Genomic DNA, 72089 nt, shown 5'->3' on the forward strand with positions numbered 1-72089 from the left:
TAAGGGGGGATATGATCTCCATGTATAAATACATAAGGGGGGATATGATCACCATGTATAAATACATAAGGGGGGATATGATCCCCATGTATAAATACATAAGGGGGGATATGATCGCCATGTATAAATACATAAGGGGGGATATGATCGCCATGTATAAATACATAAGGGGGGATATGATCGCCGTGTACAAATACATAAGGGGGGATATGATCTCCATGTATAAATACATAAGGGGGATATGATCGCCATGTATAAATACATAAGGGGGGATATGATCGCCGTGTACAAATACATAAGGGGGGATATGATCTCCATGTATAAATACATAAGGGGGATATGATCTCCATGTATAAATACATAAGGGGGGGGGATATGATCTCCATGTATAAATACATAAGGGGTCCATATAGTGAACTTGGTGTTGAGTTATTGACTTTAAGGTCTACACAGAGGACAAGGGGGCACTCTTTACGTCTAGAGGAAAAGAGATTTCATCTCCAAATATGGAAAGGTTTCTTCACTGTAAGAGCTGTGAAAATGTGGAATAGACTCCCTCCAGAGGTGGTTCTGGCCAGCTCACTAGATTGCTTTAAAAAAGGCCTGGATTATTTCCTAAATGTACATAATATAACTGGGTACCGACCATGTATAGGTAAAGTTGATCCAGGGAATATCCGATTGCCTCTCGGGGGGGTCAGGAAGGAATTTTTTCACCTGCTGTAGAAAATTGGATCATGCTTTGCTGGGGTTTTTTCACCTTCCTCTGGATCATCTGTGAGTATGGGATTATATGGTTGGGTTTTCTTTTTTCGTTTTTTATTGGTTGAGCTACATGGACTTTTTCCAACCTGACAATATATATATATATATTAAAAAAAAAGGGGGAAAGGACCTTTTAGCCGTGCCACATTTCGAGGATACGCAGAACCAAAACCTGGAATGTGATATCTGGGGAACTTGGAAATTCGGAGCTTGTAACTTCTGGCAATGGGTGTTTGAAAACCAAACCATTTACCTTCCAAATGGAAATGTACACGCATTATCATATCATGTGAATTGCCAAATTATTGGCATTTTATATATAATATTCTGTGAATGTAGAGCCTTCAATATAGGCAAGACATATAGCGAACTTTTGACGCAGAAAAAAAGACCAGATATACTATATTACAAGTAATCAGTTGGATACACCCATTGGCAGACATGTTGCATTATACCATAAACAAAACACCAGTGTCATCAAATTTGCTGCCCTTGAAGGTATAATACCGGACCCCAGAGGAGGGGACTTTGATAAGAGGATTTTGCAACACGAAACCAGGTGGATATATCTCTTACAAGCTACAAAGCCACCTGGTTTAAACAAAGCTATTAGTTTCAAACCATTTTTATAACTATTGGGCCAGTGATTTTTTTTTAAATCATGGGCCATAGTAATATACTTTCCCCTTTTGAGAAATCTCTTGTCAAGGCCCAGACTTGAACCTGAAACCTCTGCTGTGTCTGGCAATAACTCTGCTTGCTGAGCCACCTGGAATGCTGAACAGTTCCAAATCATTAAATGATCCTGCCGTCATTCTTTATTGCCTTGAACCCTTTGCTCCTCCAATGAACTTGCTGATTTAAGCCATGTCTCTGCACTTCCTGGTTGCCAGAATATTGTGCCTTCACCAGCAAGTATCTTGCGTTTCTCTCCTGCTGTATCTTCGCTATCGTTCGTTATTGACATTTGGCTTGTTCCTCAACTACGCTTCTGCTTTATCCCAGCCTGCAACTACTCGTTACCGACATTTGGCTACTCCTTGACTACGCTTCTGCTTGATCCCTACCTGCTATATCTGCTACTGGACCCTGGCTTACTGACCTCTTGGTGGGGCGATCCTGAGGACCATGACCTGGTGCTAATACGCAGTAAAATCCATCTCCACCATCAGGAGCTCTGGTGAACACAGGTTAGTACTTAGATTCCGCACCTCAGGTGAGCCTGTTTCATCTGCCAGGGTGACCTACCTTTTTTCCAATCCTGCTGGTTCCTGTGTGAGCTTCCTCTGCTATAGCTACTGGCCTCCGAGCCTGACTCCAGACCATGACCTCTCTCCTCTTACACCAGGGGTGGGGAACCTCCGGCCCGCGGGTCGCATGCGGCCCGCACGATCCTTCTGTGCGGCCCGCACAATCGTTGCGATCCGCCCCCCATGCCGCTGTGTCAGAAGGAGCCGATGGCTCCGTTCTGACACTGAATCTCCGAAAAGGGTGGACCCGAGGCACAGAGCAGTGCGCCTCGAGCCCGCCCATTTGTGTGACAATAGCGAATGAAAATTCTCTACTGTCTCACGGATCCTCCTCCTCCTTGGCCAATGTCAAGGAGGAGGACTCGAAGAGACCCATCGACTGAAGAGAGGAAGCCGCCGCTACAACAGGTAAGTCAAGTGCACTGGGGCTTGGCACGCTGTTCACTCTGCATTGTGGTCTCTCACTCTGCATTGATGGGGGCACACTGTGGTCACTCCGCATTGATGGGGGCACGTTGTGGTCACTCCGCATTGAAAGGGGGCACGCTGTGGTCACTCCACATTGATGGGGGCACGCTGTGGTCACTTGCCTGACCTAAATCCAATAGAACACCTCTGGGACATTATGTTTCGGTTCATCCGACGCTGCCAGGTTGCACCTCAGTCTGTTTCAGGAGCTCAGTGATGCCCTGGTCTGCATTGAAAGGGGGCACACAGTGGTCAGTCTGCATTGAAAGGGGGGCACTCAGTGGTCAGTCTGCATTGAAAGGGGGGCACGCTGTGGTCAGTCTGCATTGAAAGGGGGCACACTATACCTTGATTACTGAAGGCCCCTTTCACACTTTTGTGACCTCAAAGTCACGCAATTTTTTACAGCGTTTTTTGCCGCAAAGCAATGCCTATTACATTTATGCATACATTTTGTACGGCCCCCAAATGATGTTACAAAAATCCAAATGGCCCTTGGTAGAAAAAATGTTCCCCACCCCTGTCTTACACAGTATAATATGAGAATTGAAAGGCGAATATAGATGTTCAGAGACATTTATATTACTGACATTGTAAGTAATATAATGACCCTCATATCTTGCAGTGTGCACTCTGCCCATGGAGGCTTTTCAATAAAATCACTCAACTCTCTGTTACAGATAATAGTGAGTAATCATTTAGATTACTTAATGTGAATGTATACCATTTTTTGCAATACATGATGCATATGGATATAGATCTAATATGTCTGTAGCACCCTACAGGTAGGTGCTAGGTAAATGTATAGTGGGCTTTGTCTGCCTAACAGCAGGGCCATGATTTCTTTTGGTAGGGTGTCATGGTTTCCAGGTGTGTCTGCTGAAGGGGGAGTCTCCCCACTGGCTCTGTGAGAGGTTTCTCATAGGGCAGTGGAGGAAAACCCAATCAGGGATATATTCAGGCTTGTAACTACCACAGAAGGCAGATTCTGCCGCAAAGGATTCTGAGAGTGTGTATAAGTTTGAGGGAGAGCATGACTCATTGTCTTTGACGGGAAGCAGAGTCCCAGGAGGGAGAGAACGGCTGCCTGTCAGCGCCATTTTGCACATGTGCGATGATGGGGCACACGCGACGGCGTGAAGTCATCAGCCAGCTTCGTCGCCTACGGCGTTTCGTGTGGGATAAAAGCATCTTGCAGTGTGCACTCTGCCCATGGAGGCAAATGACACATACTTTGTCTGGGTGAATATCAAAGGGTAATTAGGCTTCTTTAACAAATGGGACCTTAAAACTATGAGGGAGATCTTAGAACTTATGACCTGTAATTATGCTTGTCTCACAGGAGGAGTACACACGTGTTGCTTCAGACCTTAGAACCCGATATAAGGAGAGAGAATCCGCCATGGGACTTTGAAAGCAGGAAAATGAGTAAAAGTCCAGAAAGTTTGAGTAAAAAAATCATAAAATAGTGATAAACATCACAATATAGTTAAGAACAATGAGTACATCCTACAATAAATAGTGCTGAAGAACATCTACTGATGGTCAGAACCTGGATCTCAAATGAAAGAGACCTGAGTAATAGGGTTCACACACACACACACACACACACACATATATATATATATATATTTACATACTAAACTAAATTGAAGCAGTTATGCATTCCAATGTTCTCATGTAAGGTAAAGGTACAGAGATGACCCTGCACGTGATAATTTTGCATTTATCATAGCTAATTACAGGGGAAACAGCTGATTGTGGGTGATATTCAGTAACGATCCAATGATAAACATGGCACAAAGTTCACTGTGCTTGATCTTATAAGGAATTGTTATGGAATACTGTAAAGCAAAAGGATCCGATATGGTTTTCTATTACTGTCCCTTTTCTCAGAACTGCAGGAGCAAAAGGAAACTTCTATTAAACAATGTAGGATATTTGGGACTTTGAGTGAGACCCCAGCAAGTAATGCCCAGCGTCTCCATCCCTGTATCAGAAAAAAAAACAAAAGTTGAAGGATTAAAAGAGGTGCATGGAAGCCAGCCAGCCCCCAGTCTGATGTACTCACCCTCCAGTCTGCCACCAACCAAGTAGGCCTGTCTCATGATATAAAGAACAGGGGTTTAGTTGACACGCATTTGCAAACGCATGTGTAAGCTGCAGGGCCACTAAACAGCACCCTGTTTACCTGCAGTCCTAACACTTCCTAATTTGAGTGTCTCCACAATGGAAGCACATGGCTGCTAATGGATGGATGGGGAACAGGTGGGAGGGAGAACATATGTTTCCAAGAAGGCAACATTCTACTTCCTATTTAAATGTTTAATCAGAATTTTTTTTTATGTTCTTTGCAGCGTTTTCTTTACTTCTTGCTCCTGACTTGGAGTTAGGAATGAATCCTTCTGGAAAGCCGTCTGTATTTTTTGGTCAATCTCGTCCCCCAGTACAAATTCTATTACACAAAGAAGAGCCAAACTAAACACCAATATAGAGGCTGGATTATCAATAAAATACTTTATGAAAAGGATCCTGAACAACCAAGCTCAAGAAAAGATGAGTTAGACTTACCGGTAACTTCCAGGACAGCCCATGAGACCTAGGGCTCCTCCTACCAGGACAGGAAACACATTAAATCCAATCAAATAAAAGGCGGTCCCCTGGTCCTCACCTTCAGTATTCTCGAAAACCGTAGGACATCCTGTAAAACATTATATATATATATATATATATATATATATATAATCAGAGGTGGGGGACTTGAGTCACATGACTTGACTTAAGTCACCAGTTTGAGGACTTGTGAGGACTTGAGACTTGCTTGACTAAAATTTAATAAAAGACTTGACTTGACTTTGACTTGGTATTCATGACTTGAGACTTGACTTTGACTTGAGACATATGGCTCCAAATGACTTTACTTTTTTAAGTTATTAAATATTTGCATTTTCTCAAGATGTATTAAAGCAAATGTAGCCCTGTTCCGAGGGGATTGGCTTAATGCATGGGTATCGTCTTCACTTCACCTCTTCACCCTGAGACTGCTCTGACCCAACTGACTTTATTTGTTCTGTCATATTGAATGATTAAGACCACAAGTATTGCAGTGGAAGAACAAGTTTACTGCTTTTAGATTTGAAATAAAACAAGAGTATACAAACAGAATCAGAGATCATGCAAAGGTTGCCAATGATGTAGATCCTGAGTTCCCAAAGAAGGATTTAAATAGAGTTCAACATTCAGGATCTGGAACACAGACCACACATAATATATATGTAAATGAATGCATATATGTGCTAGAGGATTGTGTTCAGCAACAATAAAGACACACTGAATATTTTAGTATACTTAGAGAGTGACCGCAAATTAAGAATGACTACACTTAGTGAATAATGTAGAATAAACAGTATAACAATACTAGATCAGCTATCAGAGTGCACTCTGTGTACTAATGGGGACCCCCTTTATACTGAATTGCAAGAATCTCCTGGAGAGTGAGGCCTCACTAGTCTTCACCGGCAAGGAATCCCCCAATCAATCTAAGGCTGGCCATACACTATACAATTTTCTTATTCAATTTCCTTTAGATTTACCTTAAACTATGTAGTGCAAGGGCCTGTCTGACTGCATACAAATTGAAAGTGTTTAGGTTTGACCCTATATTACAGGGTTTTGGTAAATCCAAAGGAAAGTTGAACAAGAAAATTGTATAGTGTATGGCCAGCCTTAGGAAAGTAATTGTAATCCAATAAAGGTGATGATGATGAACTGTGACCCCCAAAGTAGTCAATAATTGTAATCCACAGAGATGAATGTAAAACAGATCTTGATGCTTCTCAACAGGCTAACAGCCTAGGACTGGATAGAGGGCTTAAGGCCTAGTTCACCCACCTCGCACTATATATAACTGCAGTGCCCAGTGGTATATCTATATCTCAGAATGGCCTTCTTATACAACAGTTTGGCAGTCCTGCTCTGACTCAGTCTAGGTCTATGATTAGTGCAGATGTAGATACTGAATGTCTCTCACCCAAACCGGGAACTCCGCTGCAACCAGCCTCCGCTCTGCTCAGCGTCTCCCTCAGCCTGTCAGACGACCTTCCGCTTGGTCACACTACCGAAACTCCTCCGTGCACACACACTGCCCGCTTCAGCTCCGGTGTCCGCCACTAGGCCTCTGGCCTACTCCTCTGCGATCCGTAGCAGCTCTTCCTCTTCTTTACAGCACGCTGTCCTCGAGGCAAGAGAGCGAAAATGGATCCCGCCCCCTTTATAAAGACACTCCCAGCAGGCTCCATGCGTCACATTGCTCCCTGGTAGAAGAGTCTCTCTACATAGCAGTCTATGATCCTGGCTCCTCCCGGGAAATATATCTCCCATAATTTCATTTGACACTGTCTTTGCAGAACTTTAATAACAATCAACAGTTTGAACAACACCAGCCATGCGACCAGGCTACACAAAATGAATGTGTTTTTAAGACACTGGCTGTTTATTACTGGAAATACTTAACATGTTTTTAGTGACTGTGGTGTTGAAACATGACCGGACGAAGGATTTTGAGCTGTTTGGGCATTCAAAGTGTTTCTTTATAATGTCAAGAAAAAAGCACTAAGCAGTTTTGTTAATGTTGAAAATAAAACAAAACCTTTCCTCACCACTGACTTTTAACTGATTTAAAGGTGGAAATGGGGTAGATCAGTATTTTGATTTGATTTGTGACTTGACCAAAATAAATGACTTGACTTGACTTGCTTGACTTCTAGCAGGGACTCGACTTGACTTGCTTGCTTTTTGCCACAGTAACTTGGGACTTGCTTGAGACTTGAAGGTTAAGACTTGAGATTTACTCCCGGTAACTCCATGTCCTGGAGTTACCGGTAAGTCTAACTCATCTTTTCTCAAGTCGTCTTCCAGGACAGCCCATGAGACGATGAGCCAGAAACTTACCATTCTAGGGAGGGACTACTGCCTGGAGCACCTTTCGACCAAATGCCTGTTTCTGAGAAGAGAGGAGGTCCAGTCGATAATGTCTAACAAAGGTCGAAAAGTTAGACCAGGTAGCTGCCTTACAGATTTGTTCTGGTGAGGCACCAGCCCTTTCGGCCCAAGACTTGGACAAGGCCCTTGTTGAATGTGCGTTGATAAATGGTGGAACCACATTCTTTGCTTTATAGGCTTCTGTAATAGCCTGCTTTATCCACTTAGCTATGGTGGCTTTAGAAGCTCTATTACCCTATTTGTACTTTTTTCTGGCACACATAGGGGTATCACACTTCCTAAAGGTTTTAGTCACCTCTAGGTAAGCCAGAAGAGCTCTTCTGACATCCAAAAAACTAAAATTCTTCTCTGTCATTTTTTGGAGAACTACAAAAGGTAGGTAGTACAATATCCTGTGCTCTATGGAAGGAAGTAGCTACCCTTAGGTAAAAACCCTGGATCGGTTTTTAACACTATTCTATCCTCAAAAATCATAAGAAAAGGCTCCCTAATTGAGAGGGCCTGCAACTCACTGACTCTTCGAGCTGACGTCACTGCAATTAGGAATGCAGCTTTCAGAGTGAGCCGTTTTTCTGTTAAATCCTTCAAGGGTTCGAAAGGGACTGTTACTAAGGCTTGAAGGACCAGGGATAGGTTCCAAGTCGGACATGTTTTGACAACTACTGGCTTAGCCCAAGCGATTGCCTTGAAGAACCTAGCTATAATGGGATTTTCCCCGAAGGGAATACTGGAGAAAAATGCTAATGGCATCAGCCTGCACTTTCAAAGTACTAAGGGAGAGGCCCTTATCGATGCCCTCTTGAAAAAATTCCAGAATAGACGGTACATCTGGAGATGGTCTGTGATTTTCAGCCATCCAAGTTAAAGTTAAATTTTCTCCAAACTTTGGAATATATTGCTCTCGTGACAGGCTTTCGACAATTGATCAAGGTCTTTATTATCTTGTCTGAGAATCCTTGGGAACTTGGTATCTGCTCTTCAGATACCAAGCTGTTAGGTTCAAGGACGTGATGTGCGGATGGGATACCGGACCTTGAGTCAACAGGTCCTGTCTCAAAGGCAAGTTTATTGGAGGCTTTGAAGCTAAGGCCTGTAGGTGTAAAAACCACGGCCTTTTGGGCCAAAAGGGAGCTATTAGAATCAGATCTGTGTCCTCTTGGAGGAATTTCTGGAAGACCTCCGAGATTAGCCTGACTGGAGGGAAGGCACAGCAGAGTTTGAAAGACCAGGGGTTCACAAAGTGTCGACCCCCAGGGACTGATCCCATTGGTTCAGGGAAAAAAACCTCCTTGTTTTGCTGTTTGTTTGAGCTGCAAAAAGGTCCACTTCTGGAAAACCCCACTTGGCCGCAATTTCTTCAAAGTCCTTTGGGTTGAGGGACCAATTGTCCCCACACACCTGGTGGTGGCTGAGGTGGTCTGCTAAGACATTCTGAGTCACTAGTAGGGATACAAGTGGTAGCCTGATGGCAGAGGAAGGCCCCACGTGTGCCGGAGGGCGGAGCTTAGACAGGAACCCCCAAGGTAAGTGACACAGGCTAACCTGAGGTGCGGAATCTAAGTATCCACCGGTTTTCGCCAGAGCCTCTAGTGGTGAGGATGGACTTTGCTGCGTGTGGATACCAGGTCGCAGTCCTCAGGGTCGCCCCACCAAGGGAGAAACCGGTCAAGATCCGAAGGCAGATAAGCAGACAAGGTAGATCTGAGAGAATGGTCAAACAAGCCGGGGGTCAGGACGGGCAGCAGGTCAACAAGGTCAGGAACAAGCCAAAGGTCAAAACGGATATCAAACAGGTAACAGGAAGCAGGCTTCAGGAACACAGGAGGAGCTGCAGACAAGACAGCAAAGACACAGTGCTTCTGAGCTTACATAGTTACATAGTGAGGTTGAAAAAAGACATCAGTCCATCCAGTTCAACCTATGATGTGTGTGTGTGTTTGCTTTTAACCGTACATTGTATACCCCTGTATGTTGTGGTCTTTAAGGTGTCCATCTAATAGTTTTTTGAAACTATCAATGCTCCCTGCTGATACGACTGCTTGTGGAAGAGAATTCCACATCCTTACCGCTCTTACAGTGAAGAACCCCTTACGCACTTTAAGGTTAAACTGCCTTTCCTCAAGTTTTAGCGAGTGGCAACGTGTCTTATTGTATCTCCTTTCTCTGAATAGTTTGTTCCTTATGCTCGGGTCGCCAGTACAGCTGTTTAAATAAGGCAGCCTGTTTGCCAATTACTGCAATTAGTCTGCTCTAGGTTAACCCTTTAGATTGCAGACTTATGACAGCACATCAGTGGGCTCAGGAAGCATTCCTAACAGTCCCCTTCAGATGAATAGCTGAAATGGAGGCAAGATTCAGCTCGGCCCAAGAGAATATTTTGTGGGCTATGCACTGTAACCCCAGACTCCGTGTACCTTCCAGTTTGTTGAGGTACGCCACTGTTGCTATTTTGTCGGATCGAATCTGCAGATGACTTCCCTTTATGTTCATCTAAAAGACCTCTAAGGCTTTTTGTACTGCCATGAGTTCTTTTTGATTTGACGAGGTCTGTGCTTCCAGCGGGGACCATTCTCCCTGTGCTAATTGGCTCGGGAGATGTGCCCCCCAACCAGAAGAGCTTGCGTCTGTGGTTATTCTTTGTGATACTTGAATAACCCAGTTTAACCCCTTTGTAAGGTGAAGAGGTGATCTCCACCACCATAGGGTTCTTTTTACCCTGGTGGGAACTTTTACCTTCAGTTCCAAGGAATCTGGAAATCCATCCCAGTTTTTTAATAGGAACCATTGAAGGGGACGCTGTTGGTACCGTGCCCAAGGGGCAGCTGGAAAACAGGAGGTCATGAGGCCTATGACTCTTGTTATGTCCCTGAGTGAGACCCACTGGTTGGTTTGTAAAGAAGCCACCATCTGAAACCTCTTTAGAACTTTGAGTTTTGGGATAAAGATCTTTTGATCTAGAGAGGAGATCTCTTTTCTGAGATAGAAATCTTGCCTAACACCCTCCCAGAGAGTGACCTGTTTGTTGATCATCCATCCCAGTGACCCAAGGAACTTCTGAACTGTTTGGAGGTCCTTCTTTAGTTTCTGATCTGAATCCGCCACTACTAGGAGGTCGTCCAGGTAGGGGATGATCATAATGGACTGAGACTTAGAGCAGCTGCTTTGGCTGGATCCTTGGGTAGACTGGTAATTAATATCCTCTCTGAGGGTTGGGAATTGGATTCCAGTCTGTACCCTGTGGACACTAGGTCCAAAATAAAAGGGCTTGATGTAATTTTCTTCCACTGTGGAAGGAAGGCCCTTATTCGTCCGCCCACTGTGTGAAAGGAGTCATTGTGGTTTAGCGGGGTGCTGAGGAGGGTTAAACAGGATGCTCCCCCTACCCCTACCTTTGTGGCCGGTCCAGTGTTTCTTGGACACGGCCTGAACCTCACGTGACCCTTGCTGTTTGCCTTGCCCTGAAAAAACTTTCGGGTAAATAAGGGATTTTTTCTTTTCTGGAAATTACTTCTTTCTGTCAGCAGTACGTTCCAGAGCTCCTGTCAGCCCAGGCCCGAAGAGATGGTCACCTGTAAAGGGGAGACTACAGAGGCGCAGCTTGGAAGCACAGTCACCAGACCATGATTTGAGCCAGAGACTTCTCCTGGCTGAATTTGCCAAAGCTGAGGTTCTGGCTGTCATTCTAACCGACTCAGCGGATGAATCAGCCAAGAAACCCACTGCCTGAAACAGAATGAAACAGAAGGGGGAAAGATTTAACAATCTGATCCCTAGGCATCCCAGCTGATAGGTGGGATTGAATCTGTGAAAGCCATAATTCCAGATGTCTGGCTACACAGGTAGATGCTAAAGCTGGTTTTAGACTCCTGACCGAAGCCCCCCAAGCTCTGCGCAACATGATGTCAGTCCTTTTGTCCATTGGGTCCTTAAGTGAACCCATGTCCTCAAATGCCAGATCTGTACTCTTTGAAATTTGGGCAAGAGGGGCATCTAGTTTTGGAATTTTATTCCATGGTTGTTCTTTGCTGTCATCAAAGGGAAACCCCTTTTTTAACCGCTTTACCCCCGCTCACATTGCTGCTACTGCGGCAATGTGGCTCGTTATCGTCCAGCGACGTAGACCTACGTCGCTGGACTCCGCCCCTTCTGGGCGAGGCTCGCTCCCGCTGTTTTCAGTCGGGCCAGGGAAGGAGCGGCGGTGATCACCGCCGCTCTTCCCCGATCGTCGGGGAATCGAGTGTGGAGATCCGCCCGCTTGTGGAAACAAAGCGGGCGGATCTCATAAGTGACAGATTGCAGGGTTCAGCATAGCTGAACCTGCGATCTGTCCCTGTGTCACTCAGTCACCTCCCCCCACACATATCAGTAAGCACCAGGCATACATTAACCCCTCCTTCTCCAATAAAATTAATCCCTCCTCTGCCAGTGTCATTTTTACAGTAACAGTGCATATTTATAGCACTGATTACTGTAGTAATGTCACTGGTATCCCCAAAAGTGTCAAAAATGTCAGTCAAGGGTCCGATCTGTCAGCGGCAATGTCGCAGTCCCGCAAAAAAAAAAATCGCAGATCGCCGCCATTACTCGTTAAAAAAAAAAAAAAACACCAAAAATGACAAATCTTTCCCTTAGTTAGTAAACGCAATAAATTTTGCGCAAACCAATCAAAATACGCTTATTGCAATTTTTTTTACCAAAAATATGTAGCAGAAAACAAATTGGCCAAAAATGATAAAAAATTTTGATTTTTTTCCTTTTTTTGGGGGGGGGGGGGGGGGGGAATTTCATATAAAAAATGTGAAAAATATTGTTATTTTTTCAAAATTTTCGCTCTTTTTTTGTTTATAGCGCAAAAAGTAAAAATCGCACAGGTGATCAAATACCACCAAACAAAAGCTCTGTTTGTGGGAAAAAAAGGACGTAAATTTCATTTGGGTATGGCGTTGCATGACTGCGCAATTGTCAGTTAAATTTGCACAGTGCAGAATCGCAAAAAGTGGCCTGGACGTAAGACAGCAAAATCCTCCGGTGGTAAAGTGGTTAAGTTATTGGAAAAAAATGGTTTCTTTTCAGGATTTTCCCATTCCAGCTTGATTCTATCTAGCAAGGAGCTGTGTACAGGGAAAACTCTAGCACTTTTCTTATGGGTTGCATACATAAGATCATGCTTAGATAATTGCACCTTCTTCAATTTCCAGTGTAACATACACTGCTTTAAGCAATTCATCCACATCTTCAAGGGACCATTTAAATCTGGAACCTTCACAGGATTCTCTCTCCCTAAGTTCCTCCCCTGATCCAGACTCCACCAATGAGGAATGAGGTGACTCCAATTCTTCCCTTGTGTCATCACCATACACCCTCTGTGTTGGTTTAGACAGAGATGTAGGGACCGGAGATTGTACAGGGACCTGTATTGGAGATTGTAATCTATCCATGAGGGTCTTAACCACTTGCCGACCGCCGCACGACTATCTACGTCGGCGGTCAGCCCCTCACAGGCAAACTAACGTAGGGCTACGTTGCTTGCTTGTGAGGGTCTAGGGAGCGAGCGCGCGCCCCCCGGGGCGCGCTCCCGCTCCCGCGTGGTCACGGACCCCCCCGCGCGTGTGACCAGCGGACCTGATGTCCGCCGGTCACTCGGCGATCGGCGGGGGAGAGGGAGAATGTCAGGCAGCTTGTGTAAACAAACTGCCTGTCATTCTCCTCGCTGCAAAGACACTGATAAAACGGATCTGGTATGTAGATCCGTTGATCAGTGTCCTTACAGCTAGAGCCACAGCCAATCACAGTAGAAACCACGCCCCTAGGGACACACACAGCCCCTCCCTTCCAAATAAAGTTAACCCCTTCACTACCAGTGTATTTTTACAGTAACAGTGCATATGTATAGCACTGATTACTGTAGAAATGTCACTGGTAACCCCAAAAAGTGTCAAAAATGTCAGTCAAGGGTCCGATCTGTCCGCCGCAATGTCGCAGTACCGCAAAAAAAATCGCAGATCGCCGCCATTACGCGTTAAAAAAAAAAACAACAAAAATGACAAAAATCTTTCCCTTTGTTAGTAAACGCGATAACTTTTGCGCAAACCAATCAAAATACGCTTTTTGCGATTTTTTTTACCAAACATAGGTAGCATAAAATAAATTGGCCGAAAATTTTTAAAAATTTTGATTTTTACATTTTTTTTTGGGGGAATTTCATATAAAAAAATGTGAAAAATATTGCTATTTTTGCAAAATTGACGCTCTTTTTTTGTTTATAGCGCGTGATCAAAAAATCGCACAGGTGATCAAATACCACCAAAAGAAAGCTCTGTTTGTGGGGAAAAAAAGGACGTCAAATTCGTTTAGGTACAGCGTCGCACGACCGCGCAATTGTGCGTTAAATTCACGCAGTGCCGAATCGCAAAATACCCCCTGGTCGGAATGGGGGTAAAATCTTCCGGGGCTTAAGTGGTTAAATGAGCTAAAAGTTGAAGTAAGCTCATCCCTGACTGAAGTCATTCTCTTGGTGGATACAGTAGGGTCATCTTTAACAAGATTATCAATGTGCGGCACACCGTTTTGCTCCATGTGGAACTTAGCTTAATCACGCAAACTGCACATTTCTTTTTGGGGGGGGGGGCTGCACCGGGACCTTGTCCTGAGCCTTGGTCTATAACAAAAAGCATAATTAGTTATGACTCCCAAATTCACACATCGTGTACAGGGTAGAGAAATTGTGCCCCCTTCTACTGACCCAAATTTAGCTAAAAGGGAAGGGAAAGGAAAAAGACCACCAGCAGGTATTTGCAGAAAGGGAAGATTCCCATCGCTTACCTGGGAGGTGCCAGAGCCTGCTTCTCCCGCCTAGGCGGATCCTGCTGTGGAATCCATATTGCTCTGTTTGGTGGTCCACAGCCTGTACTGGGTCTTCACCTCACACCAGCCGCCCAGAAATCTCCTGTTCACGCCATGGAAATCGGAACCACTGTTTCCGGCACCCGCGGATGTGCGTCACTGCGCCGGAAGTGACCCATGTCACTTCCCAGGGCCAGGGTGGAAGGCAGGAGTTCCACCCTCTCCGCTCGTGGTGCCAAATTCAAAAACTGCAGGCTGCTCTCCCTGGTGAATCGGCGGCGTCACGGGTACACAGCTCCGCGCTGCTCCAAGGACGCTGCCAGGAACAGAAGAGGACTCCCCCTGCGATCCACTGACGACATCCACTGTCCTGTCTTCCCCAGACCACGAGATACAGGAGACAATGCGGTCACCCCTATGCCAGTAAGTAGGGGTACCGCACTTGGGCAGGAGAAGATGCATCTTTTACCCCAGTCTTCAAGGACAGTCCATGAGGCCAGGAGTAGTTCCAGGAACATGTTACCCCCTGTCCGGAGGAAACACTAATACTGAAGGTGGGGACCGCCTTTTATTTGATTGGATTTAATGTGTTTCCTGTCCTGGTAGGAGGAGCCCTAGGTCTCGTGGGCTGTCCTGGAAGACGACTTCAGCAAAACAGTTATCTAGGTGCATTTAATCCTAGCTACCACTCACCAATGGGGTGTTATTGTAGACATCCTACCAAAGCACAAAAAAGAAAAAAAAAACCCTTGTATAAAGGAGACTAGGGCATCCAGACAAGGTCCATTCCAACTCAAGCATCCAAGGGGATTCACACACAGTGGCGTTTGGTTCGCGCCAGAACTCTCGAACATCGCCAAAAGTTTGGACCCGAACCGCAAACCCCTTTGAAGTCTATAAAACCTGAATTTGAAAAAAGGCCCCTATTTTGAAGGCTTATATGCAAGGTATTGGCCATAAAAAGGATATGGGGGTTCGGGTACTGCCCTGGGGGACATGTAACCAATGCAAAGGAAGTTTAAAAAATATCTTTTTAAAGGAGCAGTGATTTTAATGATGACTAAAGTGAAACCATAAAAATGAAAAAAATCCTTTAAATATAGTTCCTCTAAATTGGCTCATTTGTACTGTGTATAAAACCTGCTGCAGCAAAACTGACATTTATAAAGAAAAAAAAATGACATTTAAATTGCCAGCAATAGAAAAAAAAATGGTGGGGGGGGGGGTCCCCTCCAATCCATACCAGGCACTTAGGGTCTGCTGTGGATTTTAAAAGGAACCCCATGCCGAAAATAAAAACAAATGGCGCATGGTCCCCCCCAAAATCTATACCAGACCCTTATCTGAACATGCAGCCCGGCAGGCCAGGAAAGGGGAGGGGGGGGCAATCAAGCATCTCCCTCTTGAACCATACCAGGCCACATGCCCTCAACGTGGGGGGGTGTTTTGGGGCACCCCAAAGCACCTTGTTCCTATGTTGATGGGGACAAGGGCCTCTTTCCCACAACCTGGGCTGTGGTTATAGGGGTCTGCAGGCAAGGGGTTTATCGGAATCTGGAAGCCCCCTTTAACAAGGGGCCCCCAGATCCTGTCCCCCCCATGTGACATAGTACCTTGATCCTTTCGCCAAAAAAGTGTCAAAAAGAAATAAAAACACACAGTTTTTTTGACAATTCCTTTATTAAAAAATAAAAAAAACAATGCCCCTCGATGTAGATCCACCGTCAATCATAACGCCGTGACCACTGCTGGATGGCGTCTGTAGGGTAGTGGATGGTGTCACTAGTTGTTGTTATTTTATTCACAATTTTTATTTTTTACAATTTTATTTTTTATTTTCTTTACATTTTTTTTTTTTTTTTATCAGCCCTGTTGTGGGGCTTTGGTGAAATATCAGGGGTCTAAACATACCCCTGATATCTCTCTTTTGAGACAATGAAAGGAGATTGAGGTCCTACCCCCTCCTCCCTGCTTCTGGGCCCTACATATACAGATAACATACTGTATAGTGCACATACAATGTGATATAAACATCATAATTGAGAATTATTTTTGGTGGGTTTTTTTTTTTTTTTTTTTTTGGTGATGGGTCATGGGAATTGCAAGACATGCACAGGTAAAGTTAAAAAACAAAAAACAACAAAAAAAAAAAAGCTTTTCATACTATTTTGGATCAGATTTCTTAATAAGAGAAAAATGACCTTTTGCTTCCCTTTTTTGCTTTTTGACTATTCAGCTTTCTTTACTAGGGATGATCGAACTTTTGAAAAGTTTGGTTCGACCAGAACACCCGAGTTTCCCGAAAGTTTGGTTCGGATTCCAGAACCCCATTGAAATCAATGGGACCCGAACTTCTGGAATCAAAACACACCATTTTGAAGCCCTAAAACCCAATAAATGCCCCTAAGAAGTCCCTAGGGTTCTGGGTCATGCCCCAGGGACTATTAATCACACAAAAAAAGTTCCTAAAAATTGTCGTTTTTGATAGAGAGCCAATTATTGAAAAAATTATTGAAAAAAAAATGAGATTTCTTTGGATTTAGTGTCTGGGGGGTCTAAAAAGTGTACCTGTGAAGTTTCAGCTCTGTAGCATGTCCAGAACCAGAAAAAAAAGATACATTTTCTTAGAATTTCAGTAGTGCAGGGATGGTGTTACCCTCCTTTCACCCATATATATATATATATATATATATATATATATATATATATATATGTTTGTGTGTATATACCCCTATACACAAGTTCAGATGTCATGCCTGCCTCCAAAGACACCCAAAAAACGCCCAATAAACGCCTGAAACAAAAATGCCCAGGTGTGAAAGGAGCGAAAGGAACTTCACAGGTACACTTTCTAGACCCCCCCCCCCCCCCCCGACACTAAATCCAAAGAAATCTCTTTTTTTTTTTTTCAATAATTTTTTCAATAATTGGCTCTCTATCAAAAACGACAATTTTTAAGAACTTTTTTTTGTGTGATTAATAGTCCCTGGGGCATGACCCAGAACCCTAGGCGCTTTTTAGGGGCATTTATTGGGTTTTAGGGCTTCAAAATGGTGTTTTTTGATTCCATATATATCTACATTACGGCCACCCTGCCACGAAGAGTTCGGTCACCCTGGCATAGCAGAGTTAGTTCACCCTAAACTACATTACGGTCACCCTGACATGGAAGAGTTCGGTCACCCTGGCATAGCAGAGTCAGTTCACTCTAAACTACACTACGGTCACCCTGACATCAAAACTTTCCCTACAAAAACTAGATTATTGAATCTAACTATAGTGGTATATGGTACCCTAACTACACTGCATATCCCTTTCCTCACACTAATAATTGCTAAATGACACTGGAGCAGCAGGAGTAACAGAAATGCTTCCACTCTATTGCACAGCCTCTTTATTACAGTGCTAGAGATTTGGCAGGGCTATGTTATATACTGGGGGGCGTATGGGGAGCGTATTCACTCTTGATTGGCCTCTGGACTCCCTAGTCACTCCAATCTGCTTTTACTGATGTTTCTGGGCCAATCACGGGCTTTTAAAGCCCAGTTCCTGTCCCATTGCATTTTAAGCGGTTCTGGTGGCCGAATTCCGAACTTTTACCGCAAGAAGTTCGGAATTCGGCCGAATTTAGAACAGCCAATGTTCGGGTCGAACCGATGGTCGACCCGAACCGTTTGATCATCTCTATTCTTTACTACACATTGCATTTATCAGCTAGGTGAAGAGTTTTTTTATAAACTGATACAACAAAGACTCTTGATCAAGCAACATTTTTTATTTGCTATTGGCGAGGTCATATCTAAAATATATCCATTGCAGCTTAACCAGTCTTTCTGTGAATCCAGTCATGTAGCTGGTGTGTGTACACCTAAATCCCACCGACCTGTACAAATGTGTTGCAGAGACTTGTACCGTTGTGGTGGACAGGATCACTGCCTTACTCCTTTTCTTACGAGCAAATTCAATGACTGTCCTGCACAAGACTTTAGCAATACCTTTGCCCCGGTGGCTGGGGACCACAAACATTCTTTTGAGCTCTGTGTTTCTCTCTCCTCCGGGAGAATACGAGGGAATAATAGCAGCCACCATTCCAGCAAACTCCCCATCAGACTCCAACACCCAGTAATTGTATCCTTCCCGCTGGAGATAATATTTTGGGATGTCTTTCATGTCGTCCTCCATACAGCGTGTGGCAATGTCATAGAAGAACTTTCTTCCACACAGCCAAAGCACAACCAATACAACAACCACATCCAAGATGGCCAGAAGGATGGAGCCCATGGTGACCAGGGGGAGCAGGAATCCAAGAATCATGAGGAGCCAGGTTTGAGGTTGCCTCAAAGCATAATTAAAGGTACTGTACGCGTGTTCATGACATCCTTCAATAAAGAGTTTTTTGACTGCTGGAAAATCGGAGTGCTTGTACTGTCGTACAATAAGTGTTGGCATCGTGTCCCTGAAACAAAATAGAAGTGTAATTCAATTCAAATTTTCAATGTGTTGGTTGGAAATATCAGGAATAGGTAGGAAGGACAATGTATTACTCATTGGGTTTCCCACATATATTTTGTTTTACAGGTTAAATCATTGCAAAGAGGAGTTCTGCCTGAATGCCGCTCGCTATGGGGTTGATCTATTATCTGGTTTAGCTCTTTATGGAAACCAATCATCTTCCAGGTTTTATTGTCAAAACTTGATTAACCACTTGCCGACTGCTCACTGAGCTGCTACTGCGGCAAAGTGGCTCGTCATTGTCTGGCGACGTAGACCTACGTCACCAGACTCTCCCCTCTCTCGGCGGCGCACGCCTGAGGCTCGCCCCCTGCCGGAGGCTTGCTCCCGCTGTATTCAGACACAGCGGGAGTCGGGCCAGGGGAGGAGAGAGGCGGTGATCACCGCCGTTCTTCCCCAATCGTCAGGGATCGAGTGAGGAAATCCGCCCGTTTGTGTAAACAAAGCGGGCGAATCTCCTAAGTCAGTGGTCCTCAACCCTGGCCCTCAGGGCCCACTAACAGGCCAGGTTTGCAAGATAAATGAAATACATCCCAGGTGATATCATTTGCTTCTCAGTGATTGCAGTACTCTAGTCTGCATCTCCCCAAGGTAATACTTAAAATCTGGCCTGTTAGGGGGCCCTGAGGACCGGAGTTGAGGACCACTGTCCTAAGTGACAGACAGGGACAGATTACAGGATTCAGCATAGCTGAACCTGCGATCTGTCCCTGTGTCACATAACCCCCTCCCCCCACACACACTTCAGTAAGCATGAGGCATACATTTAACCCCTTGATCACCAATAAAGTTAACCCCTTCCCTGCCAGTGTCATTATTACAGTAACAGTGCATATTTATAGTACTGATTACTGTAGTAATGTCACTGGTACCCCCAAAAGAGTCAAAAATGTCAGTTAAGGGACCGATCTGTCCGCCGCAATACCGCAGTCCTACAAAAAAAATCGCAGATCGCCGCCATTACTAGTAAAAAAAAAATAAACAATAAAAATGACAAATCTTTACCCGTAAACGCCATAACTTTTGCGCAAACCAATCAAAATACGCTTCTTGTGATTTTTTTTTTTACCAAAAATATGTAGCAGAAATTGGCCTAAAATGTTAAAAAATTTTGATTTTTACATTTTTTTCGGGAATGTTATTGTATATCGGAATGTAAAAAATATTGTTTTTTTTTTTTTTTTTTCAAAATTGTCGCTCTTTTTTTAAAAAAATTAAAAATTGCACAGATGATCAAAATACCACCAAAAGAAAGCTCTATTTGTAGGAAAAAAAAGGACATAAATTTAATTTGGGTACAGTGTCGCACGACCGCGCAATTGTCTGTTAAAGTAACACAGTGCAGAAACGCAAAATATAGCCTGGTCAGGAATGGGGTAAAATCTTCCGGTCTTAAAGTGGTTAAAAATACGCTCATTGAGAATTTTTTTGTCAAACACATGCAGCTAAATACATTTTGGCCTAAATATATGACAAAAATTTAATATATTGGATATTTTTTAACTATCAAAGTAGAAAATGTCAATTTTTTTTGCAAAATTTTTGCTCTTTTTTTATTAATATCGCAAAAAATGAAAAGCGCAGAGGTGATCAAATACCACCAAAAGAAAGCTCTGTTTGTGGGAAAAAAAGGACGTAAATTTCGTTTGGGTACGGCGTTGCATGACCGTGCAATTGTCAGTTAAATTTGCGCAGTGCCAAGTTGCAAAAAGTGGCCTGGACGTTAAGCAGGAAAATCCTCCGGTGGTAAAGTGGTTAAACAAGCTGAAGGTAGAAGCTGATTGGCTCCAGTGCTTCAGTTTTAGTAAATCACCCCCATTGTGTTATTTGCAGTCTGCTTTTTCAGGAGCCCGAATCTTAATAGTGAAGAACATCAAAAAGACTAAGACGATAAGAAATTCGGAAGGGAAATTTCGTCCCGACGACCGATCTGCCGATTTTCGGATTGTTAGTATGGTGCTTTCCAGAGCCGACTCCGACTTTTCGGCTGACAAAATCCTGATGTGCAGGCTACAAACTTTTGGTTGTCCGTAATACAACGTCCAATTTTTGTCTCATTAGTACAGATTTAGACGGAAAAAAATCTTAAGAGCAAGATTAGGCATGCTCAGAGACGAAAGAACACAAAACAATCCAACACATGATATCACTTCTGAAATAAAATTCTGTCGTACGGGAAAATTCGTATGAAAAAACCTCTTCACTTTCCACATCAGACTAGCATGCCACAAAAAATGGATGACAGATCTTTCGATAATCTGATCGTGTGTACGGGGCTTTAGTTTTGCTCTGTTGTGGTGAGAACTCCTACCACTTCCACTGCATGTAACAAACATTCAGACCACTCGATGCAGGCATTTGTGAATGAATTGTCAAAGCATAGCACCTTATATGGCATAGATTTGAAACAAACCATTGAATAAAATGGCCCCCATGACATATGGTGCATCGGTGCCTAAACCATAAACGTGTTGTGCTGACTCTGAGTACATATAAACGAATGTCCAGTGTGCAAGAACAATAAAACATAAAAAGCTGTCATCAACTGAATAAAAGTCCCAATTGTGACAAATAAGTGAATAAAAACCACAAAAAAACTGTGAAGTGACAAATAAACAAAAGTTAATGATGAAGGTGCCTTGAAAGGAAGGTATGAAGTCCACCACCCTATAGTTTTCAGAAAGGCTTGTGAATATGAATATATAAGCATATGATTTGAGAGTGCAGTACCCCAGATGATGAATGGCACTATCCCAGCATTAGAAGGATACTAACTGGAGGGAATTCCAGTAACCCTTGGGGCAGAGGCATTGTCTGACCTTCCTTTTCTAAGAAGGTCATGGCTACCTGGTAAGCCTTTATGGAAACTATAGGGTGGTAGACTTCATACCTTTTCTTTCAATGCACCTTCATCATCTACTTTTGGTTATTTCTCACTTCGCTGGACTTGTATTAACTTATTTGTCACGATTGGGACCTTTTATTCAGTTGATGACAGCTTTTTATGTTTTATTGTGTAGCGGGGTTTCCCCCCTTTTACATTGTGCATAAGAAGACTGTATGACATTTTGTAGGAACTCGGCTCCATCTAGTGGCCAAAATGCCACATTGCAGCTGCTCTGTGATTTCCTGTCAGGGACTTTATTAAACTACATTATCCACAATTCCTTTGGAGTACCAGGGTGCATTGCCCCACCATACAGCCTGCTGGGGGAAGCTTGATAAAGGAAGGAAGGATCCAGGTTTGCTCTCTTTGAATCAATATCCTGGGACAAGCAAGATCTCAGCGCTGTGGCCTGAAGCAGATGACTAGGCCTGAAGCCCGGGCCCGAAGTGACTAAGCGAGAGTGTTCCACCCTTAGTAAAAGAACCTTCCGGGAGTCCCAGTCGATGCTTTACAGAGATTGGAATCGCTCACCATCCGCATCTAGGTGGCGTATGACGCAGATCAGAGACTGAGACAACGGAAGAGAGTTCCCGGGACATCGCTTGGCTGGTGAGAGGGCACCTGCCCAAAAACTGACTTTATCTACCAAAGAAGTAATTTTAATCAGAGATAGCCTTAGTATAACAGAAGGAATTAAACCCCGGTGGCCCAGTATACCGCCCCAGGAGATTCATAGGCAAACATCCGTACCTGTATAAAAGCCGCTCGAGGCCTACATCTCCCACAGAAGTTTTACCGCCAGAACTGCACAGACACCCCGCCGTGATCAGTAATTGTTGCTGCCATCCTCTTGATTATCCATTCTCAACTTGGATTACAAATTGATGTGCACCAATGTTGCAAGGGAAGATCTCACGAAGAAATAGAGGAACTGTGTGTGGGATTCAGATAGGTCTGTCTGTCTGGTACTGTGGCTAGCGGAAGCGGCCAAGCCTCGTTTCCTAACAGTATAGTAACGATTCCAATTGTAGTTATATAGCCTACTGGTCATTCTTAAAGTAATTGTTATAATCTTTGGGAACGATACCATAGTATTAATCTTATCTTTGATCAACTAACCAGTGTACCCTTTTACGAAGTCATATTTTATTGTACCAAAACTATCTACTTGGTTTACAGTAAATAATTTCCTGTTTAAAAGCAAGCTTGTGTGTGTCCCATTGTATTATCCAGAAGGATTGCAGCTGGAGAGAGGTAACAGGTCATTATTATTTATTGAAGTGTTCTATTCCAATCCGTGTTCTCCTGTAGCCATTTGGTATTCCAGTCCTATTCTAGGTCAGTTGCGCCTAGAGAGGGTTCGAGCCAATTCTGTGGGTTGTTAGGCAGGACGTAGACCCAATAATCTAATCAGCAGCTCCTGCGGGGGTGGTGCTACAATTGTTTGGACATTATTTTATATGTATTCAAGGTGAGCACAACATGTTTATGTTAATATTTGTATGGCTATGTTGATATCGCATGGTATGATTGCTGCTTTCCAGGGACGGAGTGGGACTCATTTTCAGCCCTGGAGTTTCATGCCTTAGACCGGCCCACTTTAGTTCACGACTGACTATATTAAAATAATGTAATTAAAACCTCAGAATATAAGTTTGCAATGGCTGCGGACATGGTACAGGAGAATGCAGGGCTGCGGACATGCTACAGGAGAATGCAGGGCTGTAGTCATGGTACAGGAGAATGCAGGGCTGCAGGCATGGTACAGGAGAATGCAGGGCTGTGGACATGGTACAGGAGAATGCAGGGCTGCAGGCACGGTACAGGAGAATGCGGGGCTGCGGGCATGGTACAGGAGAATGTGGGGCTGCGGGCATGGTACAGGAGAATGCGGGGCTGTGGACATGGTACAGGAGAATGCGGGGCTGTGGACATGGTACAGGAGAATGCGGGGCTGCGGACATGGTACAGGAGAATGCGGGGCTGCGGACATGGTACAGGAGATGCAGGGGCTGCGGGCATGGTACAGGTGTACCATGCCTGCAGCACTGCATCTCTTGTAGTATGCCTGCAGCCCCGCATAATGGCAGCCAGTGGAGGAGTCTCACCTGTTCCTGAGGCCACATAGATTTAAAATTGGCGCCTCCGGGCACCAACACGTCATTGGCCATGCGCTGCCGCCACTTGGGAAAGCTCGTATACGTTCGGCCATTCTCGGGAATAGCCGAACGTGTACGGCCTTTTCCGAGCGGCGGTGGCGGCGCATGCGCCGTGACGTGTTGGCGCCATGCGGCGCTATTTTTAAATCAGGCAACCCAGTGGGACGGCCCCCGGAGAAGTCCCGGTGCTCCCGATTGGCCAATCCGGACCTGCTGCTTTCCCATATTCATATTTGTTTTGACATTTTTTATTTTACACTTAAATGCAGTTTACACCTTTTTTTGACATTTAGTGCCTAAACCATAATGAATAAGCCCTTGGGATTCTAATCAGCAATAATATAGCATTAGGAAGCCAGGAGATAACCTTCAAACTAGAGCACACAGCACTGTCAATGTGTTCCAAGCTGAGGTTCACCAATAATGTCAGCTCAGCCCTGGAGCTCTGCTATAACATACTACACGGGCACATTTTTGTGGACACCTGACCATCACATCTAAATGAGCTTGTTGAACATCCCTTTCTAAAATGATGGGCATTATGATGGAGGAGAGTTGGTGGGATTGTTGCCTAAAAAAAGTTTCCTGCCCCTCTGTTAACTCCAGATCCAGCAGCTTCAGATTCAGAAGATACATTTCCAGAGCTAGTGTGATATTTTTAATATTTGAACAGGATATTTCAGGATAACAGGAGAGATAGGGGATTCTGAATTGGGTCTAAAGCCCCGTACACACGTTAAGCAATTCGGAAGGGAAAAGTATTCCGACGACCGATCTGCCGATTTTCGGCTTGTTAGTATGGTGCTTTCGACAGCCGACTCGACGGGGAAAAATCTCATGAGCAAGACTAAGCATGCTCAGAGAGATAGAAAACATAGAAAGCAATCCAACATATGACATCACTTCTGAAGTAGAATTCTGTCATACAGGAAAATTCATGTGCAGTCTAGAGCATATTCCAACCAACGGACACCACTCTGGACAAAAGACGGACGGCTGGTCGGCGGAAATTCGTAGCGTGTGTATGAGGCTTAAGTCACACGTCCAAATTAGCTATATTGCTGGTGTAGTCCTCTCGGACTTTCACTAGTTTTAATGTACCATTGCCTAAATCATACTGAATAAGTCCTAATGGGTTTCACTCAGTCCTCCAGCAATAACATAATTAGGAAGCTGGAAGCTTACCTTCAATCTCCAAGCTGAGGTTCACCCAAAATGTCAGCTCAGACCTGGAGCTCTGCTGTTTTATACACTATGTGAGGCAAATTTTTGTGGATACCTGACCGTGAACATCACATCTAAATGAGCTTGTTGGGCATCCCATTCCAAAACTATGGGCATTACAATGGATGGGGCTGGTGGGATCTAGTAGGAGTGGTGCCATAAAAATGTTTCCTGCCCCTCTGATGACCCTGACTGAGCAGCTCCAGGCTCAGAAGATGAATTTCCAGACACAGTTTAGACAGGGTCAGAAGATGAATTTCCAGACACATTTTAGACATGCTCAGAAGCAGTGTTAATTTTGGCAGCAAATTTCAATTTAGTTTTAGTCTTAGTCTTAGGACTAAAATGGCATTTTAGTTTTAGTCCTATTTTAGTCTTCTGCAAGTGTTTTAGTTTGTCGTATTTAGTCGACTAAAACTCCAGTATATTTTAGTCGACTAAAACGCCCTACATTTTAGTCGACTAAAACTCATTTTAGTCATCTATAATCAAATGGGTGTAGTTCAATTGTAATTTGTAATGCATTATTTAAGCATTTCTCTACAATTTCCAAACTCATTATATACTACTGCTGGTCCTGGAGTGAAAAATCTAATATGTTATTATTTATGCTTTGAGCATGCACCAGTGTTAATTTTTGGCAGCAAATTTCGATTTAGTTTTAGTTATAGTCTTTTGACTAAAATGCCAGTTTAGTTTTAGTCGTATTTTAGTCTTAAGACTAAAATGCCATTTTAGTTTTAGTCGTATTTTAGTCATCTGAATTGTGTTAGTCGACGAAAACGTTTTAGTCGGTTTTAGTCGACGAAATTAACACTGCTCAGAAGATGAATTTCCAGACACAGTTTAGACATGCTCAGAAGTAGGGATGATCGAACTTTTGAAAAGTTCGGTTCGACCAGAACACCCGAACTTCCCGAAAGTTCGGCCCGGATTTCAGAACCCCATTGAAATTAATGGGACCCGAACTTCGGTAATCAAAAAACACAATTTTGAAGCCCTAAAACCCAATAAATGCCCCTAAAAAGTGCATAGGGTTCTGGGTCATGCCCCAGGGACTATTAATCACACAAAAAAAGTTCTTAAAAATTTTCATTTTTGATAGAGAGCCAATTATTGAAAAAATTATTGAAAAAAAAATTAGATTTCTTTGGATTTCGTGTCTGGGGGGTCTAAAAAGTGAACCTGTGAAGTTTCAAGATCGTTTGTATTAGAATTGCAGTAGAGCAGGGATATGGCTCCGCTATTTTCACACCTGGCCATTTTTGTTGCAGGCGTTTATTGGGCTATATTGTGGACGTCTTTGAAGGCAGGCATAACATCTGAACTTCTGTATAGGGGTATATATACACACACACATATATGTATATATACACATACACATATATAGGTGTGAAAGTAGCAGAACCCTATGCCTGCGCTAATGAAATTATTTGCAGGCATAGGGCTTCGCTCCTATCACACCTATATGTGTGTATGTGTATAAATACATATGTGTGTGTGTATATATACCCCTATACAGAAGTTCAGATGTTATGCCTGCCTCCAAAGACGCCCAAAAAAACGCCTGCAACAACACACCTGGGCGTTTTTGTTGCAGGCGTTTTTTTGGGCATTTTTTGGGCGTCTTTGGAGGCAGGCATAACATCTGAACTTCTGTATAGGGGTATATACACACACACACACACACACACATATATATGTATTTATACACATAGACACATATAGGTGTGATAGGAGCGAAGCCCTATGCCTGCAAATAATTTCATTAGCGCAGGCATAGGGTTCTGCTACTTTCACACCTATATATGTGTATGTGTATATATACATATATGTGTGTGTGTATATATACATATATGTGTGTGTGTATATATACCCCTACACAGAAGTTCAGATGTCATGCCTACCTCCAAAGACGTCCACTAAAAAGTCCAATAAACGCCTGCAACAAAAACGGCCAGGTGTGAATGTAGCGGAGCCATATCCCTGCTCTACTGCAATTCTAATAGAAACAATCTTTTTTCTATGGCGGTCACCCTGAAATGGAAGGGTTTGGTCACCCTGCCATAGCAGTCAGTTAACCCTACACTACACTACAGTCACCCTGACACTTAACACTTTTCCTAAAGAAACTAGATTATTGAATCTAACTATAGTGGAAAATAGTACCCTAACTACACTAGATATCCCTTTCTTCACACTAATAATTGCTAAATTACACTTTGAAGCAGGAGTAACAGAACTGCTTCCACTCTCTTCCACAGCCCCTGTATTAAAGTGCTAGAGATTTGGCGGGGCTATCTTATATACTGGGGGGTGTATTCACTACTGATTGGCCTCTGGACCCCCTAGTCACTCCAATCACATTCCTAGCATCCTCCTGCCCCCTCAATTGGCTTTTACTGATGGTTCTGGTCCAATCACGGGCTTTTAAAGCCCAGTTCCTGTCCCATTGCATTTTGGTCAGTTCTGGTTGCTGAATTCCGAACTTTTTCAGCAAAAAGTTTGGAATTCGCCCGAATTTCGAACAGTCAATGTTCGGGTCGAACCGATGGTCGACCTGAACCGTTCGATCATCCCTACTCAGAAGATGAATTTCCAGACAGTTTAGACAGGCTCAGAAGATGAATTTCCAGACACAGTTTAGACTCAGCTCAGAGGATGGATTTCTAGACACAATTTATATATTTTGACTATTCAGACACAATATTTGGTGACCGTGGGGAGGTGGGAGATTCTCGATTTTGGTCCAAGTCACACATCCACATGTAGATTCTTGTCGGTGTAGTTTTTTACGTATGTATCTTCTTTAAGGGCTATAGTGGTCTATTTATATTAATTAACACTATATCTTTTTTTTTTTTTTTAAAACCAACTCAGATCTTGTGTGGCAGAGAGGATTGGCAAGTGTGAGATTTCCCCCTCCACTACATCTGTTTCACCAGTTAGGTACACAGACATTTAATTGTGAGTAAAATTAAAACTTTTTTTCCAATTTGTGCACCATCTCAAACAAAAATCAAGATCAGTCTGGCCAATAGGGGACCATGTTTTGAATCCTAAACCCTCTAGAAACTTGGTGGCTGCAATGTAAATTGCTGGGATACTGTTAGTGTAACAAAGGGTCATCTACCCATTTTCTTAACACCTTTCTGCCCAGCCTGTAGCAGATTGATGGCTGGGCAGCCCTTTTGCCAAATGATATCCTGAAGGTGCTGCGCGATCCGTCACCGGCTGTTTCCACCAGACAGATCATTGTACTGGCCTGCTGCCAGTATCATGTGATCACTGTGATTAATCACAGCAGATCCCATGACAGTTGCAAACAATGGATTGGGTTCCTTTCCTGCCATCCATTGTATACAATCGTGTTGCTAGCTGTGATTGGTCACAGTGATCACATGGTACAGACAGAGTCAATCACAGCCCATCTGTACCATGTGATTAGCTTTGGTCAGTCACAGCTAATCACAACAAGACACTGAATGAATCCATTTTAATCAGTAGAAAATGGTTGCTTATACCAATGAAATTAATGTGTATGTAAAAAAAAATAAATAAAACCCTTGATCACTTCCCCAGAGTAGTACTGTATTGCACTGGTCACAGTGTGTTAAAAATAATCCTAAAAAAAAAAAAAAAAAAAAAAATGTAATAAAAAATTAAAAAACTTTTTTTTTTTTTACATACTGTCACTAGTCAGTGTTCCCTAAACACCACCACTCCAGTTATATGATAAATGCTGTACTGCACTGGTGACTGTTTTTTTTTTTTTTTTTTTTTTTTTTTTTTTGTGACTGGTTTGTTTTTTTGTTCTTCATTTTCCAAATAATTGTGTCCAAAAAAAATTCAGTACAACTTAAAAAAAAAACTTGCCTCTTACTAAGAACCTTGGACTGTCTACTTTTCAAAAAGGGGTAATTTGGGGGATATCTGTACTGTCCTGGCATTTTCGGGACTCAAGACATGAGGCCATCAGTATTGATCGATATATATACTGCTCAAAAATATTAAAGGAACACTTGTTAATCAGAGTGTAGCATCAAGTCATTTAAACTCCTGGGATAGTGATCTGGTCAGTTGCAGAGGGGGTTTTTAATCAGTTTCTGCTGCTTTGGTGTTAGTGAAATTAACAATCATTGCACTAGATGGGCAACAATGAGACAATCTCCAAAACAGGAATGGTTTTACAGATGGAGGCCACTGAAATTGTTTTCCCCTATTCATTTTTTCTGACTGTTTTTCACTAGTTTTTCATTTGGCTAGAGTCCGTGTCCCTACTGGTAGCACGAGGAGATACCTGGACCCTATAGAGGCTGTACAGGCAGTCCAACTCCTCCAGGATTGCACATCAATACGTCCCATTGCCAGAAGGTTTGCTGTGTCTCAAAAACATGCATGAGATTCCAGGAGACAGGCAGTTACTCTAGTAGAGCTGGACAGGGCTGAAGAAGGTCCTTAACCCATCAGCAGGACCGGTATCTGCTCCTTTGTGCAAGGAGGAACAGGATGAGCACTGCCAGAGCCCTACAAAATGACCTCCAGCAGGCCACTGGTGTGAATGTCTCTGACCAAACAATCAGAAACAGACTTCATGAGGGTGGCCTGAGGGCTCAACATCCTCTAGTGGGCCCTGTGCTCACTGCCCGGCACCATTAAGCTCTATTGCTATTGAACACCAGAATTGTTAGGTCCGCCACTGGCACCCTGTGCTTTTCACAGATGAGAGCAGGGTCACCCTGAGCACATGTGACAGACATGAAAGAGTCTGGAGAAGCCATGGAGAACATTATGCTGCCTGTACCATTGTTCAGCATGACCGGTTTGGTGATGGGTCAGTGATGGTCTGGGGAGGCATATCCATGGAGGGACGCACAGACCTCTACAGGCTAGACAATGGCACCCTGACTGCCATTGGGTATCGGGATTAAATCCTTGCACCCATTGTCAGACCCTACGCTGGTGCAGCGGCGGACAGATCAGACCCCCTAACTGACATTTTTGGGGGTACCAGTGACATTACTACAGTAATCAGTGCTAAAAAAATATGCACCGTCACTGTAATAATGACACTGGCAGGGAAGGGGTTAACCCAGGGGAGATCAAGGGGTTAAATGTGAGCCTAGGGGAGTGATTCAAACTGTGGGGGGCGTGGTTTGTGAAATGATCATAGAGACCTGTGATCCTATATAGAAGGATCACAGGCGCTCTGTGATCATTCCAGGGAGAAGAATGGTCAGCTGTGTTTACAACAGCCGACCGTTCTTCTCTCTTAGTGGGGAACGATCGCGGGTGCCCGGCGGCAATCGGAAACTGCCTGCCCCGTGCATCATAGTCCCCGCTGCCGAGTGGGGGCGGGAGCGTGCCGCCCCCTAGCTTCTCGCATGCGACCGACGTCGGTTTGCGTAGGAGAGCCACCCTGCCGCAGTAAAAAAAGGAGGCGGGTGGTCGGAAAGTGGTTAAATACCACCAAAAGAAAGCTCTAATTGTGTGGAAAAAAAAAAACTGATAAAAATGTCATATGAGTACAGAGTTGCATGACTACGCAACTGTCATTCAAATTGTGACAGCGCTGAAAATTACCCTGGGCAAGAAGGGGGTAAAAGTGCCCGGTATTGAAGTGGTTAAACGTGTGAGGGTGCTATGTGACGGTTTGTTGGATCGATTGTTAAACCACAGGAAGAGGATTCAAATAAAATGCTACAAATAAAATGCTACAAATAAAATGCTACAAATAAAATACTACAAATAAAATGCTACAAATAAAATGCTACACATAAAATGCTACGTGCGTTAGAGAAGGAAAGTTGTCTTGAAATGTCAATAAACCAAGAAATATCTTCGGGTTCCTCAGCCATCCCAGGCATGAGTGAAGGTGGATCCGTACACGAGGGGGCACAGTTTTTTTTTTTTCCACGCAAATAGAGCTTTCTTTTGGTGGTATTTAACCACTTTCCGACCACCCGCCTCCTTTTTTTACTGCGGCAGGGTGGCTCTCTTACGCAAACCGACGTCAGTCGCATGCGAGAAGCTAGGGGACGGAGCGCTCCTGCCCCCACTCGGCAGCGGGGACTATGATGCACGGGGCAGGTGGTTTACGATTGCCGCCGGGCACCCACGATCGTTCCCCACTAAGAGAGAAGGACGGTCGGATGTTAACCACCTCAATACTGGGCACTTAAACCCCCTTCCTTCCCAGACCAATTTTCAGCTTTTAGCGCTGTTGCAATTTGAATGACAATTGCTCGGTCATGCAACACTGTACCTAAACCAAATTTGTGTCATTTTTTCCCCACAAATAGAGCTTTCTTTTCGTCGTATTTGATCACCGTCAGGTTTTTTATTTTTTGGTGCACAAATAAAAAAAGACTGAAAAGTTTGAAAAAAAAAAAAAGTTTTTTTGTTTAGGTTATAAAATTTTGTAAATAGATATGTTTTTTCCTGCACTGATGATGCCGCACTGACAGGCACTGATGAGGAGACACTGATGGGGTGGCACTGATGGGGTGGCACTGATATGCAGCACTGATAGGTAGCACTGATAGGTAGCACTGATATGCAGCACTGATGAGCACTGATATGTGGCACTGATAGATAGCACTGATATTCAGCATTGGTGGGCACTGATAGGCAGTGCTTATGGGCACTGATAGGCAGCACTGATGGGCACTGATGGGCACTGATAGGTGGCACTGTTGGGCGGCAATGATCGGCACTGATTGGCACTGATGGGTGGCACTGATCGGCACTGATGGGGGGTGCTGATGGGCACTGATAGGCAGCACTGGTGGGCAATAATGGGCACTGGTGGGCGGCACTGATAGATGACAATAACGGCACTGGTGGGCAGCACTGATAGATGGCATTGGTGGGCAACACTGATAGATGGCATTGGTGGGCAACACTGATAGGGAGGGCACTGGGGGGCTCTTTGAGCCCTGCTTGCCATCCCTGGTGGCCATTGTGGGCATTCCTGGTGGTCATGGGTGGGCATCCCTAGTGGCTTAGTGGCACCCCCCCCAGGGCTGCACTGGTAATCAATGTTATGATTACCAGCACAGACCCCCCCCTGTGATCAGTGAGTAATCAGAAATACTCACTGATCACCCCAGCTGCAGCACCGATCATCCCTCTTCTCCTCACTGACAGGATCTGTCAGGAGGAGAAGAGATCGAAGCCGTTACAACGGCTCTATTTACATTACATGACGGCTGTGATTGGACACAGCCGTCATGTGATCAGGAGGGCCAATCACAGGGCCCTCCTGCCGAATGATGTTGCTCCGAGGGACACAGGCACATCGAGATCGCGCCGCTGCGCGTGCCCGCGGCGGCGCGATCTCTCTCCTTCTGAAGGACGTTCCGGAACGTCCATTCAGAAGGACGAGACTCCCGCCCGGCCGTATATGTTCAATGGCCCGGGTGGGAGGTAGTTAAACAGAGAAAAGCTATAATAGTTTTATTAGGTGCAGTAATGCCAAAGGGGGTTGGTTGTGCAGTATCTTGATGCTGATGTTACCACTTCTGGACCGGAAGATTTTCCCCCCTAAAGTGGTAGTATACTCCGCTTTTTAACCACTTTTTTTTGATTATAAACGTTTATTAAAATTGAACATAGAAAATTATACAACGTTAAGTTTTCACAGTAAACATTGAAAGTACATTGTAGGAATTATATAACATATAACAATGGAAATTGCACATGTAAACTACCAGAGTATTAGCCCGGAGGATTTGGCGGCTCAAAGACCAGGCCCTATTTTGCGATTTGGCACTGCGTGACTTTAACGGACAACTTTGTTAACAAATAAAAAACTGAAAAATTGGGCGTGCAAAATTATTCAGCCCCTTTACTTTCAGTGCAGCAAACTCTCTCCAGAAGTTCAGTGAGGATCTCTGAATGATCCAATGTTGACCTAAATGACTAATGATGATAAATAGAATCCACCTGTGTGTAATCAAGTCTCCGTATAAATGCACCTGCACTGTGATAGTCTCAGAGGTCCGTTTAAAGCGCAGAGCGCATCATGAAGAACAAGGAACACACCAGGCAGGTCCGAGATACTGTTGTGGAGAAGTTTAAAGCGGGATTTGGATACAAAAAGATTTCCCAAGCTTTAAACATCCCAAGGAGCACTGTGCAAGCGATAATATTGAAATGAAAGGAGTATCAGACCACTGCAAATCTACGAAGACCTGGCCGTCCCTCTAAACTTTCAGCTCATACAAGGAGAAGACTGATCAGAGATGCAGCCAAGAGGCCCATGATCACTCTGGATGAACTGCAGAGATCTACAGCTGAGGTGGGAGACTCTGTCCATCAGTGGTGTATTTAGGTTTTGTGCTGCCCTAGGCCTGACTAAACTTGGGCACCCCCTAATTTAAATATGACACACCCCTTCATGTTTATGATCCGCCCTGTTATCTGTAAACCACAGACTACAACCAGTTTTTCAGTGCCCATCAGTGCAGCCTCATCAGTTTCCATAAGTTCAGCCTCATTACTGGCCATCAGTGCAGCATATCAGTGCGGCCTCATCAATGGCCATCAGTACAGCCCACGTCAGTGGCCATTAGTGCAGCCTATCAGTGCATCATATCAGTGCCCATCAGCGCAGCCTCATCAGTGGCAGTCATTGCAGCCTCATCAGTGGCCATCAGTGCAGCCCATTAGTGCAGAATATCAATGCAGCCCCATCAGTGAAGCTTATCAGTGCCCACTTTTTTGCTGCCCCCCTGCAAAGTGCCGCCCTGGGCCTTGTTGGCCTAGGCCAAGATACAGCACTGCTGTCCATAGGACAACAATCAGTCTTATACTGCACAAATCTGGCCTTTATGGAAGAGTGGCAAGAAGAAAGCCATTTCTTAAAGATATCCATAAAAAGTGTCGTTTAAAGTTTGCCACGAGCCACCTGGGAGACACCAAACATGTGGAAGAAGGGGCTCTGGTCAGATGAAACCAAAATCAAAATTTTTGGCAACAATGCAAAACGTTATGTTTGGCGTAAAAGCAACACAGCTCATCACCCTGAACACACCATCCCCACTGTCAAACATGGTAGTGGCAGCATCATGGTTTGGGCCTGCTTTTCTTCAGCAGGGACAGGGAAGATGGTTAAAATTGATGGGACGATGGATGGAGCCAAATACAGGACCATTCTGGAAGAAAACCTGATGGAGTCTGCAAAAGACCTGAGACTAGGATGGAGATTTGTCTTCCAACAAGACAATGATCCAAAACATAAAGCAAAATCTACAATGGAATGGTTCACAAATAAACATATCCAGGTGTTAGAATGGCCAAGTCAAAGTCCAGACCTGAATCCAATCGAGAATCTGGAAAGAACTGAAAACTGCTGTTCACAAACGCTCTCCATCCAACCTCACTGAGCTCGAGCTGTTTTGCAAGGAGGAATGGGCAAAAATGTCAGTCTCTCGATGTGCAAAACTGATAGAGACATACCCCAAGCGACTTACAGCTGTAATCGCAGCATAAGGTGGTGCTACAAAGTATTAACTTAAGGGGGCTGAATAATTTTGCACGCCCAATTTTTCAGTTTTTTATTTGTTAAAAAGTTTGAAATATCCAATAAATTTTGTTCCACTTCATGATTGTGTCCCACTTGTTGATTCTTCACAAAAAAATACAGTTTTATATCTTTATGTTTGAAGCCTGAAATGTGACAAAAGGTCGCAAAGTTCAAGGGGGCCGAATACTTTCGCAAGGCACTGTAACTACGTATCAGATGGTGCAAAACAAAAACATGGCAGCCAGGCTTGTTCTATGCTATTTTAGTGTTTCTGATCATGCGCGGTCTTTGTCGATCGATTTTTAGCGGACGCATAGTGTACTGATGAAAAGATTGTCGTTCGCGGGGCTATCGTACGACAGAAGTTTTCCTGTTTGTTCCTTCGGATTTTGTTGGACGAACTGTCGTGATCGGCTGTCGAAAGCTGTGTACTAACAATCAGATTATCATGCGATCAGGTCGAAAGCGAGTTTTATCGTACGATTATCGGAACGTGTGTACGGGGCATAAAACTGCCGAGCTCGTTGTAATGCAAGGAAGGATTTCCTCATACGGATCTCAAACTCCTCAGTTTGACTTTACCATACAGGCCTGATTGGTGGAGTGCTGCAGAGATGTTTGTTCTTCTGGAAGGTTCTCCTCTCTCCACAGAAAAATGCTGGAGCTCTGTCAGAATGACCATCCGGTTCTTGGTCACCTCCCTGACCTAAGCCCTTCTCCCCTGAACAGTCAGTTTGGCCGGGCGGCCCACTGTAGCAAGAGTCCTGGTGGTTCCAAACTTCACCCATTTATGGGTGATGGAGGCCACTGTGCTCATTGAGACCTTCAATGCTGCAGAAATTGTTCTGTACCCTTCCACAGATCTATGTTTTTCCATACAATCTTATCTCAGAGGTCTAAAGACAGTTCCTTGGACTCCATGGCTTGGTTTGTGCTCTGACATGTACTGTTAACTGTGGGACCACAGGTGAACTTCAATCAATGGAATAATGAACTTATGCGCTATAATGAGGTAAGCGACACTATGAAAGCTCAAGATGGAAACTAAAATCGGACGTGGAACTCCTCCGAGCAAGCAGCTAATTTGATAATGCCCCCACGTATCGCAATAGTAATAAAAGCAAAGAAATCAGCGCTAGACTCTAAATGAGGAGGACCACTCTATCTGTCTTCAGCAATCAATACCCAATGGTCTTAAAGGCTGTAGATAACACAGGGATCCAATGATGAATGAATATATAAATGTGTTTGTGAATATCTAGAATTCAATGTAATAATAAGGAAGATCAAAGTGATGATAAAAAAAGTAAAAAGAAATATTCCCAAGTGATAATCCCACAGTGAACTAAGTCTACTTAGTCCGAATCTATGTGCTTCTTCAAAAACAAAAGTGACTAACAGCGAAGAACAAATAATGTGTGAATCGTGTCTGCTCACTCAAATGATAGTAAACAATAAAAAAAATAATATAAATGTGCGAATAGCAGCAATCGGTGATGATGTTAATACAAACATATATAAAGTGTCATCAAACAGACTAAATCTCAAAAAGTGCAGCAGTGCTAAACTTAAGGTGCATAAATGTCCACAATATAGCTATTTAGCTTATATCAGTCCAATACGGTAATTAAAGTGCAGAGTGCCACAAAATAATGTGATCTATTCCAGTGCAATCAACAGGTGAGGTCACACTTCCAAACACAGCAAAGTGAATGTGTCCCGGTGAGCTCGCAATCCAACACTGAGTGCAGTGGCCGCTCACCTCCACAACACTCAAAAAGAGCGTTAAGTACTGTTATCCAAGCTCCTCACACTCTTCGAACATATGCTTATTGCCCTTCAGCTGTTATAGGCTAAGTGATTCAGAATGGGTCCACGCGGGTCTCTCTCAATCCATCTGTCTAGCTCTTGTTTTTAATGAAAAAGGAAACAGGAAGAAGGACACAGCGGCTTCAGACGCCCACACCAGAGATGGCCGCGCTCTTGTTTTTAATGAAAAAGGAACCAGGAAGAAGGACACAGCGGCTTCAGACGCCCACACCAGAGATGGCCGCGCTCTTGTTTTTAATGAAAAAGGAACCAGGAAGAAGGACACAGCGGCTTCAGACGCCCACACCAGAGATGGCCGCGCTCTTGTTTTTAATGAAAAAGGAACCAGGAAGAAGGACACAGCGGCTTCAGACGCCCACACCAGAGATGGCCGCGCTCTTGTTTTTATTGAAAAAGGAACCAGGAAGAAGGACACAGCAGCTTCAGACGCCCACACCAGAGATGGCCGCGCTCTTGTTTTTAATGAAAAAGGAACCAGGAAGAAGGACACAGCGGCTTCAGACGCCCACACCAGAGATGGTTACGCTCTTGTTTTTAATGAAAAAGGAACCAGGAAGGAGGACACAGCGGCTTCAGACGCCCACACCAGAGATGGCCGCGCTCTTGTTTTTAATGAAAAAGGAACCAGGAAGAAGGACACAGCGGCTTCAGACACCCACACCAGAGATGGTCGCGCTCTTGTTTTTAATGAAAAAAGAACCAGGAAGAAGGACACAGCGGCTTCAGACGCCCACACCAGAGATGGCCGCGCTCTTGTTTTTAATGAAAAAGGAACCAGGAAGAAGGACACAGCGGCTTCAGACGCCCACACCAGAGATGGTTGCACTCTTGTTTCTAATGAAAAAGGAACCAGGAAGAAGGGCACAGCGGCTTCAGACGCCCACACCAGAGATGGCCGCGCTCTTGTTTTTAATGAAAAAGGAACCAGGAAGAAGGACACAGCGGCTTCAGACGCCCACACCAGAGATGGCCGCGCTCTTGTTTTTAATGAAAAAGGAACCAGGAAGAAGGACACAGCGGCTTCAGATGCCCACACCAGAGATGGCCGCGCTCTTCTTTTTAATGAAAAAGGAACCAGGAAGAAGGACACAGCGGCTTCAGATGCCCACACCAGAGATGGCCGCGCTCTTGTTTTTAATGAAAAAGGAACCAGGAAGAAGGACACAGCGGCTTCAGACGCCCACACCAGAGATGGCCGCGCTCCTTGTTTTTAATGAAAAAGGAACCATGAACCAGGAAGAAGGACACAGCGGCTTCAGACGCCCACACCAGAGATGGCCGCGCTCTTGTTTTTATTGAAAAAGGAACCAGGAAGAAGGACACAGCAGCTTCAGACGCCCACACCAGAGATGGCCGCGCTCTTGTTTTTAATGAAAAAGGAACCAGGAAGAAGGACACAGCGGCTTCAGATGCCCACACCAGAGATGGTTACGCTCTTGTTTTTAATGAAAAAGGAACCAGGAAGGAGGACACAGCGGCTTCAGACACCCACACCAGAGATGGACGCGCTCTTGTTTTTAATGAAAAAGGAACCAGGAAGAAGGACACAGCGGCTTCAGACGCCCACACCAGAGATGGCCGCGCTCTTGTTTTTAATGAAAAAGGAACCAGGAAGAAGGACACAGCGGCTTCAGACGCCCACACCAGAGATGGCCGCGCTCTTGTTTTTAATGAAAAAGGAACCATGAACCAGGAAGAAGGACACAGCGGCTTCAGACGCCCACACCAGAGATGGCCGCGCTCTTGTTTTTAATGAAAAAGGAACCAGGAAGAAGGACACAGCGGTTTCAGACGCCCACACCAGAGATGGCCGCGCTCTTGTTTTTAATGAAAAAGGAACCAGGAAGAAGGACACAGCGGCTTCAGACGCCCACACCAGAGATGGACGCACTCTTGTTTTTAATGAAAAAGGAACCAGGAAGAAGGACACAGCGGCTTCAGACGCCCACACCAGAGATGGACGCGCTCTTGTTTTTAATGAAAAAGGAACCAGGAAGAAGGACACAGCGGCTTCTGACGCCCACACCAGAGATGGCCGCGCTCTTGTTTTTAATGAAAAAGGAACCAGGAAGAAGGACACAGCGGCTTCAGACGCCCACACCAGAGATGGCCGCGCTCTTGTTTTTAATGAAAAAGGAACCAGGAAGAAGGACACAGCGGCTTCAGACGCCCACACCAGAGATGGACGCGCTCTTGTTTTTAATGAAAAAGGAACCAGGAACCAGGAAGAAGGACACAGCGGCTTCAGACGCCCACACCAGAGATGGCCGCGCTCTTGTTTTTAATGAAAAAGGAACCAGGAAGAAGGACACAGCGGCTTCAGACGCCCACACCAGAGATGGCCGCGCTCTTGTTTTTAATGAAAAAGGAACCATGAACCAGGAAGAAGGACACAGCGGCTTCAGACGCCCACACCAGAGATGGCCGCGCTCTTGTTTTTAATGAAAAAGGAACCAGGAAGAAGGACACAGCGGCTTCAGACGCCCACACCAGAGATGGCCGCGCTCTTGTTTTTAATGAAAAAGGAACCATGAACCAGGAAGAAGGACACAGCGGCTTCAGACGCCCACACCAGAGATGGCCGCGCTCTTGTTTTTAATGAAAAAGGAACCAGGAAGAAGGACACAGCGGCTTCAGACGCCCACACCAGAGATGGCCGCGCTCTTGTTTTTAATGAAAAAGGAACCAGGAAGAAGGACACAGCGGCTTCAGACGCCCACACCAGAGATGGCCGCGCTCTTGTTTTTAATGAAAAAGGAACCAGGAAGAAGGACACAGCGGCTTCAGACGCCCACACCAGAGATGGCCGCGCTCTTGTTTTTAATGAAAAAGGAACCAGGAAGAAGGACACAGCGGCTTCAGACGCCCACACCAGAGATGGCCGCGCTCTTGTTTTTAATGAAAAAGGAACCATGAACCAGGAAGAAGGACACAGCGGCTTCAGACGCCCACACCAGAGATGGCCGCGCTCTTGTTTTTAATGAAAAAGGAACCAGGAAGAAGGACACAGCGGCTTCAGACGCCCACACCAGAGATGGCCGCGCTCTTGTTTTTAATGAAAAAGGAACCAGGAAGAAGGACACAGCGGCTTCAGACGCCCACACCAGAGATGGCCGCGCTCTTGTTTTTAATGAAAAAGGAACCAGGAAGAAGGACACAGCGGCTTCAGACGCCCACACCAGAGATGGCCGCGCTCTTGTTTTTAATGAAAAAGGAACCAGGAAGAAGGACACAGCGGCTTCAGATGCCCACACCAGAGATGGCCGCGCTCTTGTTTTTAATGAAAAAGGAACCAGGAAGAAGGACACAGCGGCTTCAGACGCCCACACCAGAGATGGCCGCGCTCTTGTTTTTAATGAAAAAGGAACCAGGAAGAAGGACACAGCGGCTTCAGACGCCCACACCAGAGATGGCCGCGCTCTTGTTTTTAATGAAAAAGGAACCAGGAAGAAGGACACAGCGGCTTCAGACGCCGACACCAGAGATGGCCGCGCTCTTGTTTTTAATGAAAAAGGAACCAGGAAGAAGGACACAGCGGCTTCAGACGCCCACACCAGAGATGGCCGCGCTCTTGTTTTTAATGAAAAAGGAACCAGGAAGAAGGACACAGCGGCTTCAGACGCCCACACCAGAGATGGCTGCGCTCTTGTTTTTAATGAAAAAGGAACCAGGAACCAGGAAGAAGGACACAGCGGCTTCAGACGCCCACACCAGAGATGGCCGCGCTCTTGTTTTTAATGAAAAAGGAACCAGGAAGAAGGACACAGCGGCTTCAGACGCCCACACCAGAGATGGCCGTGCTCTTGTTTTTAATGAAAAAGGAACCAGGAAGAAGGACACAGCGGCTTCAGACGCCCACACCAGAGATGGCCGTGCTCTTGTTTTTAATGAAAAAGGAACCAGGAAGAAGGACACAGCGGCTTCAGACGCCCACACCAGAGATGGCCGCACTCTTGTTTTTAATGAAAAAGGAACCAGGAAGAAGGACACAGCGGCTTCAGACGCCCACACCAGAGATGGCTGCGCTCTTGTTTTTAATGAAAAAGGAACCAGGAAGAAGGACACAGCGGCTTCAGATGCCCACACCAGAGATGGCCGCGCTCTTGTTTTTAATGAAAAAGGAACCAGGAAGAAGGACACAGCGGCTTCAGACGCCCACACCAGAGATGGCCGCGCTCTTGTTTTTAATGAAAAAGGAACCAGGAAGAAGGACACAGCGGCTTCAGACGCCCACACCAGAGATGGCCGCGCTCTTGTTTTTAATGAAAAAGGAACCAGGAAGAAGGACACAGCGGCTTCAGACGCCGACACCAGAGATGGCCGCGCTCTTGTTTTTAATGAAAAAGGAACCAGGAAGAAGGACACAGCGGCTTCAGACGCCCACACCAGAGATGGCTGCGCTCTTGTTTTTAATGAAAAAGGAACCAGGAAGAAGGACACAGCGGCTTCAGACGCCCACACCAGAGATGGCCGCGCTCTTGTTTTTAATGAAAAAGGAACCAGGAAGAAGGACACAGCGGCTTCAGACGCCCACACCAGAGATGGCTGCGCTCTTGTTTTTAATGAAAAAGGAACCAGGAACCAGGAAGAAGGACACAGCGGCTTCAGACGCCCACACCAGAGATGGCCGCGCTCTTGTTTTTAATGAAAAAGGAACCAGGAAGAAGGACACAGCGGCTTCAGACGCCCACACCAGAGATGGCCGTGCTCTTGTTTTTAATGAAAAAGGAACCAGGAAGAAGGACACAGCGGCTTCAGACGCCCACACCAGAGATGGCCGCGCTCTTGTTTTTAATGAAAAAGGAACCAGGAAGAAGGACACAGCGGCTTCAGACGCCCACACCAGAGATGGCCGCACTCTTGTTTTTAATGAAAAAGGAACCAGGAAGAAGGACACAGCGGCTTCAGACGCCCACACCAGAGATGGCTGCGCTCTTGTTTTTAATGAAAAAGGAACCAGGAAGAAGGACACAGCGGCTTCAGATGCCCACACCAGAGATGGCCGCGCTCTTGTTTTTAATGAAAAAGGAACCAGGAAGAAGGACACAGCGGCTTCAGACGCCCACACCAGAGATGGCCGCGCTCTTGTTTTTAATGAAAAAGGAACCAGGAAGAAGGACACAGCGGCTTCAGACGCCCACACCAGAGATGGCCGCGCTCTTGTTTTTAATGAAAAAGGAACCAGGAAGAAGGACACAGCGGCTTCAGACGCCGACACCAGAGATGGCCGCGCTCTTGTTTTTAATGAAAAAGGAACCAGGAAGAAGGACACAGCGGCTTCAGACGCCCACACCAGAGATGGCTGCGCTCTTGTTTTTAATGAAAAAGGAACCAGGAAGAAGGACACAGCGGCTTCAGACGCCCACACCAGAGATGGCCGCGCTCTTGTTTTTAATGAAAAAGGAACCAGGAAGAAGGACACAGCGGCTTCAGACGCCCACACCAGAGATGGCTGCGCTCTTGTTTTTAATGAAAAAGGAACCAGGAACCAGGAAGAAGGACACAGCGGCTTCAGACGCCCACACCAGAGATGGCCGCGCTCTTGTTTTTAATGAAAAAGGAACCAGGAAGAAGGACACAGCGGCTTCAGACGCCCACACCAGAGATGGCCGTGCTCTTGTTTTTAATGAAAAAGGAACCAGGAAGAAGGACACAGCGGCTTCAGACGCCCACACCAGAGATGGCCGCGCTCTTGTTTTTAATGAAAAAGGAACCAGGAAGAAGGACACAGCGGCTTCAGACGCCCACACCAGAGATGGACGCGCTCACTGTGCAAGTCAGAGATCACTGTGCTGGGTGATGCTGTCAACCTGCTGCCAGTGCTACCACCAGACCGCTCTCTACTCCTCTACAATCAAGTTGTAGAAACATCTCAAAGATGATCAGTGAAATCTGGATGCACCGGAGCTCAATTTTGAGTGTCACGGCAAACGCTGTGAATACTTCTATACATGTGATTTTTTTCGTTTTTTATTTTTAATAAATTTGCAAAGATTTCAAACAAACTTCTTTCACGTTGTCATTATGGGGGATTCTTTGTAGAATGTTGTGAAAAATAATGAATGTAATCCGTTTCGGAAGAAGGCTGTAACATAACAAAATGTGGAAAAAGTGAATCACTGTGAATACTTAAATATACAGCTCAAAAAAATTAAAGGCACTGCTTTTTAATCAGAGTATAGCATCAAGTCAATTAAACTCCTGGGATATTGATGTGGTCAGTTAAGTAGCAGATGGGGGTTGTTAATCGGTTTCAGCTGCTTTGGTGTTAATGAAATGAACAGGTGCACTAGATTTGCAACGATGAGACAACCTTCAAAACCGGAATGGTTTTACAGGTGGAGGCCACTGACATTTTGTTATCTTCTCTGACTGTGTTTCACTGGTTTTGCATTTGGCAAAGGGTCAGTGTCACTACTGGTAGGATAAGGTAATACCTGGACCCTATAGAGGTTGCATAGGTAGTCCAACTCATCCAGGATGGCACATCAATACGTACCATTGCCAGAAGGTTTGCTGTGTCTCAAGAGCATGGAGGAGATTCCAGGAGAACAGGCAGTTACTCTAGGAGAGCTGAACAGGGCCATAGAAGGTCCTTAGCCAATCAGCAGGACCGGTATCTGCTCCTTTGTGCAAGGAGGAACAGGATGAGCACTGCCAGAGCCCTACAAAATGACCTCCAGCAGGCCACTGGTGTGAATGCCTCTGACCAAACAATCAGAAACAGACTTCATGAGGGTGGCCTGAGGTCCGCTAGTGGGCCCTGTGCTCACTGCCCGGCACCGTGGAGCTTATGTGACAGATGTGAAAGGGTGTGGAGAAGCTGTGGAGAATGTTATGCTGTCTGTAACATCGTTAAGCATGACAGGTTTAGTGGTGGGCCAGTGATGGTCTGGGGAGGCATATCCATGGAGGAACACCCAGACCTCTACATGCTAGACAATGGCTGACATTAGGTATCATGTGAAATCCTTGCACCCATTGTCAGACCCTACGCTGGTGCAGTGGGCCCAGGGTTCCTCCTGGTGCATGACAATGCTCGGCCTCATGTGGTGAGAGTATGCAGCCAGTTCCTGGAGGATGAAGGAATTGATACCATTGAATGGCCCCCACGCTCGCCTGACCTAAATCCAATAGAACAATTCTGGGACATTATGTTTCTGTCCATACGACGCCACCAGGTTGCACAGTCTGTTCAGGAGCTCAGTGATGCCCTGGTCCAGATCGGGGAGGAAATACCCCAGGACACCATCTGTCGTCTCATTAGGAGTGTGCCCTGACAATGTCAGACATGCATACAAGCATGTGGGGGCCATACAAACTACTGAGGACCATTCTGAGTTGCTGCAATGAAATTTCAGCAAAATGGACTCGCCTGCTGCATCATTTTTTTCTCTTTGATTTTTGGCGTGTCTTTGAATTCAGCCCCCTGTAGGGTGATAATTTTCATTTCCATTAAACGATGCAGCATCCTTTCCTTTTTAACACATTACCCAGTCCATACCAGTATAGATCCTAACACATTACCCAGTCCATACCAGTATAGATCCTAACACATTACCCAGTCCATACCAGTATTGATCCTAACACATTACCCAGTCCATACCAGTATAGATCCTAACACATTACCCAGTCCATACCAGTATAGATCCTAACACATTACCCAGTCCATATCAGTATAGATCCTAACACATTACCCAGTCCATGCCAGTATAGATCCTAACACATTACCCAGTCCATACCAGTTTAGATCCTAACACATTACCCAGTCCATATCAGTATAGATCCTAACACATTACACAGTCCATACCAGTATAGATCCTAACACATTACCCAGTCCATACCAGTATAGATCCTAACACATTACCCAGTCCATACCAGTATAGATCCTAACACATTAACCATTCCATACCAGTATAGATCCTAACACATTACCCATTCCATACCAGTATAGATCCTAACACATTACCCAGTTCTTACCATTATAGACATCCAGCATGAGATTTTTCCCCATTGAGATCTGATGCGTTTTTAAAGTGTTCCTTTCATTTTTTGAGCAGTGTGTGTGTATATATATATATATATATATATATATAACAAAATGTATCAGAGTAAGCAGAAGATTATATAAACTATTTTTGAATTGCAGAATTAACTTGTATTCATTTTACACAAAACACACACAACTTGGCCAAAGCATAAATTGACCCTGTCACCAGATCTTTAATGTCTACAACAAACTTCCCATGAGATTATATGGACATTGAATGCATTTTGGCCATTGTGTGTTAAATTCCTTCCTTGATGTCATGTCAGCAGACTCACTCAAATGACACTCTATATAGTGTACACCTTCCCTCCTCCCCCGACAGCTACATAAAAGGGAGGTGAAGGCATGAGTGGAGTAGCTGGGCCAGCACAGACAGTAACTAGACACTCAGAGAAGACCTATGATGTGCCAGGAAGGAGGGAACCGTGGTAGGGAGTTGACTAGAGACTCCAACAAATGTCTGTGTACCGATTCTGTACAAGCAATACTTTGGAGAACTCTTGACTAGTATCTTAGTGTTTCATGTACCACCTTACCATTTGGGTCATAGGTGTTTTTTATTTGTATGTTGCTCTGGAAAGTGAAGTGATGGGGACATTATAGTCTGATTGCTCGGTCAGAGAAAGCCTTCACTTCAGTTTTTGGAATAGCTGTGGAACTCTAGTCACTACATGGAGTCTTGTTCATTAACAAATATAGTCTGTGAATGCCTTGGCCATCATGTGTAGGGAGATGTCTTATCCATCTTGTGTAGGGAGATGTCTTGGCCATCTTGTGTAGGGAGATGTCTTGGCCATCTTGTGTAGGGTGATGTCTTGGCCATCTTGTGTAGGGAGATGTCTTGGCCATCTTGTGTAGGATGATGTCTTGGCCATCTTGTGTAGGGAGATGTCTTGGCCATCTTGTGTAGGGAGATGTCTTGGCCATCTTGTGTAGGGAGATGTCTTGGCCATCTTGTGTAGGGAGATGTCTTGGCCATCTTGTGTAGGGAGATGTCTTGGCCATCTTGTGTAGTGAGATGTCTTGGCCATCTTGTGTAGTGAGATGTCTTGGCCATCTTGTGTAGTGAGATGTCTTGACCATCTTGTGTAGACTAGTGAGATGTCTTGGCCATCTTGTGTAGTGAGATGTCTTGACCATCTTGTGTAGACTAGTGAGATGTCTTGGCCATCTTGTGTAGTGAGATGTCTTGACCATCTTGTGTAGACTAGTGAGATGTCTTGGCCATCTTGTGTAGTGAGATGTCTTGGCCATCTTGTGTAGTGAGATGTCTTGGCCATCTTGTGTAGGGAGATGTCTTGGCCATCTTGTGTAGGGAGATGTCTTGGCCATCTTGTGTAGGGAGATGTCTTTTGTCTTGGCCATCTTGTGTAGGGAGATGTGTTGAGCAGTGGCGGCCCGTCCATACAGGGTGCAGGGGCACCACCCCCCTAATCTATGCGCCCGGCCCTTAATCTACAAGCTGGGCGCCGGATGCATGAATTTCAATGTTTTTTTTTTTTTTAAGCACGTGATTAGAGCCTGAGGCTTTAATTGGCTTCAAAAAAGGTTGGGTTCGGGCACAGAGCACTGGGCCTTGAGCCCACTCAGTTGTGTGACAATAGCGAATTAATATTCGCTATTATCCTCCTGATTCTCCTCCCGATGAATCAGGATGTGGCTCCTAATACTCGATTGGCAAGGGAGTCTTCGGGTTCCCAGCCAATTGGGGTCTCAGGACCTACTTTCTGTTCGGCAGGGAGGAGAAGCAACGTCCCGAAACAAGGGGAACCTGCAGCACGGAGCAGAAGTCCTACCTCGGATCCTTGTCATCTGCCTCCTAAGGTAAAAAGGCCTCTGAACTCTGCTGTCTCATCCGTCTCCCCGGGGGGGGGGGGGTGTCATTGGTTCCCCCCCCCTCCCTAAAATATTGAGCACCAGCCGCCACTGGTCTCGAGTATAAATTAAAGCTACAGATCCAGTATTTAGACTTCCACCATATTTAAATGCCTATGTAGATGTATTTCGGTATAGGTATAGTAGAAGATAGCAAAGACATTGGGCCTGCCGATATGGGGGCTTGACAATTTACAATAGTATTATAAAATTCCTTGCTTGAGATTGATTGCTTGCAATAAATGTATGCCTTGGTTATATTTGCGGTCAACCACAGTGAACTATTTTCCTTTTTATCTTCTCTAGAAAACCAGTTCCATTCTTGGTATTTTGATACAACATTAATTATACATCTATCTCCACGATGTAGAGGTGGAGGTATGTAGATATATATTTTCAACTCTACATTATAAGGGGAAGATATGATGTATATGTTTATGATGACTCAACATCTAACCTCAAGGATCAAATTCTGTAATTTCACAACTTCTTTTCAATCTTGTACAAAATATAGACTTTGTTACTAAAAGTTGGAGTTTTTAATCTACACTCACCGGCCACTTTATTAGGTACACCTTGCTTGTACCGGGTTGGACCCTCTTTTGCCTTCATAACTGCCTTCATTCTTTGTGGCATAGATTAAACAAGGTGTTGGAAACATTTCTCAGAGATTTTGGTCCATATTTTCATGATGGCATCACGCAGTTTCTGCAGATTTGTCGGCTTCACATCCATGATGCCAATAACCCATTCTACCACATCCCAAAGGTGCTCTATTGGATTGAGATCTAGTGACCGTGGAGCGCATTGGAGTACAGTGACCTCATTGTCCTTTTGAAGAAACCAGTGGTGAGATGGTTTGAGCTATATGATATGGTGCATTATCGTGCTGGAAGGAACAATACTCAGGTAGGCCATGGTGTTTAAACCATGCTCAATTGGTACTAAGGGCCCAAAGTGTGCCAAATAAATTTTCCCCACACCATTACACCACCAGCCTGAACTGTTACCCCCCCCCCCACACCATTACAACACCACCAGCCTGAACCGTTACACCCCCCCCCCCCCCCCACACACACACCATTACAATACCACCAGCCTGAACCATTGACACAAGGCAGGTTGGATCCATGCTTTCATGTTGTTTATGCCAAATTCTGACCCTACCATCTGAATGTCACAGATGAAATCAAGACTCATCAGACCAGGCAATGTTTTTCCAATCTTCTATTGTCCAATTTTGGTGAGCCTGTGCCAATTGTAGCCTCAGTTTCCTGTTCTTGGCTGACAGGAGTTGAAGTGGTCTTCTGCTGCTGTAGCCTATCTGCTTTAAGGTTTGATGTGTTGTGCATTCAGAGATGGTATAATGCATACCTTGGGTGTAACGAGTGGTTATTTGAGTTACTGTTGCTTTACTATGATCTGGAATCAGTCTGCCCATTCTCCTCTGACATCAACAAGGCATTTTCCTCCACACAACTGCCACTTACTGGATATTTTCTCTTTTACCCACCATTCTCTGTAAACCCAAGAAATGGTTGTGTGTGAAAATCCCAGTAGATGGTTGTGTGTGAAAATCTCAGTAGATCAGCAGTTTTCGAAATACTCAGACCAGTCCGTCTTGACACCAACAACCATGCCACGTTCAAAGTCCCTTAACCACTTCCATACCACGTCATTGTAAAATGACGGCGGCAGGAAGTGCTCCTCGATCCGGGCCGACGTCATATGACGGCGGCCCGCTCTCACCGCTACTGCGCGCCCATCAGGGATGAGGCTCGTCCCTCGGACTGAGCCCATCCCCGATCAAGGTAAACAGCCAATGAAATTGGCTGTTTACCACGTGATCTGCTGTGTCAATCACAGCTGATCACATGAGCGGCTCCAGCGCGAGCCGCTTGTTCTCTCCTCAATGCTTGTGGCGATCGGGGACGAGGCTCATCCCTCGGACAGAGCCCACCCCCGATCTAGGTAAAGAGCCAATGAAATTGACTTTTTACCACGTGACCGGCTGTCAATCACAGCCGGTCACAGAATGTCAACAGAGAACACGGTAACTAGCTGTCACCGTGTTCTCCTCCTCACACACTGATCCTGTGTAAGGAGGAGATTGCGGTAACAGCTAGTTACCGATTACAGTGCACCCCAAAACACACTGATTGCCCCCCCCCGCATAAAGAGGACCTGTCACTAGCCCCTTCAAAGTACCTGTCACCAACCCATCAGGTACTCTGATGACAGGTACTCGGGTACTCTGATGGGCTGGTGACAGGTACTCGGGTACTCTGATGGGCTGGTGACAGGTACTCGGGTACTCTGATGGGCTGGTGACAGGTACTCGGGTACTCTGATGGGCTGGTGACAGGTACTTTGATGGGCTGGTGACAGGTATTCGGGTACTCTGATGGGCTGGTGACAGGTACTCGGGTACTCTGATGACAGGTATTTGGGTACTTTGAGTACTTGTCATCGGAGTACCTGAGTACCTGTCATCAGAGTACCCGAGTACCTGTCTCCAGCCCAGAGTGCCCGCTACCTGTCTGCACCCCATCAGATTACCCTAGTACCTGTCTCTAGCCCATCAGAATACCCAAGTACCTCTCTGAAGCTCATCAGTGTACCTGAGTACCTATCAACAGCCCATGCCTCTTATGTGTTGAGGTGTTTGCTTTCCAAAATGGGGTCATTTTATGGGGGTTTCCATTGTCCTGGGGTTCCAGAGCCTTCAAAAGTGTGATTGGTTGTAATTAAATTATATGTGTAATTTATGCTCCTAGAACACCTGACGGTGCTCCTTGAATGTTGGGCCTCTGTATGTAGCCAGGCTGTGACAAAGTCTCACATATGTGATATCGCCATACTCAGGAGGAGTAGCAGAATGTATTTTAGGGTGTCATTTTTGCTATGTACATGCTATGTGTTAGAAATATTGCATACATTGACAACTTTGTGTAAAAAAAAAAAAAATGCATTTTCATTTTCTTTCCACATTTTGCAAAAACTTGTGGAAAAAAATTACATGTTCAAAAGACTCATTATGCCTCATAGAATATACGTTGGAGTGTTTGCTTTCCAAAAAGGGGTCATTTTGTGGGTAATTCCATTGTCCTGGTGCTCCAGGGCCTTCAAAAGTGTGATAAGTCGTAAGGAAATTAGATGTGTAATTTATGCTCCTAGAACACCTGACGGTGCTCCTTGCATGTTGGGCCTCTGTATGTGGTCAGGCTGAGTATAAGTCTCACACATGTGGTATTGCCAGACTCAGGAGGAGTAGCAGAATGTATTTTGGGGTGTAATTGCAAGTATGCCTATACTGTATGTGAGAAATAACTCGTAATTATGACAATTTTGTGTAAAAAAAAAAAAAAAAATTATTTCTTCATTTTCCCAAGAATTGTGGGAAAAAATTACAACTTCTTACTAAATACCCTGGAATGTCTACTTTCCAAAAAGGGGTCATTTGGGGGGTATTTGTACTGTCCTGACATTTCAGGGCCTTTAAGAAATTAGATAGACCATCGGTACATCCGGTGTGATCAATTTTAAATGATTGGCACCATAGCTTGTAGACTATATAACTTTCACACAGACTAAATAATATCCACTAATTTGGGTTATTTTTACCAAAGATATGTAGCAGTATAAATTTTGGCACAAATTTATGAAAAATAATTACTTATTTGCAAAATTTTATAATAGAAACTAAAACAAAATGTGTTGTTTTTTTTTCAAAATTTTCGCCCTTTTTTTACTTATATCACAAAAAATAAAAAACCCAGTGGTGATTAAATACTACCAAAAGAAAGCTCTATTTGTGTGAAAAAATGATAAAAATTTGATTGGGTACAGCGTTGTATGTAATTATCATTCAAAGTGTGAGAGCGCCGAAAGTGCTGAAAGTGGTTAAATCCCTTTTCTTTGCCACTCTGATGCTCGGTTTGAAATTCGGCAAGTCGTCAACACCACGTCTAGATGCCTAAATGTATTGAATTGCTGCCATGTGATTGGCTGATTAGCAATTTTTATTACCAACTGGTATGCCTAATAAAATGACCAGTGAGTGTAAATGCCTTCAAAAATGTTCTACCTTATCTCCCAACCATGACACTATAGGGACTGGGGGGTGTTATCAGATTTCGAAGTACTTTGGGCACTGTATCACCAATCTGTACATTATATTGAGTATCTCCCATTACCTATTGCAGCAGAAAAACACAACATTTCCATGTCATCCTTTAAGCCAACTCAGCTAACACCGCCAGCAGTGACTCAGCAGCTCACGACCTGCTTAGCCATTATTGGAAAGCAAGAAAGGAATAGTTGAGTCCTTGCTGGGATGGAGGACTGAAATACGTTTACGGATAAATTAATTGTTCCTGCTGGGAACTTTGAGGTAGAATTGTTCCACAGTCCCTACAGCTAGAGGGATCAGTGGGGGAGGGGGCTTGCAGAAAATTTGGCCTTGCCATCCAAGCCATCCTTCAACTAATGGTCTTATTTAGAAAGATCTGCAAAGTAAATACATTGTCAATGTTTTCTATTAGAAAGATCTCAAAGATCTCAACTCAAATTGTCTAAAATATAATGTGTAGTGTTTAGACGAAGTAGAGTATTGCAAAATTTGAAGAAGAATTGCAAAATTTAAAAAAAATTGCAAAACTAAGAAAACATTTTTTTTAAAAATGAGATGAGGTGAAAGAATCGTTTTAAGAAAGATTTTAAATATTAAGTAAAAATTAAAATTAAAATGGATAATAAAAAAAAGGCTGAAACAAAAAAAATATAAATTAGGAAAGCAAAATTTTATATATATATATATATGTATGTGTGTGTGTATGTATATGTATATATATATATATATATATATATATATATATATATATATATATGTATGTGTGTATGTATATGTATATATATATATATATATATATATACAGTAGGTACGGAAAGTATTCAGACCCCCTTAAATTTTTCACTCTTTGTTATATTGCAGCCATTTGCTAAAATCATTTAGGTTCATTCTTCTTCCTCATGAATGTACACATAGCTCCCCATACTGACAGAAAAATTGTTGACATTGTTGCAGATTTATTGCAGATTTATTAAAAAAGAAAAACGGAAATATCACATGGTCCTAAGTATTCAGACCCTTTGCTCAGTATTTAGTAGAAGCCCCCTTTTGATCTAATACAGCCATTTTGGGAAAGATGCAACAAGTCTTTCACACCTGGATTTGGGGAACCTCTGCCATTCCTCCTTGCAGATCCTCTCCAGTTCTGTCAGGTTGGATGGTAAACGTTGGTGGACAGCCATTTTTAGGTCTCTCCAGAGATGCTCAATTGGGTTTAAGTCAGGGCTCTGGCTGGGCCATTCAAGAACAGTCACAGAGTTGTTGTGAAGCCACTCCTTCGTTATTTTAGCTGTGTGCTTAGGGTCATTGTCTTGTTGGAAGGTAAACCTTCGGCCCAGTCTGAGGTCCAGAGCACTCTGGAGAAGGTTTTTGTGTTTTTGTCCAGGATATCCCTGTACTTGGCCGCATTCATCTTTCCCTCGATTGCAACCAGTCGTCCTGTCCCTGCAGCTGAAAAACACCCCCACAGCATGATGCTGCCACCACCATGCTTCACTGTTGGGACTGTATTGGACAGGTGATGAGCAGTGCCTGGTTTTCTCCACACATACCGCTTGGAATTAAGGCCAAAAAGTTCTATTTTGGTCTCATCAGACCAGAGAATCTTATTTCTCACCATCTTGGAGTCCTTCAGGTGTTTTTTTTAGCAAACTCCATGCGGGCTTTCATGTGTCTTACACTGAGGAGAGGCTTCCGTCGGGCCACTCTGCCATAAAGCCCCGACTGGTGGAGGGCTGCAGTGATGGTTGACTTTCTACAACTTTCTCCCATCTCCTGACTGCATCTCTGGGTTCTTCTTTACCTCTCTCACCAAGGCTCTTCTCCCCTGATAACTCAGTTTGGCCGGACGGCCAGCTCTAGGAAGGGTTCTGGTCGTCCCAAACGTCTTCCATTTGAGGATTATGGAGGCCATTGTGCTCTTAGGAACCTTAAGTGGAGCAGAAATCTTTTTGTAACCTTGGCCAGATCTGTGCCTTGCCACAATTCTGTCTCTGAGCTCTTCAGGCAGTTCCTTTGACCTCATGATTCTCATTTGCTCTGACATGCATTGTTATCTGGAAGGTCTTATATAGACAGGTGTGTGGCTTTCCTAATCAAGTCCAATCAGTATAATCAAACACAGCTGGACTCAAATGAAGGTGTAGAACCATCTCAAGGATGATCAGAAGAAATGGAAAGCACCTGAGTTAAATATATGAGTGTCACAGCAAAGGGTCTGAATACTTAGGACCATGTGAAATTTCAGTTTTTCTTTTTTAATAAATCTGCAACAATGTCAACAATTCTGTGTTTTTCTGTCAGTATGGGGTGCTATGTGTACATTCATGAGGAAGAAGAATGAACCTAAATGATTTTAGCAAATGGCTGCAAAATAACAAAGAGTGAAAAATTTAAGGGGGTCTGAATACTTTCCGTACCCACTGTGTATATATATATATATATATATATATATATATATATATATATATATATGAAATTTAGAAAAGCATAATTTACGTGCCGAGAAAGAAAACTGTGAAGGTATCTATAAACATATTTTTACCAGATAATTGCACAAGTAAGTTTTTTAAAAAAAAAAAAAAAAAAAAAAAGATAATATTAACTTAGCTTGAAATTTCTGTTTATTTTAGGTCATTTCTTTAGATACAAGAGACATACCTGTTTAATGTGTTGATCCAATCCTTTTGTGAGTTGAAATTTTTTAAATTGAGGCTTTCAGAAAAAAGTGACAATAATCCTCTACAGGGTAGACAGCAGTCCCATGGACTAGACTTGGTCTGCCCTATATTCCTCTGACATACTGTAATCATCCAACCTCTATAAATTATTTACCATACGTAAGGTTGCCATAATTTGGTCTTAGTTAATGCTTAATAAATCCGAGCCAGTTCCTAAGCTTGACATAAGCACTCTATTCTAAGATGGCCATATAAATTCCTTGAGGAACATTTGCTGATACTGCTGATTGCACATCATTTGCCCTTGTTTGGCTTTGTTTGGATGTGTTGTGCTAGGAAAGCATCGTACTCTGACAGTAATTCCAGGATACCAAGATAGTTGCCATTGTGTGGGAATCCAATACCTTGGTCATCTGCTCTAAAAGCCAATCCACTCTCAGCAGTAAAAATGATGACCCTAGTATAAAGGTTGTGATTCCCAAAACTTTTGAGTAGGTTTAGCCGTCATCCCAGGGAGATATTGGAAAGAATTTTGGTGCCTCAAACCAAGTTTGAAATTGGGACTTTATGGGCTAGTACAGCACGATTGTGTGATTATATACAATTTATTGAAAAAAGTTGATAACATAAATAATAATAGTAGTAAACATAAGTTGGTGTATGGGTTATAGACCCATAGGTGATAGTGAATCAAGAAGGAAGATAGGTGACATAGTGATATGATGACAAAGTGACAAATGGTATATCTCTCTATCCGTCCACGCTTATGATTTCAACGTGACGTCTGTAGGGAGAAATATCTTGGGTTTACCTACGCGTTTCGGCATTTTAGGTAAGTTGCCGTAGGCGGAAGTGACTCCGCTGCGGCCACTCGTAGAGCTCCGAGAGGGTAGGTCAGACTCTCAGAGCTGACAGGCTCCGAAAAGTCTGATCTGGTGCCACAGGAAACGATGCTCCTAGGAGCGGAAGTCCACTGTGGCTTACCAGGCCGCACATGTATCACCGGATTGGCTAAAAACTCTAGCGTCCCACAGCGCCCCCGGAGGTTACTAGCATGGCACACTTGAATACAAAGCATCTGCAAACACATGATAACAGAAATACATTGATCTGAATAATAATTGCAGAGAAAAATATATATACATAGTTAGATCAGAGCAAGAAGAACCAAGAATATAATGATATATTATATTCTAAGAAAAGAAAAAAAGGAAAAACAGAAATGGGGAAAGTATGTTAATAAGGGAAAAAAAAGAAAATAATAATAATGATATATCTAGCACCCAGGCAGTTTGGTGCTTAAAAAAATGGAAGGACTAGAGCCGTTAGGCCCAAAAATTGAGGACACTACCCTCAGTAGCTTTTGAGCATATGAAGAACTGAATTTGGAAATTATAATTCTCCAGAACAAAATCCCATAAATATCGAAGAGGCATAGAGTCAGCACATGGACATTCATTGGGCTCCATATGATGCGATATTGATTCCTCTAATGATTATCAAAAGGCAAATAGGGGTAAAAGGCAAGGAGGGAGGGGGGGGAAAAGGAAAAAGGGGGTGGAAAGATGATCACGCCAAGCAAGCAGACACCCGTCCTACCCTCCACAAATAACAAACAGTAAAGAATGCACGATTTATAAAAATGATTTGTAAGATTGGGTTTCATTCAAACCCGGTCTAGCGGTGGCATTGAGACGTTCAATCCAGATGTTTTCCCTCTGGAGAATTCTTTTGTCCCAGTTGCCCCCTCGTGGGTCCGGGGGATCACATCCAGGACATAAAAACGTGCTTTTTTTGGGTTGAATCTGTGGTAGAGGTCTAGGTGCCTGCTTACGGGCGTGACCATCTTTCCTCCCTCTGATATGTATATATGGTCATTTATCCTCTGACGGAGCTCTCGAATTGTTTTCCCAACATAGAACATGCCACATGTACAGTGCATGAGATACACCAATCCACGAGTGTCGCAGTTGGCGCGAAAGGTAGGGGAAAAATCTTCCCCATTGGGTAGAACAAAATGGGAACCCTCCTTAACCCATGGACACATGGCACAACCACAGCATCTATACGTACCCCTATTAGTTGTTTTAGAATTTTTTATAGGTTGGTAGTGGCTAGCTGTTAATTGATCTCGTAATGATCTAGTACGTTTAAATACAATTTGTGGGTATTGCCCCACATATTTGCTCGTGATTGGATCATGACTGAGTAAATGCCAATGTCGTCCAAGGATGTTTCGGAGTACATTCTGGTGGCTTGAAAACTTAGTTATGAGTTTCACCGTGGGTTGTGTATCTCGGTCTTTAACTCTAAAAATTAGGTCATTCCGATCTTGTGAGAAAGCTCTATTATATGCTGTACGTAAAAGGCGTTTACTGTAGCCACGGGCTTTTAAGCGTTCACGTAGTGAATTGGCTTGGATTTTGAAATCTCTATCGGTTGTGCAGTTACGCCGAAGGCGTGCGTATTGAGCATAAGGAATACTGCGTATTAGTGCCACTGGATGGGCACTTGACGCATGCAATATTACATTACCAGATGTTGGTTTGCGGTAAAGGTTCGTGGTCAGTTGGCCATTTTCATGCTTCAATACCGTTAGATCAAGGAAATTAACTTTTGAAACGTCTACCGTACATGTGAATTTTAGATTGAAATTATTAATGTTTAACGCCTGAACAAAATCATCAAATAACTGTCTGGAGCCTGTCCAGACTACAAACACATCGTCTATGTAACGATACCAAACCGCCACATGTGTAAAAAACTTTGATAGAGTCTCATCTGATGTAATGTGTCGTTCCCACCCCCCCAGGTACAAGTTGGCGTAGGCCGGGGCACAACAGGTGCCCATGGCCACGCCTTGCACCTGGAGGTAGTGGGACCCATTGAAAGTAAACCAGTTGTGCTGCAGGATGAACAGGAGTAATTTCAAAAGGAATTCACAGAAAGGCCATGTATGGTGGTTTTGTTCATAGAGGAAGGTACGTACTATCCCGACGCCCTGCTCGTGAGGGATGCTCGAGTAAAGAGCCTCTACATCCAAAGTCACGAGCAAGGCGTCGGGAGGAACGACCATATCGTCAATCATTTTTAGAAATTCAAGTGTATCCTTGACATAAGACGGTAAACGAACAACATGGGGTAATAAAAAGAAGTCTATCAGACGGCTAGCATTTTCTGTTAAGCTTCCAATGCCTGATATAATAGGCCTTCCTGGGGGCGTTGTCAAATTTTTATGGGTTTTAGGGAGGGAATAGAATGTAGCTTGTCTAGGGAACTTATTGTTCAGATAGTCGTAACAATCCTTGTCAATTAAAGCTGATTGGTAGGCACATCCAATTATGTCCAAGTATTGAGCCTGATATCTCTTCGTAGCTAACAGGGAAATCTTTTTGTACCAGTTCTTGTTTGTAAGAATATCTGTACACATTTTTTCATACCCTACCTGGGTCATTAGTACTAGGTTACCACCCTTGTCCGAGGGCTTAATAACAAGGTCCGTGTGGTTTTTCAATCTATTTATTGTTTGTATTTGTTGCTTGGATAAATTGTTTTGTGTAGGTGGAAGTTCACAGTTTTTTATTTCTCCTATAACCGATGTTAGAAAGGCCCAAATATTTGGATTTATGGTTAAATCTGGAAAACTATTTGATTTAGGTTTAAAAGGAATTTGTCTCTCGTTATGAGAGGTGCTAGGTGGAGGTTGGCTGGAGGATTGGGATTCCGAGGGATCCCCTTCCTCCAGTAGCAGGATTAGGTCCCGTAGAGCACGGAATTCTTGCATTGTGTAATTTTTTATTTTTTCAGAGATTTCTTTATCTTGTGCAGTTCGTTTACGTTCAGGATCATAAATATGTTTGTACGTTAGGTTCCTAGCAAACATATTAATGTCTTTTATTGTGTCATATTTGTCCAACGAAACTGATGGACAGAAGGTGAGGCCCAGTTCTAACACTTCCACCTCTTGTGAGGATAGTTGATAGGGAGTGAGGTTGATGATAGAAAATTTTAAGTGGGTAGATTGAGTGTCGTGTTCAATTGAAAATTTGAGGTTTGTGCCTGTGATGCCGAAAAATGAGAGTCCAGGGTCGTTTGTCTTTGTGTACCTACATAAGGTGTGGTAGTTGAGAGTGTACTGGTCAGCGGGGCGAGTGAGGTTGCTCCTAGGGATGAGGTGTGAGGGTTGGGTGGTCCAACAGGTGAAGGAGTGACGGGGTTAGTAGTGGATGGCTCTAGCATTTGTATAGCTTGGAGGGCCAAACCACCAAGATATGGGTCTTGGGTGTCCAGGGCCTCATGTGTTGTGAGTTTATTTAGTTTAGATGTGGGTCCAACAGGACCAGGTCCAGATATGGGGGGCTGGAACTTGGACTCTTCATCTGGTCGTTTTTTAGAGCGTGGTGTGTACGTGCCATTTTCTTGTGGACCACGCTTTCGTGTGGTTGGTCAGTTTTGGGTCTTGTATCCTGATTAGATCTTGCCGATACTTTAGATCGGTCAGATTGCATGGAAATTGAAGATGAATCCGATTCCCAATCGGTTTCTTTATGTCCTGAATTAGATGGATGGCCACGAGGGCCACGTGGATAGCGAGATCGTCTAGGACCATTAGGTCCTGGCCATCGATACGCATATCCTTCTGTGAATGCCATTTTGTCTTTAAGAAATTTAGTTTGTTTTTTACATATAATCTCTTTATTTAATTTGATTCCATAGTCCTTTACCTCTTTCCACCTAGATTCATACTGTGTATGTTTTTTTAGGCCTTCATGTTTAGTATATAAGGAGGAAAGTTCTGCATCTAAAGTGGCCAAGTCAAGTCTATACTGGGACACCAAAAGCTGACATAGGTCTGTACTACATTTTGTTAGGATGCGTTCCCAAAGTATCTTAAATTCATTTGATACATTGTCAAATGACGGGAAAAGATGGATACGTAAGCCCATAGGGCATACATTCGCTTGAATATATTTTATAAAGAATTCAATGTGCCAGTATAGGTTTGACTTTCTTTTGATTAATTTTTTGACTGTGCCTATATATTGATTTAGGCTAATATCATCTTTGGCTGGGATATTGCATGAGGACTCGATCTCACTCATGAGACCCGTCCAAGAATTACCCACAAACTCCATGATGTCCTAGATATTGTCTCTTATTCAATTTGCACATCAATTGCCTATAGCCCGTATATTTATATATTTGGTGTTACCAAACACATCAGAGAAGTGGGGGAAAAAAAGGGGACAGAAAAAAACAACAAAAGGGGAAAACCAACCAAGAACCCAATAAACGACTTTCGATGAGAGAGGGCCAATGACCCAAGAGGGGATAATTAATTGAAAACTGTTGTTGCGAGGGGTGTCTTCAATCCTTCCATATCATGATAATGTACTTATATAAGCATATATCAAGTTAATATTGGTTAGTTATTCCATTATAGTATTGCTGCTTGCCATTATCCCAAATGGCTGGTGCTTCCACCTCAATGTCAAAATTTCCAAAAACACATGACTCACCAGACAGCAGCAGTCTGGGTCATTATATATATCACCTGAAGAGGCCCCTATCCTACATTTAAATCATTGGATATGGAAAGGTTGGGAGACAAGGATTTCGGGCACTAAATTTTCATAAAATTGCTTTTTATTAAACAAACACTTTAAAAACATCTAGTGATACAAGCAGATGAGAAAGATCTACATTGAACATAAGACCAGAAAACGGTCGACAGTATGAGATATAATATTACATGAGGTACTAGACCTTCATATAGTATGAGAACAGTTGTGTACAGAACAAGTTGTATTATGCATACATCCAATGTGATATACTTCAAAGCAGACAGAGCCTGCCGGCGGACACCTCGATGCTCAGGGTGCCAGTCAGCAGGGTCGGCTGAAGTTTACAGTAAACACATGGTATACATTACTCATGACAGTTTGCTCAACATGTTTCGCCTTCTCGGTGAAAGCTTCGTCTGGAGCTTAATAATTGTTTTGTCTGTATAAAAACATAAGTAATTTTGAGGAGACAAAATGTATTATTTAATACATATTCCATAGATGAGGATAATGCATTTTATATGTGATATACAATGTCAATGTAAAAGAAAACGCATTTAACACATATGATATTACTGTTCTGCCAGCAGGGGGGGGGGGGGGGGCCCGGTGGGAAGGCAAGAGGACAGCCATTGGGACACATGTGGGGACACACACCGTATGAAATGGGTAACACTATTTTTTAGGCATCAGTATATATAAATGATAAAGAAAACATATCTGTATAGGATATGAACATACCTGTACAGTGTATATTCTGAACTTTTTTGGTACTGTAACGAGGAGGACTAAAAGACGGTCACTGAGCTCATAAATGGGGGAGCCGATGTTCACAAGGAGTGTAAATACAAACGCTCCTGTATGTTTGTATCTGGGTTGGATATAGAAAGTGCACTAGTTATAATATGTCAAACCATTATCGGTAGGAAATAGCCACACCCGGTGCATGTTGATACGCAGATAGGTGAAGATAAAGTTGTTTGTATATAAAGAAGAAACCCATTGAAGAAAGATGCATGGACATATACCAATGGTTTGACATATTATAACTAGTGCACTTTCTATATCCAACCCAGATACAAACATACAGGAGCGTTTGTATTTATACTCCTTGTGAACATCGGCTCCCCCATTTATGAGCTAAGTGACCGTCTTTTAGTCCTCCTCGTTACAGTACCAAAAAAGTTCAGAATATACACTGTACAGGTATGTTCATATCCTATACAGATATGTTTTCTTTATCATTTATATATACTGATGCCTAAAAAATAGTGTTACCCATTTCATACGGTGTGTGTCCCCACATGTGTCCCAATGGCTGTCCTCTTGCCTTCCCACCGGGCCCCCCCCCTGCTGGCTAGAACAGTAATATCATATGTGTTAAATGCGTTTTCTTTTACATTGACATTGTATATCACATATAAAATGCATTATCCTCATCTATGGAATATGTATTAAATAATACATTTTGTCTCCTCAAAATTACTTATGTTTTTATACAGACAAAACAATTATTAAGCTCCAGACGAAGCTTTCACCGAGAAGGCGAAACATGTTGAGCAAACTGTCATGAGTAATGTATACCATGTGTTTACTGTAAACTTCAGCCGACCCTGCTGACTGGCACCCTGAGCATCGAGGTGTCCGCCGGCAGGCTCTGTCTGCTTTGAAGTATATCACATTGGATGTATGCATAATACAACTTGTTCTGTACACAACTGTTCCCATACTATATGAAGGTCTAGTACCTCATGTAATATTATATCTCATACTGTCGACCGTTTTCTGGTCTTATGTTCAATGTAGATCTTTCTCATCTGCTTGTATCACTAGATGTTTTTAAAGTGTTTGTTTAATAAAAAGCAATTTTATGAAAATTTAGTGCCCGAAATCCTTGTCTCCCAACCTTTCCATATCCAATAATCTTTTGATCCAGCGCATTTCCATCTGGAGGAGGGATTTATTCCAGTCTCCCCCTCTAGGGGGGATGTGTATCCTATCTAGTGCTGAAAATCTTACTTTTGGCATCCTGTATTTGTGGCAGTTAGTTACATGTCAGCCGAGTGGGAGGTAAAAGTTCCCTATAGACATGCTATGGAGGTGTTTATTAACCCTAAGGCCGAATTCTTGACGGGTCTTCCCAACATAAAATGCGCCGCACTCACATTCCATTAGATAGACCATGCCTTTGGTCTTGCAATTAGCAAAGTGTTTTGGGGTAAAGGGGTCTCCATTCGGTAAGATTTTGGAGGTAGATTTTTGAATTACTGAGCATTGTCCACAAGATCCACAGGGGAAGGTACCCTTGATTCTACATGGGTCCTTCCTTATTTTCATCTCACTGTGGACTAGTGTTTTTTGTATGGAATTTGTTTTTCTATATGTGATCATGGGGTTCTCCGGGACAAGGTCCTTAATAGTGGGGTCTTCCTTGAGGATGGACCAGTTTTTTTGCAAAATGTTTTTGATTTTGTGATGTTCATTTGAGAACCGCATTATGATCCTTGTGGGTTGTTGGTTAGTATATTGTCCTTTTTGATGTCTTTTTTAAATAGTATTTCTTGTCTATCCTTCATTTGGACTTTGTTGAAGGCTTTCCTGAGGCAGGTTTTTGAATATCCTCTTTCTTTTAATCTGATGGTCAAAGCATCAGCTTCTTTTTGAAACTCTGTCTGGTTGGTACATTTTATTTTCAATCTGAGAAACTGCCTGTACGGTATGGATCTTTTTAAGGATTCTGGGTGGAAGCTGGTCGCGTGAAGGATTGTGTTCCCAGCCGTCTCCTTTCTGTAAAGTGTTGTCATTAGGTTTCCTTCTGCATCCTTGTATACATATGTATCCAAGAAGGGAACTCTGGTTGTGCTGTGTATCATGGTAAAAAACATATTATGGTTGTTCTGGTTCATTTTTTCCAGACATTCCTCAATCAGGTTTCCCGGTCCGTTCCAGATCAATAATATGTCATCCAGGTATCTCTGCCATAACATTATGTTCTTGGTGTATATTGTGTTTCCTTCTGATGTCAGGAATTCTTGTTCCCATTCCTCCAGATATATATTTGCATACAAGGGTGCACAGCTGGTGCCCATGGCAACCCCGCATATCTGCAAATAATAGGTACCACAGAATGAAAATGCATTGTGATTAAGTATGAAGTCAAGCATACTTAAAATAAAATCATTACATTTTTTATCATGTTTACTCTGTTGGTTCAGAGTTTTCTCTACTGCCCTTAATCCTTTGCAGTGGGGAATATTATTATAGAGGGACTCTACATCAATTGTGACCAAGATGGCATCCTTTGGTATGGTTAGACCCTCTAGTATCTGCAATAAGTGGACAGTATCTTTGGTATAAGATGCTAGTTGTGTGACATGGGGTTTAAGATAGGCGTCTATAACTTGACTGATTTTTTTCAGTAATGTTCTCGTTGCCCGAGATAATCGGCCGTCCAGAGGGGTCAGTCAGGTCTTTGTGTACCTTAGGCAAGGTGTAGAATGTAGGGACTCTGGGATGCTTGGTTCTGATGAATTCCCATAGTGTTTGCGAGATGGTCTTATCATTATATGCTCGGTCTACCAATTTGTAAAATTCCTCATTAAAGGTTCCAATCATAAGGGGTGAAATAGGTTTGTAGCATTTTTTGTTTTCAAGTATCCTCAAGCATATTTGCTTGTAGTGTTCGTTGTCCATGACTACTACATTTCCCCCTTTGTCCGAGGGTTTAATTGTGATCTGGTCATTGTCTTTTAATTCTTTCAGGGCCTTTTTGTATTTGTTGCTCAAATTTGTGGATTTAGTCATTTTGCCTAAATTTTCAATATCTTTAGTAGTTTGCCTAACGAATAAGGCAATTGTTGGGTTGGTGTTAAGCGGTGGGAATTTGTGAGATTTTTTTTGGAAATTTATTGTGGTTTCTTCTGTGGTTTCTTTTGTGTTTTCTTCGTCCTCACTGTCTGTGGATGGGTCTGATTCCTCCATATCATCAAGTCCTCCTTCCTCTAATAATAAATTGAGGTCCCTGATAGCCCGAAATTCTGCAGCAGTGAGTGCCATTGGTGGATCTGTAGTTGTTGGTTTCTTGTTATGCATAACTTTAAGTAACAAGTTCCGTGCGAATAAATTGATATCTTTAATGGCCTAGAATTTGTCCATACTTTGGTTGGGACAAAAGGAGAGTCCTAAGGAGAGGACTTCCCTTTGTTCCAATGTCAGGTTTTGGGAGGAGAGGTTGATGATATTTAATCCCTCTGTTCTTCTTGTCTCAATTCCGGGGGTTCTTGGGTTGGTGGTATCCTGGTCTGTATTTTGTTCATTTGTTTCAATAAAAAAATACCTCTTTGTTGTTTTGGTTCTTCATCTTTTTTCTTTTGAGATCTTGTAAAGATCTGGTGGTAGGTGGTAGGTCTATTTAATGAGGTTGTTTCTGTTGCCTCAAGTTCTTGGGTGCTTGTTTCTCCTTGGTCGTTTGTGGTTCCCCCTTCTCTTCTATCCTGGTTTCTTTGTTGGTCCTGTTGGTTGGGGTTTTGGAGGCGATTTCTTCCTCTTCCCCTATTAGCCTCTGTACCTGAGTTGTAAGATGATGAGTCAGACGATTGGTAGTAGTTTGTGTTCCTGGGGAATCTATTTTTGTTTCTGTTTTGTCTAGTTATATTAGACCATTTGTATGCACGGCCTTGGGTGAATGCGTTTTTGTCACGCCAATATTTATTTTCCTTTTTCTGGAGAATTTCCTTACTATGTTCTTCTAAGTGGGTTTTTAGTTTTTTCTCCTGTTCACTGTACAGAGTTGCCGTTTTGAGTGGAGAGAGTTCATAGATCAATTTTATTTCATCATCTAAGTTTTTTATTTGTCTCAAGTATTCTTCCTGTAGCAGTTTCATCAAGTTCTGTGAGCACTCATTGAGTTTATTCTCCCATTCTTTCTCCATCTGTACAGTGATGTTATCGAGGGTGGGAAATATTTGAATACGTAAGCCTGCTGGGTTGATATTTTCTCTGATATATCTGTCAAAGGAGTGGATGTGCCAGTGCAATGCCGATTTCCTCTCAAGGTGTTTCTTTAGGTTGGAGAATAGTGCCATAATGTCTGAGTCAAGTTGTTCTTTCTCTTGGAACCTGCTCTGTATACCCTGCATCAGGGAGTCCCATTCTGTACCCACCAAGTCCTCCATTGTATCCCTCTTTTTTCCATAGAGGTAATTTCCAGATCCTTAAGAGCTGGAAAGTTGTATGTGTTTATTCCTTCTCTACTCCTATTTCAAGGCAATTGCTGAATAGGAGAGGAGGGAGTGGTTACACAGTATTGGTTTCTATGCCTTGCTGTGTGGCATAGAAGAAAAAATGATAGAGGTATAGGTTTTGGGGTCTATGAGGTCATGGATGTGTTGTCCATCTGGGTTAGTATAAAGGTTGTGATTCCCAAAACTTTTGAGTAGGTTTAGCCGTCATCCCAGGGAGATATTGGAAAGAATTTTGGTGCCTCAAACCAAGTTTGAAATTGGGACTTTATGGGCTAGTACAGCATGATTGTGTGATTATATACAATTTATTGAAAAAAGTTGATAACATAAATAATAATAGTAGTAAACATAAGTTGGTGTATGGGTTATAGACCCATAGGTGATAGTGAATCAAGAAGGAAGATAGGTGACATAGTGATATGGTGACAAATGGTATATCTCAGGTATAGTAGATAAACGGTTAGTAAATATTATGCTTCCTGTGGGTGGTTTCCATTGGTCGCATAATAAGATACATGTTAAAACGTGTGCCTGATCTTGAAACCTTGCTTCTGATCCTTTTATTTCACACAGGAATTGAAAGTGGACACTGCTGCTGTGGTATATAATATGTGGTAATTAATGTTTCGGGTATAGATTATATCTTCTAGACGTATGTAGCCTGAAGGTACTTACTGTCAGTGTAGTACTTTGAACAGCCAGTGGGGGGACAATCCAAGTCTTGTCCAGTTAATTCTAATAATGTCAGGAACATTGGTTATACTTTGTTGGGGTCAAATAGACCCTCAATACATGTAAATAACATAGTGGATGAGACTGGCTGTTAAGTTTGAGTGGGTATCCTCAGTTTGTACTTACTGAAAGTGCTTGCTGTTAGTGTAGTACTTGAACAGGCCAATAGGGGGTCGGTCCAGGTCTTGTCCCGTTTGTTCTAGTAGTGAACAAAAGAGGGAGGCTGAATTATAGCTTGTTGTGATTAAAAGAAACCATCAATGCATGTAATAGCATTGTGGTTAAACTCACTGTTGTAGTGTAAGAAGGTGTCCACAATAGGTCATCTAGAGCCGCAGGTCCGGGCGTCCGCTTGGTCCCTCAGCTGGAGGGAAGTGGCGCCCTGTTGTAATTCCCCGGCCTTTTATACCCTCCGAATATGCGCAGATGTGCGCATTGACGTAGCATGTTTTGACTTCCGGGTATGTGTATGACGTAGCGTGCGTGCGCACGCATCCTGTCAGCATAGCAGGGTATAGAGGTAGCGGCCGCCGACACAGGGATAGAGAAGAGATCCCGCGGGGAGATCATTATAGAAGACATCATCTTCTATTTCTCATGGAGCCCCCGGTTTTGAGATCACCGGGGTCCCCCGTGCCGGGTGTGTAAGAAAGGAGAGCAGGCTCGGAGTCATGTTTAGGCAGACCATACATGAGTATATAATAAATCATAAATAATAAAGAATTGATTTTAAAGGCTAAACATTAATCGCAGACAGCAGCTATCTGGGCCCATATAGTTAGCACTTGGTGGTGCCCCTATCCTTAACTAGATCATTAGAAATGGAAGGATTGGGAAACAAGGATTTCGGGCACACTGAATCATTAAAATCACTTTTTATTTGAGATATCAATTAAAATCATGAGGTGATACAAACAAAATGAATTTGTGTTGAAAACAAGACCCATAAATGGTCTACATTATAAAATACATTAAATCATTAGATGGTGGACCTTAGTTTACATACAACTGGGTGTACAGAAAAGTTACAATTGGAAAATGATCAAAACAGTATACTTCGCATCAGGAGATTCCTGCCGACGGATACCCGGAAAGTCAAGGTGCCGGTCAACAGGGTCAACTGAAGTCGTGATTGATTTTCACCATACAATACTTTGCGTTTTGCTCAACATGTTTCGCTTTACTACGAAAAGCTTCATCTGGAGCATATCATTAGACTTATCTGCATAAGAGATGTAAATATATTTGAGAAAACATATGAAATGTATCATTTATACACAGTTTCACAAACTTTTTTTCCTCTTATTATACATATGTATATTACATTGACCGAGTCCTAGTATTTTACATCAACACAAAATACCCTTGAATATTAGGTTACGTCTAGAGCCAGGGGAGGCTACCGGGGACATAAAGGAGCAGCCAATTTGTGAACGTATGTGGAGACCCACACCGTAAATTCAATTGAACAATAGTAGATGTATGTTAGAAATTTTGTAAAAGACAATATACATACCTGTACATTGTGTAATGAGACTTATGTCTCAACTTTCTTGATACTTAACGAGGAGGACTATTGTGCGTTTACAGAGAGCTTGTATAATGGCAGGTAGACATTTACATAAAAGTGAGGGTAATCACTTTATGTTCAGTATCTGGACAGAATATAAAAATTTATATTTTATTTTACTTGCCACAGAAAACTTTAATTCTTGATATAGAAACGCCCAGTGTTGGTGCATTGGAGAGTAATTTTATAATGCATGCACATGCATCCAGCAAAGATGTGAGTTAAAGTGAGGAAAAATTCTGTGCATATATAGCGTGCAAGCCCAGTGAATTCCGGTATAGCCCAGATGTGAGGTGCACAGAAAGTTGCCATAGAGGTATTTAATGGCAGAAATTATAAAAGTGGGTGCAGTCTGTTTCATCATAAACCTCGGGACACTCAGACACCACATTAGTATTGTATTATGTTTTATATTCTTAAGAGGGCTTTAGATATACATGTTCAGGGTTTGCTCCCCCAATTTTTTGCTTGTTTATAGCTTGTATAACAGTGTAAATTTGCTGTCCCCTCAAAATAACTCAACACACAGCCATTATTGTCTAAACCACTGGCAACAAAAGTGAGTACACCCCTAAGTGAAAATATCCAAATTGGGCTTAATTAGCCATTTTCCCTCCCCGGTGTCACGTGACTTGTTAGTCTTACAAGGTCTTAGGTGTGAATGGGGAGCAGGTGCGTTAAATTTGGTGTTATCGCTCTCACTCATACTGGTCACTGGAAGTTCAACATGGCACCTCAAGGCAAATAACTCTCTGAGGATCTGAAAAAAAGAATTGTTGCTCTAAAAAAGATTGCCTAGGCTATAATAGATTGCCAAACCCTGAAACTGATCTGCAGCATGGTGGCCAAGACCATACAGCGGTTTAACAGGACAGGTCTCGCCATGGTCGACCAAAGAAGTTGAGTTTACGTGTTCAGCGTCATATCCAGAGGTTGTCTTTAGAAATAGATGTATGAGTGCTGCCAGCATTGCTGCAGAGGTTGAAGGAGTTGGGGGGTCAGCCTGTCAGTGCTCAGACCATACGCCGCACACTGCATCAAATTGGTCTGCATGGCTGTCGTCCCAGAAGGAAGCCTCTTCTAAAGATGATGCACAAGAAAGCTCGCAAATAGTTTGCTGAAGACAAGCAGACTAAGGACATGGATTTCTGGTACCATGTCCTGTGGTCTGATGAGACCAAGATAAACTTATTTGGTTCAGATGGTGTCAAGCCTGTGTGGCGGCAACCAGGTGAGGAGTACAAAGACAAGTGTGTCTTACCTACAGTCAAGCATGGTGGTGGGAGTGTCATGGTCTCAGGCTGCATGAGTGCTGCCGGCACTGGGGAGCTACAGTTCATTGAGGGAACCATGAATGCCAACATGTACTGTGACATACTGAAGCAGAGCATGATCCCCTCCCTTCAAAGACTGAGCTGCAGGGCAGTATTCCAACATAACAACCCCAAACACACCTCGAAGATGACCACTGTCTTGCTAAAGAAGCTGAGGGTAAAGGTGATGGACTGGCCAAGCATGTCTCTAGACTTAAACCCTATTGAGCATCTGCAGGGCATCCTCAAATGGAAGATGGAGGAGCGCAAGGTCTCGAACATCCACCAGCCCTGTGATGTCATCATGGAGGAGTGGAAGAGGACTCTGTGACGGTGGCGGTTATCAGATCCCTGCCCTTCTCACTAACTCGTGACCAAGGACCAGCCAATCTCACACCCTGCCGTCACTTGCGTAACAATGCCACTCTCAGCTGCACCCGGCACATAAATTTTCCAGCTTGCAGGACCACAATCTAGATGCCAGCAGGCTGAGAGCAATTGTCACCGGGCTAATTAAGCAATTAACCCTTTCACTGCCACCACCCCTATGTTATTATGAGCCCAGCGGACGCTCGTAATTTTAGCAATACCAATTATGACTTTAGAATTATCATCTGTAACACGCGCTGTCACCGCAGACAGGAATGTTCAGAGGATTTATTCTATACCAAAGCACTCTTCAAGAGGCAGGTTCGTTGTTAGTTTGCATTAAGAGCTTAGGGACAAGTATAACACTTTTCAAAATAAAGTTTAATACTAAAAAGGTTAAAATTGGTGCAAATAAAATATTTACAGAAAAAAAGTGTTTCAAAGAAATAGCGACATAATTCAGCAATTTAGAAGAATAGGATATAGGATTGAGAAGTAAGAATACTTGCAGTCAATGTCCTGAGTATTATCAGAGTTTCAGAAGCTGAGCCAGTGTGATCGGTCCTCAAACTTGATAGATGATTCTTTCTTGATGGTACATGAGAACTGTCTAACACCATCTGCCTCTCTCTTTTCTCTGAGACCGCAGGGGTGTTACCAGAGGTCCCTGACCAATAAACACAGTGTCTGTGGGCAGCCCTAAGGTTTAGACAATACCAAGGAACCTCCCGTATAGACAGATTTATAGCCTAATTCATATCTCGAAATATGTAATGGTTACATTCTTTAAACTGCTAGTTTATAACTCAGCATGTCATTTGGCTTTAATAGATACTAAACATGAATAACTTTATCATACACGGAATATCTTATCGCTATTTTCTATTCTATATGTGATAGGGTGGTCATGCATGATCTCGTTCCGTTCAGTATTTTATTTCTCATCCAAATATATACTTTCTAGAGACACATCTTGTTTGTGTTTAAAGTTATAAATTTGTGTGTAAATTTGTTCACTTAACAGAGCTCTTGAATGGCTCTGTTTTACATTAGCTTCCTTTGCTTGGTTATGGCTTTACGACCTGGCCTGTCCTGTCCTACACATCTGCCAGGCGTCCTGTCTGCTGAGATAAGGTTCTTTGAAGGGCCGTTTCTTTGAAGCCTCTGCATTCCTAAGTTAATTAATGGAGGTAGGGGAGGGGGGCTGTGTGAGTGAGTGTCTTTGTAAACTCTCATGGCAGAGCTCTGAACAACATGGCTGCCGAACAAAATGGTTGCTTGACAGCTTTTAGGATATCCAGTGCAGAATATCATTACAGACTCCAGTGGCAACCTGTGAAGCTCTGGTGAACTCCATGCCAAAGAGGGTTAAGGCAGTGCTGGAAAATAATGGTGGCCACACAAAATATTGACACTTCGGGCTCAATATAAACATTTTAACTTAGGGGTGTACTCACTTTTGCTGCCAGCGGTTTAGACATTAATGGCTGTGTGTTGAGTTATTTTGAGGGGAAAGCAAATTTACACTGTTATACAAGCTGTACACTCACTACTTTACATTGTAGCAAAGTGTCATTTCTTCAGTGTTGTCACATGAAAAGATAGAATAAAATATTTACAAAAAAGTGAGGGGCGTATTCATTTTTGTGAGATAGTGTGTGTGTGTGTGTGTGTGTGTATGTGTGTGTGTATATATATATATATATATATATATATATATATATATATATATATATATATATATATATATACACACACTTACAATTTATTTATTTTTTAAAATGAAAGTCATTGCTCTTGCCTCAGCAGCAGGGCCCGCATTTGATCTGTCAGGGGTTTAAGGAGTTACCTTCTTGCCAGAGTCTCAGCTGACAATTCAGCATATAGCTGTAAGTTCGCTCCTTCAAAAGTAATCCCAGAGGAATTCCGGACCTTCTCCATGACTATCGATTTTTCTTATACTTAATGGAACCTCACAATCGCATCTCTTGGGCTACCTCCAGCCTGGCTTTGATATCCTCCCACCCTGTGCACTTTTGATAAAGTTTCAGGGGTTTCAGGGGGCTCCTTTTCTAACAAGGGGTTAAAGAGGCACCGCACTAGAGTTGTCAAATCTTCCTTCCCCTGTTTCTCTGGTAAGCCTTTTATTCCCACATTTTTCCTTCAGCTACGATTCTCCTGATCTTCTAGTTTTTACAATAGGGCCTGGTTTGCTTTCTGCAACAATTTAATCTGTTTACACAAATCTTCCAATCATCGATCATGGCTGTCCCTCCATTTCCTCAACATGACCAAAAACATGTCTGATGTCTGCCCTGACTGCCGCTATATCCAGTTTCAGGGATGTTTCCAATTTAGACAGCAGCCCAGCAAGGGCTTCTTTAATGAGAGGTAGGCCTGCTTGGGGTACCTCCAAGACCATGTCCCCCTCTACTGTCAGGGCTGGGCTTTCCCCTTTGGGTCCTTCACTTTGTACTTTAGGCCCCCCCTGAGTGTTCCTGCCAGAGCTTCTTGGTCTGGTTGCTCCTAGGGCACTAGTCTTTCCTGCTGGTAGATCCTCCATTATTATTTTGTCCCCCATATTCCAAGTAGTGACTCTGTCACTTATCACTTCCTATAGGGGGGATCCCCAAAGAGACAAATCCGGCAGGGGAATAATGCGCTGAGATGATTCAGGGAGCTTCACCAGGGCTCTCCCCTTCAGGTTGCTCTTTCTGACCCTTTCAAGACCCCCCCCCCCCCCTTAGAGCAGACTTACCACTCTCCGGCTAACTGTTTAGGGAGGACAGGACACCGTAGCTCTTCTGCCACAGAAAGATGAGTGGAGCGCCAGCGGTCAACATCATTGCAGCGGTGGAGGTGTCAGGCAGCCTATCATGGCGACAGCAGGAGAGGGAGACAGGAGGCCCAGGGAACGGGCACGCAGAGCCCCTGGTGTGAGAGCCGAGCAGTACCCCTCCTCGACGCGAGCTGTTGTGGCGATGGTGGAGGATCAGGCGGCGGACTGCCTACTCCAGCATAGGTGCGAGCATCATCGCGTCAGAACTCCTCCCCAGGAGCAGCCTGTGGCTGCAGGACCTGAAAGCCTGCAAAAAGCATTTTGAGGGACTAAAAGGGGAACGTAGGCACTTTGATTGAGGCTGCAAGGTCACTACACTGCTCTGCCCACTGTTCCCTTAGGAAACTGTCAATGCTCCTTACATAACACTTTGGGCCATGAATCCCTTACTGTGGTTTTGCATGAGGAGCATTTCTTCTTACAGCTGTGGAAGGGCCTGTTCTTGTCTGCAGCTTTGCCCTGCAACACGCAAAATGTCAAGGATCATCAGCAGCTGCCTCTGCGACCCCCCTGCCCCCCCCCCCGCCAGCACAAACCCAAGGAATGCACCCAGAAAACATTCTGGGCCACCACCACCAGGGACGCCCTTGCCCCTCTCCCTTTGACCACCAAAAGCGGTTCCCCTACCATAGGAGCTAATTGGTGGGATACAGATAAGGGGCTGCCCCCTGGATCCCCCTTACCTTAGCATGACTGGAGCTGGCATCTCCCTGAGCTCCCTGTGTCACCTTTGCCTCAGATATGCTCCCAAAGGATCCAGGCAGTGCTTCCTGTAGAGCCACTCGCTGTCTGTACACAGGGCCGGTGCTAGACTATTTTACGCCCTAGGCGAGACCAGCTACTCGCGCCAACCCCCCCCCCCCCCCAAAAAATAAATAAATAAAAATAAAACAAAAAAGGGAAGGGTTTAAAAACTCCTCTATGTCATATTCTGTTACCCTGATCTGATGGTTCCTCCATGTAATTCTTTCATACCCAGTGACCCCCATATTCCTCCATGTCACACCCGGGGACCCTGATGTCCCCCTATGTCACACCCAGGGACCCTGTTTCCCCATGTCACATTCTGGGGCCCCAATATTCCTCCACGTTGTGTTGTCATACCCACTGACCCCGATGTTCCTCCATGTCACACCCAGGGGCCCCTGATGCTCCTCCATGTCGTACCCGGAGACCCTGATGTTTTTCCATGTCACACCTGGGGAACATAATGTTCCTCCATGTCACACCTGGGGACCATAATGTTCCTCCATGTC

The 72089-nt window shown here is 43.7% G+C and overlaps 1 protein-coding gene across 1 annotated transcript; it reads right to left on the minus strand.

The window, feature by feature from the left end:
- Nucleotides 1–18101: 18101 nt before the first annotated feature.
- Nucleotides 18102–53207, minus strand: LOC309553222 (putative N-acetyltransferase CML1; the record flags this gene model as incomplete). Its single annotated transcript, XM_082254175.1, has 2 exons — nucleotides 53184–53207; nucleotides 18102–18783 (listed from the first exon to the last, which is right to left on the minus strand). Exon 2 carries the CDS (start codon nucleotides 18774–18776, stop codon nucleotides 18102–18104), a length of 675 nt encoding a protein of 224 aa, XP_082110301.1. The 5' UTR covers nucleotides 18777–18783; nucleotides 53184–53207.
- Between the last annotated feature and the right edge of the window lie 18882 nt (nucleotides 53208–72089).

This window comes from Pelophylax lessonae (genome assembly GCF_965119305.1).
Source record: "Pelophylax lessonae genome assembly, chromosome: 1".
NCBI lineage: Eukaryota > Metazoa > Chordata > Amphibia > Anura > Ranidae > Pelophylax > Pelophylax lessonae.